This window comes from Cololabis saira, chromosome 15, assembly GCF_033807715.1.
Source record: "Cololabis saira isolate AMF1-May2022 chromosome 15, fColSai1.1, whole genome shotgun sequence".
Taxonomy (NCBI): Eukaryota; Metazoa; Chordata; class Actinopteri; order Beloniformes; family Belonidae; genus Cololabis; species Cololabis saira.
The window spans coordinates 5,910,341-5,982,429 of NC_084601.1; the positions used below are offsets into that span (position 1 = coordinate 5,910,341).

The window sequence follows — 72,089 nt, forward strand, 5'->3', positions numbered from 1 at the left end:
CATTCTCACATGCACACATAGATAAGAAAGCCGAAAGATTTTCATCAGAATAGTGACATTGTTGAATAATGTATAAAAGGGTTTCTGCAGTCAGTATCTCACTCAGGTAAATTTACAGACATATTCGTTCGTTCGTTCGTTCGTTTTTATTTATTTTGAACATGTATAAAAAAAAACGAGAAAAAAAGATAAGAGAAACAAATACAGGTGGGCATTCCACCACATACAGAAAAAAAAAACACATCAAAAAACATGTTGGAAAAGGAGTGGGAGGAAGTATAAACTTATTTAATCCCACCCCCTTTCCACAACTAAACATAAATTATATGCCTGTATTTACGTTTTATACTATACACTAATTTGTATAAATAAATATATATAATTTTTACAAAAATAATCTGTTTAATACCAAATGTAAGCTCTATCATAAATATAATATACAGTAACTATGATATAAATATAATATGACTACGGTATGATAAAATAATATGTGTATCTATACAAACATACAAAGACAACATGACGAAATAGCAAAACACACACAGCTGCTGATCTTTAAACACAGTCTTCACTTTTATACCTCAATGTCTTTATATTTCTTCTTAAATTGTTTTATGTTTGTACATTCTTTTAACTCCAAATTCATATCATTCCAAAGTTTGATTCCACAAACGGATACACAAAAACTTATTTTTGTTAGGTTTCCCCTTAAATTCTAACCCCCTTTCCTCCCAATAAATAATTTCTGAATGTTATCCGGTAGAGAATGATTTTTTGCTTTAAACATTACTTGTGCAGATTGAAATGCCACTAAATCCATATGTTTTAATACTTAGACTGTAAGAATAGTGAGTTAGTGTGGCATATCGTCAGAACATGCAAAAGAAGAATGGATTTGGTGACATACAGTAATATAAAAATCGTACGGCAAGGCTGGTTTATTTGTATAGCACAATTCAACAAGGTGATTTAAAGTGCGTTGCACCCAGGGACCACACTGCATCGAACAAATAATTGTCTATCAAATCAGTGTCACACAGTCCATGTTTGTTCATAGTTTAAACTTTAAACCCACTTCCTGTTTTACAAGTTTCACTGAAGAACTGCAGAGAAAAAGGACATCTGCTACGAGGTAGATCTGTTAAATCCTTTGTGTGTACAAAATGAAGCCATAACTGTTGAGCAATAAAACATTTTAAACATTAGTGCATAAAATGATTGTTTTTTTCTCATCCAAAGGCTGCGTTTATATCAGATTGGTTCGGGTGAAGAGAGAATGCCCTCAATCATTGTTTTGCTTTCTCTGTTTTATTAAAACTGAATTAAATGCTTGATATTCAACCCTTTAATGCCTGACATGGAAAAAAGAAAATTCTCTGTTTTTTAATAGTTGGAATATTATAGGATATTTTAAAATTTCAAACAGCCCATATTTTTTTTAATAGTTTTTTAAATATTTTTTTTTACATCGTTGTGAATACATTGGGTTATGTATTTTATTGATTCATTTTTTGAAATGTTCTTATTCTATAAGACTTTTTTTTTTTACTCTGGGGGTAGGTCAAAGGAAATGTAACTAGGTTACATTTGGCATTATAGGGTTCAGCTTGGCAGAACTGGATGAATCTTTTTCCTGTTAGTTCATACATATGACCCCTCCCTTATCTAAGCTTTTTTGCAGATTCCACTTCTTCAGTCACTTCAATTGTAAAAACAAACAAACAGGCAAACAAGGTTGGCATAAAACAAGCTTTTATTACTTCATTGTGAAACCAAAAAAGACAATTTCCCCTTGGAGATCAATAAAAGTAAAAAGTATTTCTGATTCTGAAGTAAGTCGGATGATGATGTTTTTATTTCTTCAGCAATGGTTTGCACGTTTTTATTTCTTTATTTCTTTATTTCTTCTATACATTTCTTTTTATTTTCCATTTGCTTCACTGCTGACTCCAGGATTTCGTAGTTACTTGAGGCGATCATGGCAACCATCATTGCAAACTCCTTGAACTCCACAGATCCGTCCTTGTTCTGGTCAATATTTTTGAACATCTCGTCTCCCATTCCCTGCATGAAAGAAACGCGTATACATTTAATACCCCATTCTGAGTTATAAGCTCATATCAGTTGTAACACTTTTCTGTTAACAACTACATCATGATAAGTAACAAGCTATTGTTTTGTAAAATGAGTAAAGTAATCAAACAAATAACAGTGTGGAATTTGAGGACATCATTTCTTTGAGGACATCTAAGGAAAGCTTCATGTAAAATTGTATTTCATGGTGACAACAATATTTCTGTTTGATTACAGGCATCTCTGCAAGTACAGGACTGTCTCAGAAAATTAGAATATTGTGATTTTCTGTAATGCAATTCATTACAAATCAACTGAAATATTGCAAGCCTTTTATTATTTTGATATTGCTGATCATGGCTTACAGCTTAAGAAAAGTCAAATATCCTATCTCAAAAAATAGAATATTCTGGGAATCTTAATCTTAAACTGTAAGCCATAATCAGCAATATTAAAATAACAAAAGGCTTGCAATATTTCAGTTGATTTGTAATGAATCCAGAATGTATGACATTTTTGTTTTTTTAATTGCATTACAGAAAATAAAGAACTTTATCACAATATTCTAATTTTCTGAGACAGTCCTGTATAATACGCACAACACAAGACAAACACAGGATAGTTAACTGTCATTATTTGCAGTTATGCAGTACACTACTTCCTCTCACCTGATCGTACATTGACATTTCTTCCTTCACTAATTTTAAAAAGGCATCTTTGCTCAGTTTTCCATCTGGTCCTCTGCGTGACATGTAGACGCCGAACATGGCAGCCACGGCAACTTCCAGACCGGAAAATTCTCTCTCCATTTTCAGAGTGTCTGTTGTTCTGGAGAGAAAAAATATAAATATATGTAACAGTAGCAATGTTAATCAATTAGCACCACAAAGTGTTTAACTTCACAGAGACAAAAAAAAAAAAACAGGATTTCAGACCAACTGAGTTGATCAATTTAAGTCGTAATTGATCAAATACTCCAGGATCCACGTTGCACAGTTCAACAAACTTGACAAACTGAAACAAGCGTGCAGTTACTGTTAGCTTTATTTGATCATCAGTAACAAGGCTGACAAACAAAACGAACAAAGAAAAAAAAGCTGCAGAAGAAAAGTCCAATCTGTGTCTTACCCAATGCAAAACTGAGTCCACACGGTGCAGAAGAGACTGTATGTGGCGGCTTAAATAGGAGAGGAAAGTCAACAGCCTGCAGCGCTGCACCACACCCTGTTCATGCACGGCAGCCCTTTGTCTGCAAACTAAATACTTTACAGTCATTCAAATAGATGAGCACAGTAGAATATCATTCTGTGTCATTTATAACCACATATAACCATATAAGTCAGATTCTGGTTTTGATTCTTTTCAACAAAGTCTGCTGGAAATACAAAAAAAGCCTTAGTGTCTTTTTGCAGGGACGGTTATTTTAAAGTTCATTAAACGGGTGTTGTCCTGCGTGTGATACTGGTTGAACTGGTCTCCCCTACACACAACCTGCAGACAAAAAGGTCTTTATTCTAAAATATTTTTGGGAGTGGCAAATTGAAAAGAGAGCTTGTACCGTTGGGTTGGGTTGGATTCTCTCACACATGAAGTCCAAACACAGGCTTGAGGATTAGAGGGAGAAACACGGAGACTTTGCTTTAGTAAAATAAGCAGCACAGTGATTGAGAACAATATTTAAGTCTCTCGACACTGACACATGATTGACAAGTATTCAAGATGTTGTGAAAAGCGTTGTGAATTGTGTGACTCCAGCTCCTGGCAGGAGATTTTCTCTTCATACTTGTCTCAGTTTTCTCAAATTACTTTCCTCCCACAGTCCAAAAACTGTGTAAAACAGATACGTTGGGGGTTTCTAAATTGCAGGTGTGGTTGTTTGTCTGTATGTGGTCCTGCAGTGTTGGCGGATTCTCCAGTGAGTGAGTTCCCCTCCCTCCTTTTTGTCCAGAGAGCTGGGATAGGCTTCAACAGGTCCCGTGACCCTGGAAAGAACTAAGGGGGTACAGATGGATGAACGAATATCACTTTACAAAGTGTCAGACAGTAAAAATCGCATCAAAGATAAAGAAAGGTGTGGTTGAAATCTCCAGAAAGTATTGTGAATGCATCGGAGTGTTGTGTTTGTTGCCTGGCAACACCTATGCTGCAGAGGTGTCAAAAGTATTCACATTCATTACTCAGGTAGAAGTATAAATACTAGAGTTTAAAAATACTCCTGTAGAAGTTGAAGTATCAACTCAAGTTTTTTACTCAAGTAAAAGTATAAAAGTACTGGTTTCAAAACTACTTAAAGTATAAAAGTAAAAGTAATGTAAGGGGGAAAAAAGCCATTAAGGACAAAAGCCATTGAAAATGAATGCATCTTAGTATAATGCAAATATATTAAAGAACCATATATGTGTACTATTGAGCATTAACATGTGTTTCAGAGAGCAGGAGATATGATGACTAGTTGCCTATAAGTATTGTAATGGTGCAAAAAGTCAAACTTCAGAGGCATGTTATCATTTATCCTAACCTTTATTGGAATGTACATCCAAGTTTAGTTGCAGGAATCTGAGGGAACAGATGTAAGAACAAAACTGGACAAGAACATCTGAAACAACCACAACCAAATTCACTTGATCTGGATGGAACAATTTAACTGGATAGTTTTTATTAAAGGCCGAAATGAAATAGAGTAACGAGGCTGTTTTTAAAATGTAAGGAGTAAAAAGTACAGATAATTGTGTAAAAATGTAAGGAGTAAAAGTAAAAAGTCGTCTGAAAAATTATTACTCCAGTGAAGTATAGATAACCAAAATTTCTACTTAAGTAAAGTAACAAAGTATTTGTACTTCGTTACTTGACACCTCTGCTATGCTGATAATGTCAGATGTATATTATGTAAGTGAATTCCATCAGTAGAGAGGATGGAAGGAAAAAACACTATTAAATTATACTAGATGCAACCTGGACTAAGGCAGACTTCATAAATGCAGTAAAAAGATGAACCAATAATAGGCGAGACCTGCTGATGTAGTAGTGTTATTATGCAGTGTGAAGAGATTCAAACTTGTATTACGCCTCAATAACTACATTCATTCTATGGTGGACAGTGGAGTTTTAGAACTTTTGGAAACAATAAGAGATGCCACAACTGAACACATTTTATGGACAAATTGTGGTGACTACTCAAAAAACAAAACTTGTCACCTGATGGTGGTTTGGGATGATTTGTTCTTGACTCGACTCCAGAGTGAATAAAAAGGAAAGGTTGCAAAAGTAATATCTTTGATGATGATGTCGTTTTTGCTTTTTATTCTCGGTAACGTGTAACTATAAGTCATTATGGTTTGTGCTTTGGATAGGTATGATACTGAAATACTTATCTTCTGCTGAGCCTCTGGATTATTGTTGGCTTGCATGGATGTCACCTTTTCAACGTTTTCAAGATTTCCTTTAAGATAACGCTTAAAATGTTCCTTTTTGATAAAGCTTATAGTTTGGGATGGCTCGGGAAAGCATGAAACATTCCTTAGTTTGGTTGCTACAAGCCTAGACTGCTGATGCATGTTTCCCACACTCTGTTATTTTTCTACTTCAACTCTTTTAATTACATTATTATGAACATGCCAGTAGTGGCAAGCCCATATTACGATCCAGCACAAGCCTTTCTTTAGCCAAAAAAACTGCCAAGAACCTCCTCGAAAAAGAAATTGCGAAAGAAAACGCCAGAAAAAACTAGAAAACCCCCCCATTTTGCTGGCAAGCTAAAGTCACAAATACAACATATTTCAGTCTCATTATGCTGACTATTACGGTTTTTGAGATATTTAACTATGCTAATTTTGATGCTAATGGAAATTTGGACGCTTGTTGCTCGGCAACACGTTACCATAGAGACATCACTCCAACCTTTAAGACTCTGGACGCTGTGGACCACAACAAGCTAAGGCCTCATTAGGTTGCATTTTACAGTTTTTGAAAAATGTAAAGCCAAATGGCCCCATTCAATCCTATGGGGCTTGTTACCATGACCATAAACTACAGTTAATTCAAAATGCAGCAGCCAGACTCATTACCCGGTCCAACAGGAGAGAACATATCACACCAATTTTAAAGTCCCTTTACTGGCTCCCAGTCCGTTTAAGAGTGGATTTTAAAATTTTAATCATCACTTTTAAGGCTCGTATGGGGCTAGCTCCTGATTACATAGCTGACCTCCTGACCTCATACGAGCCTGAACGCACCCTAAGGTCCTCTGGTGGCTCATTCCTGGACATTCCTTGGTCTAACTTAGGCCACGTTTACACATAGCAGTAGTATTTACAAAAACGGATATTTTCCCCTCTACGTTTTGAAAAATATCCTCGTTTACACGAACCCGCATAAATACGCTGTTAAGGTGCTATCAGCATCCAAACCTGCAGGGGGCAGTGTAACGAGAAGCGTAAAGTCATGCTAGCCATTTGGAATCCTGGAAAAAAACGTCAACAAATGACACGTGTGAAGCCTGAATAATATGGTTCCGCGTTAAATCGACGGCGTAGCCTACGTACGGTGCGCGTCGCCGCGTACCCTACGCCGTAGACTCTGCGTTGGTGTAACGCGGAACCATAAATCAGCCTTGACTGCCAATTACTTCCAAGACGGAACGAGAGTCTTTCGTTTGGAGTGACAGAGAAGTGGAGTTACTTTTAAGTGTGACTTTAGAATATAAAACCGGTAAAATACAAGAAAATATTGACGGTGGCCAAACAAATTGTAAAGAGTTTTTGAAAATCTCCACTTTGGCCGGAGTTTTCAGAAATTATCGTTTTTGGTGACTTTAAGCTTCGTTTTCGTGTAAACGAACGGCCAAAACGCATGAAAACACCACTGTTTTTGCTACGTGTAAACGGGGCCTTAGAGTTGATTTAAAAATTTTAATTATTACTTTTAAGGCTCGTATGGGGCTAGCTCCTGATTACATAGCTGACCTCCTGACCTCACTCTGAGATCCTCTGGTGAGTCATTCCTGGCCATTCCTTGGTCTAACTTAAAGACCAAGGGTGACCGGGCCTTTTCTGTTTTAGCCCCTCGCTTATGGAACGATCAGGGAGATAACACATTGTCTTCTTTTAAGTCACTTTTAAAAACTCACTATTTTAGACTTGCGTTTAACTGACTGTATTAATTGTCTGTTTTTATTATCTCTCAATTGTGTCTTATCTTAATATTGTACTAATTGTTTGTTTCCTGTTTTTAATTGCATGTAAAGCACTTTGTGACTTGTTTTTGAAAAGTGCTTTATAAATAAAGGTATTATTATTATTATTATTATTATGACAACAAAAAAACGTTGCATTCGTATGGGGGAGCATAGGAATGAATTCAGAACAACCAGAACCACCTAGGAGAGAATCAGAAACACCCCAAAAACCTGCCTTCACAGGGGGTGAGGTTTATTGACCATTATTAACCACCCCAAACACAACCAGCATCACACCCAGTGAAAAGGGTTCATTAACACCCTTACTGGGCAATATTGACCACCCTGAACACAACCAGAACTGCAGAGCAGGGAGTGTGGTTCTTTGACCACCATTAACCATTCATGAATGAACCATTAACTTCAACCACGCCAAACCGCCCTGAACACATCCAGTACCACCAGATGGGCAATAGGGCCAGGGCAACCTCCAAACAGTTTTCATAGGGGTCGCAAAATGGGGCCATTTAAATTCTTGGGGTGGACACCAAAACTAAAAGGCATCATTACAGGATTTTGTTATACTGTAGTATACAGGCTCAGAAATACAACGATACAATACAATAAACGCCTACTGACATGCATTTGGCCCACATGATTTGGGAAGAAACGCATAACTGGCGATAGAATCTATGTGACCGGCAAGTGTTTTTTTTTTTTTTATTGAGGCAAGTGGGGTGGCCAGTGGGGTGGACAGCAAATTTGTAGGGCGGGCCGTGGCCACCCCTGGCCACCCCCTGGTGGCACCACTGAGTAGGGCATCCCCATATCAAAATTTCCTGAAATGTTCTAGTTGTGTTACAGCCATGGCTGTACCTCCCTCTTTCCCTGTGTTTCCCTGTGTTCTCCCCTCCCTTGTGTTTCCTTGTGTCTCTCCCTGTGTTTTGTTATGTGTGCTGGTGTGGGTGTGGTCATCTGCCACTCACTCTCAACTCCTGGATTCCTCCACACCTGCCTGCCATCAGCTCATCAGCTCCCTCAGTCTCCACACCTGCCATCCATCAACTCATCTCCACTGCAGTATATCTACACTGGCTTTTCCACCACTCCTCGCCAGATTGTTGTCAAACCTCTGTGGTGCGCACTTCAGGCTGATTCAAGTGAAATCCTAGTGAGATCTTCTTGTTTTTTGAGCTCGGTTACTGACTGTTTTTCTGCTGTTTCCCCAGGACCATTCTCATCTTCCGGCTACCAACCAGTCTGTTCTCCTAGCCACCCTCCAGCTCCAAGCTCCAAGCCCCTGCCTTCCACTCAGCCCTCCATTTTCCTCCCCTCCCCACGCCAGCCATTCCCCGTGCCAGCAACCACCTCTGCCCTAACCGGACCCCCTTTTTCCCCTTCCCTGCAATAAATTCATTCTTTACTCCACCACGGTCTCGCTCCTGGGTTCCCCCTTGTGACTCTGTCACAAGTTGTTGTTGCTACTAATCTGTGATCCTTCCGCCCAGCAGGTGCTCAACACCCAAAAAGGTAGAGGCGTCCTTTCCTGAATCTTCCTGTTACGGGGGGGGGGGGGTTCCTTTCCACAGTCACCTGGTGCTTGCTAACGATTGGGACATTGTATCAGGAAAAATATTTAAATGCAATCTATTGGTTTCCTTAGGTAGGCAATTATCTTAATTGTTATTTTTGCCTATAATATTTTGGGAATGTTCATATTGTTGTCTAGCTATATTTTAGTCAAAATATTATTTGCTAATCTTAAAGGGGACCTATTATGAAAAACATGTTTTTTCTTGCTTTAACATATATAAAGTGGTCTCCCCTCACCCTGCCAACTCAGAGAAGGAGGAAAGCAACCAAATTCTGCAGTGTCTGTACAGCCGCCCGGATGAGCCGTCCAGTGTCATGTGACTTCTACGAGCCGTTCAGATTCGGCACATTTCGTTACGTAACCAAAATGCGAACCACGCCCACAACTATAAAACTGCGTAACTGCCATATCGTAGCACTGCGTGACATCGGACGCTCTCTGTCCATCTCCCTCCAGCCAGCTGCCACTTTATTGAGGTTTTTGTAGTGAAATGAGGAGGAATCATAGAGATAACTTCTCATTTCAACTAACTGGATCAGCCGTTCCTCATCCTTGACTGTTTCCTACAGCGCTTTCAACCGGCTTTCAACGCGAGCGGCAGGAAGAAAATAGAAGCAGGGCGTCCGACAAATGTTCAGCTCAAAACGGCGCGGCTGCTGCCAGTTAGGACAGTCCAATAGAAAATTAAGCAATGGAATTGATTTTGTCGGTGACGTTCGCTCGCATCGCATGCAGTTAGGACACGGTGTAACTCCGCCGGCCGGAGCTTCCGCCCTTTTTTTCATAGCGGTGTATCACGTCATTCAGGCAGCCAATCAGAACAGAGCCTCATTATCATAGCCCCGCCCACTCAGAATCCTGCATAGATAATGAGTTTAGAGAATGGGAAGATAAAGACATAGCTCAGAGGCTGAATTACTAATTTATTTAGCAAAAAAAAATCAAAAGCTTGTTTTTAAGACATTCAAGGCCTGTTTAAAATAGACATTAGATGCCATAATAGGTCCCCTTTAATTTTGTTATGATGATACAACTAGTATGATTCTTGGAATCAAAGTGAGTGAGGAGAAGCTGAACAGCACGTGTTACTCCAAGAGACTTGATTTAACCAGAGTCACCAAGATGAATAATGAATGACATTGCTGGGGCACCTATGGTTCCAGAAATAGGAAATGGTAACTGTACTCTGGGGACCTGATTGCACCCCCTCGCTTTCAGGAGGATCATGACAGTTTCATGCAAGATGTACTATATCTGATCCCCCCACCCCCCTACACACACACACCCACCTAACACGGGGGAGGGTGAGAGGGTGAGGGGCGGGATGTCTGGCTGAGGAATAAAGCCACAGGCATCTGGCAACATCCAAGAATCGAGGATACATGTTTGACATGAGCAACAAATCTAGAAATTAGCTTCTTTTATTTCATTTATAGGTGCCGTATGGCGATGCCTGTGTCTTATTAGTCTATTTTCGTGCGAGGTGTCTGGACGAGAGTCTTCAGGGAAATAATAATATTCTCAAGACTGTAAACCGACTTTAATTTCCTTTTTTTTCATTTCTTTTCAAACAATCTATGGATAACATTAACATATGTGTGTTTAATTAACATGTACCGCACAATCCGTGGCCTAGGTACGTGTGAAATCATATCCAGATGATGAAAACAGGGAGCAGCTATTATCATCATGTGCCGGAGATGGATTTAAAAACAGCCACATCAGCGATGGATGCTCTGGTTCGTGTCAGCGTGAGTAGCTTATACTATATATCTCTTTATTGTCATCGCATCTATAAAATGTATGAAGCATTTTTTATTTTTGTGGTGAATAAATGACGAAATTCATCGTGTAAAATCCATTACGTGGGTTTCCAATAGCCTACATAGATTATTAGACCGCTGAAATATCCGTGGCTTGTTGCAACAAATGTTGTCCCTTGGTCGTGAGGTTTACATAGTGGAGGAGCTAAACATCTTCTGCACAGATTCCTGCTTAATTCTGCCCCAGAATGGGCCAGAAACAGGCCGATGCAGTTTCCATTGGGTGCATTTATATATAAAGAGGGTATAAGGATGCAGACTGGAATGACACCTTCCCTTTTCCTTTGCTCACCGGGATGGTGTTTCCATGGAGACGAGATGGAGATGCAATGCAAAAAAAAAAAAAAAAAAGGAGAAAAGTGTGTGTGGCTGCTGCTGGTTGCAGGAATATCCACGTTACAGTGAGAGTTAGGACACTTGAAACGCGAATTGCATCCTAAGGCTGATTTATGGTTCCGCGTTACACCAACGCAGAGGTTGCGCGTCGCCGCAGAGCCTCCGGCGTACGCTCTGCGTCGCTTTAACGCGGAACCATAAATCACGCGTTACACGGTCGCATCAGCCACCGCGCTCCTTTTTGCTCAGGAGCTCATCTCACACCTCGATGTGTGATCCGTGTGATGCATCGAACCCCTCCCTTTCTTTCCAAGAGAAATCGGTCTCCTCATGCAGGAAATGTATAGTGTATATTCCGCCGCCATGGCGCCATGCAGGTTCCAGGTGAAGGTAAGGATGCGCGTCTCACGTCCTGGCCGCGCATTGCGCCGCATCAGCAGTGCGCAACATCCATTTGACATGAATGCAGAGGCCACTGATGTCCGTGGGGGGTAAAGCCTGCAGAAAAACGGCACTATTGCTCAAAACTGCGTTTTTTTAAGAATAAACTGCAGGAGCTATAGACGGGTCGGAGTTGGATGATGGCACAGAGAGACGGATTCAGGGAGAATGTAGGTTATTCTCATTTATGCAGGCAATCCAATGTTATGCTTGAATGTAGGTCTAGGCGCTTGCTGTTATATTTGCCTCATTCTGTCTCAGTCGACAAAGGTGTCTGTAGATCTATTCTTGCACTAGAAGACATATGTAAAATCCTTTCATTAGTTATGAGTGCGTTTTGTGTGCTTAGGCATCCTTAAATTGAGGATTCCCTGTCATATTTACAGTTCTGATGCATGTGCATCCCCATGCATGGTTTAATGGTGTACATGATAATGTATGATGATGCATCACATCACAGGCATCATTCCCACATCCCCTGTGCAGCACAGTCAAGTAGCTTTTCCTGTCCAAGTTGTGAAGTTAATTCGTTGCGTCTGTGACGGCTGCAGCTAGGTCAGCAACAGTTTTGGTTGTAGGTTGTGTTTTGCGTGTCAAGGGCATTTGATGAAGCAGAGGAGAGCTGGCCTGCTTCAGAGTGTTGCAATATGCCCCATCTGAGCTGCGTTGAGAACTAATGGGAGAAAACAAATAACAGAGGATGTTGGAATTAAAATGGAGCAGATGGGATCTCTGTCATTACTCATGGAATCTGCAGGTGTGAAGCCACACTTTTCCTCAGCATCCAGGCCCTGTCCTGTCAAATCCATGTCCTTGAGCCTGGCTGTGACAAGCTTGCTGCTCCACAAGTCCACATTTATGCTCTTTACGGCTGTGATCACTGTAGCTTTATGGTGAGAAAAGGTAAAAAAAATAATGTAATTGTCACTTTGGTGATCTAAATGGATGAACTTAACAATTCTTGCTCTGTGTTTTTCCTCAGTTATAAATGAATAAAGCTGTATCTGATGTGTTTTCTGGATGCACATCTGATCCAGCTATCATCTGTGGCATGGTGACTTTAATGCACTGGTTTTAATACATACAGTATTCACCACATTCACACTGAATTGTTGAGTCAGAAAACTATTATTAATATACTTAGATTTCACAGTATCATTAAAACATAATGTGGCTCCTGGTCAGACAGCTCATGTCCATATGTAGGTGTGTTATTTAAGGGATAGAGTTGCATTATTAATGCTTGGTCTTTATCCATAATTAACAAGAGTGATGTCCTGTGTCACAGCCTGGGCCATCATGGCCACTCTGTCTCTTAGACTGATTATCTCTAACTGGAAAACTCATCTCATATGGACCAAAATATGCCAATAAAACTGAAAATGTATCTTTTTTTCCACATTATCTGATCAAATTTATATTCAGCCCAAATTGTTTCATTTCATCTTTCTTTTTTTGTTTCAAATGAATGCCAACTTCAACCTCTCTTTAAACAATCCCCCATTTCTCTGCTCCCAACAGTCTAACATGAAGAGCCTGGAGCACGAGCTGCATTGCCCTGTGTGTAAGGAAATAGTCAAACAGCCTGTGGTCCTGCCGTGCCAGCACAGCGTCTGTCTCATGTGTGCCTCCGAGGTCTTAGTTGCAAATGGCTACCCGCTTCCAGAGCTCCCCCCAGAACCCAACTCCCCGGCCTCCACACCCAACATGCGCTCACCTCGTCAAGTGCGCCGGCCCACTCCCAAAGCTGAGCAGCGGCCCATTGACCGTCTGCTGAGGTCAGGTAAGGGGATGCCTCTTCATTTTCCATTCAAGATTGATCTTCCAGAAGAGGAATGCTTCATGCCGGGCAGACACTGTGCGATTGTCGGCTCGTTTTGAACCAATTTTCCACTCGTGCGACTATTTTTTAGTTAGAATTTCGACCCAATCGTTGGTTGTGCCTTGTGCAGTATACGTGGGGTAACGACGAGAGATTAACACCTCACGACAAGCTCCCGATCACGAATCGTGTGCTCGCAAGAAAAATCAAACGTGTTTGAAATCCTGGTCGCTCCTCGTGAAGGAATCGCACAGTTGAAGCAGCTACGACCAGATTGGCCTCATCCTTTCACAGAGAGCATGCACAATCTCAGATGTCACGTCAAAAACAATTATTTGTAGTTTAAAGTGTTGCAGATTCACATTACAAATCATGTTTTAATAGCTGAAAAAAAAGACTGCATTTCCCACGTCTGCCCAGCCAATTCCTTGTCCAATCACGACGTTGTCTAATCTTTTTTCATTTATCGCCACACAGAATGGCACAAATTGCCAAGGCAGCGCGTTTGTTTTTGCTGAGCATCTTCGGTGTCTCCCACTTCGGAGTTCCTCCTCTTCCACTTGTTTTTGACGTTGCAGTTCCAGTAACAGAAGTCCGACGTGAGGATTATAATCGTATAGTGTGAGCAGACGGGTCGCATCAGAGCATCGGGTCGTACAGTGTGAGAACATAAATCGTGGGCTGTGAACTTTTGAACTCAGCGATCTAGTCGTGCAGTTTGAAATGGGGCAATCTCAAACGATTTAAAATATCGCACAGTGTATGCCCAGCTTTAGGTTTCATATTTGTTTTATTTCTGTGATCATAACTGGGGCTCTGTCTTGATTTGAGGTCCCCACCCGCCTTCACCGTCCATGCCTCGCTCTCCCGGATACGGGACGTACCCGGGGCGGCGCCGTAAGGAGGCTCCACCCCTGGTGATGATGTTCCCCTGTGTCCCGTGTGGACGGGATGTTGAACTGGGAGAGAAGGGCCTTTCTGACTGTCTCCGCAACCTTACTTTGGAGCGCATCGTGGAGAGGTAGGGTGGCAATATATCCATGTTCACATCCATATATATCTTTCTTCCTTTCTTTCTTTCTTTCTTTCTTTCTTTCTTTCTTTCTTTCTTTCTTTCTTTCTTTCTTTCTTTCTTTCTTTCTTTCTTTCTTTCTTTCTTTCTTTCTTTCTTTCCTTCCTTCTTTCTGGCTCATTTCTTTCTTTCCTTCTTTCTTTCTTTCTGGCTCATTTCTTCCTTCCTTCCTTCCTTCCTTCCTTCCTTCCTTCCTTCCTTCCTTCCTTCCTTCCTTCCTTCCTTCCTTCCTTCCTTCCTTCCTTCCTTCCTTCCTTCCTTCCTCCCTCCCTTCCTCCCTTCCTTCCTCCCTCCCTCCCTTCCTCCCTTCCTTCCTCCCTTCCTTCCTTCCTTCCTTCCTTCCTTCCTTCCTTCCTTCCTTCCTTCCTTCCTTCCTTCCTTCCTTCCTTCCTTCCTTCCTTCCTTCCTTCCTTCCTTCCTTCCTTCACGTAAGTTGTGCGTGGATTTAACTCAGAACCATAAATCCAGCTTTAAACAAAAACGTCATCAACAGGAATTTATCATTTTTACCGTGAGATGACAAATTCTTACCGTGGGGAATCTTTTTGACGGTATATCGTGAACGGTAAAATATCGCCTATTCCTAGGTGATATTAACATTTGGTGCATATGATTTTGAAACCAAACAAAGAACATTTTTCATATCATATCATAAGTATGCCTTGATTCTGGATTATACTTCCCAGGGGCTGCATGTACAAACTGAACAAAATTGGCCCTAGCACTGAACCCTGGGGGACACCATAACAGACCCTCCACTGTTCTGAAGAAACCTCTTTTACTTTGTACATGAACGAACTGGAATCTGTCAGATAGATATGATTTAAACCAAGCTAGAGCTGTTCCTTTAATCCCAACAACAAGCTCTAACCTGTGCATATGCACCTGTACATATGAGCAGTAAATTATATTCCTGCTCCGCCCTCTGGGGTAATCACGGCTCAGAAGGAGAGGAAGAGCACATTTTCACATCATAAAACAACATAAAGTTTAAAAAAACAATAGAGAACAGGTTCCAGCAGTTGCTGCACTGCTACATTTCCTCACCTCTAACAGTACAAGTTGCAGGACACAAACTGTTTATAATCCTTCCCTGATTTTCTTTATATACAGGACTGTCTCAGAAAATTAGAATATTGTGATAAAGTTCTTTATTTTCTGTAATGCAATTAAAAAAAACAAAAATGTCATACATTCTGGATTCATTACAAAACTGAAATATTGCAAGCCTTTTATTATTTTAATATTGCTGATTATGGTTTACAGTTTAAGATTAAGATTCCCAGAATATTCAAATTTTTTGAGATAGGATATTTGAGTTTTCTTAAGCTGTAAACCATGATCAGCAATATTAAAATAATAAAAGGCTTGCAATATTTTAGTTGATTTGTAATGAATCCAGAATGTATGACATTTTTGCATTACAGAAAATAAAGGACTTTATCACAATATTAAAATTTTCTGAGACAGTCCTGTATATATCTATCCATGAATAACTCATGCAGTCCCACTTAAACTCTTTAAGGTTGAAATCTTAAGCTATCTCTCGAAGGCCAGATGACTCTGACCTGAAAAGCAGGAAATGTGGGAAGATGTCCAAATGTGATTGTAATTGTTCTGCAGCAGCTGAACTGTGAAGAATCCTGCACAGTTTGCACTATTACTGCCTGAGCTGTAGCCGCCCGTAATGAGAGTGTGTGTTTCCACCGTCTAGCAACCTTGTGTTCACTTTCTCACCTATTCGATACTTTGTCTCAATCTCACTCCCTGACCTTTTGTCAATTTCAAAACTTTTTACACAGCTCTGAGTGCAAAATGGTCTTGTTTTCAAAAAGTAATTTGAACTTTACTGGTCAGGTTCATAGTTTTATAGTTTATAGTTAGGGCCCGAGCACCTTCAGTGCGAAGGCCCTATTGTATCTGTAGGAATTTTTCTTTCTTTTTTCTTTTTTCTTTCTTTCTTCTGACGAAAGGAGGGCCTTTTTGCCCCCCTAAACGTGCCCAAAAAGTCACCAAATTTTGCATGCAAGTCAGGCCTGGCGAAAAATTTTATATTTAATGGTTTACATTAATGGGCGTGGCAAAATGGCTCAACAGCGCCCCCTTGAAAACTTTGTGCCTCAAGCCACACGATACGGTTTGACGTACATGCACGGAAATCGCTACACACCTGTATCAGTACACAACTTAAAGAAAAGTCTCTTGGCGACATGGCCGAAACCAAACAGGAAGTCAGCCATTTTGAATTAATCGTGTCACTTTGGCGCAATTTATGCCATTCCTTCGGCAGTTAATACGGCCCGAACCGTAACGTGCACCCAGGTGTGTTATACATCAAAACGTGCGTCTCCATCCTGCGACAACACGCATTACTTTTCTCTTTCAAAAGTGTTACCATGGCGACGCTAGACGCCAAAAAGCGCGCCCACCCTTCATCTGGTTGGTTCAGACAGAAAAAACTTTGCGCCTCAAGCCCCATAATACGGTTTGACGTACATGAACGAAAATCGGTACACTTCTTTATCATGTCGTTACTTAAAGAAAAGTCTCTTGGCGCCATGGCCGAAACCGAACAGGAAGTCGGCCATTTTGAACATTCTGAATTAATCGCGTAATTTTGGAGCAATATGAGCCATTCCTTCGAGAATTAATACGGCCCGAACCGTAACGTGCACCCAGGTGTGTTATACATCAAAATGTGCGTCTCCATCCTGCGACTACACGCATTACTTTTCTCTTTCAAAAGTGTTACCGTGGCGACATTAGACGCCAAAAAGCGCACCCCCCCTTCATCTGATTGGTCCATATTTGATAGTTCCCCAAAAGTCACCAAATTTTGCATGCAAGCCAGGCCTGGCGATAAATTTGATATTTCATGGTTTGTATTAATGGGCGTGGCCTAACGGCTCAACAGCGCCCCCCGGAAAACTTTGTGCCTCAAGCCCCACAATACGGTTTGACGTACATGCACGAAAATCGGTGCACACCTGTATCATGTCGCAACTTAAAGAAAAGTCTCTTGGCGCCATGGCCGAAACCGAACAGGAAGTCGGCCATTTTGAATTAATTGTGTAATTTTGATGCAATTTATGCCATTCTTTCGGCAATTAATACGGCCCGAACCGTAACGTGCACCCAGGTGTGTTATACATCAAAATGTGCGTCTTCATCTTGCGACTACGCGCATTACTTTTTTCTTTCAAAAGTGTTACCGTGGCGACGCTAGACGCCAAAAAGCGTGCCCCCCTTCATCTGATTGGTCCATATTTGATAGTTCTCCAAAAGTCAACAAATTTTGCATGCAAGCCAGGCTTGGGGATAAATTTGATATTTCATGGTTTGCATTAATGGGCGTGGCCTAACGGCTCAACAGCGCCCCCTATAATACTTTTCTCTGCCATAACTTTTGAATGGTTTGACATAAAGAGTCGTGGGTGGTGTCATGGGACTCGGTATTGAGTCCTTAACCATAATTGGTGCAAATTAGCCCCGCCCCTTCTTCGGATTGGTTGTCCCGATTTTCTGCTATAACTTTTGAATGGTTTGACATAGAGAGTCGTGGGTGGTATCATCAGATTCTGTATTGAGTCCTTGAGCTTCTTTAGCCTGAATTAGCCACGCCCCTTCTTCTGATTGGTTGTCCCTTTTTTCTGCTATATCTTTTGAATGGTTTGACATAGAGAGTCGTGGGTGGTGTCATTTCTGATATGCTTATGGGGGGCGGTGGCCGTGAGTGCGAGGGCCCGTTCATCGCTGCTTGCAGCTTTAATTTTATTTGGATCCCCATTAGCTGCAGCAAAACTGCAGCTATTCTTCCTGGGGTCCGACACATAATATACAATACAAGACAAAAATTAAAAGCAAACCTAAAGAGGTAGTAGAAGAAAAAGAAAAGAAACATAGAAAAGAAAAAAGTAAAAAAAGGAAATTCTACTACAAAATATATTCTAGATTTCTGTCTAATAAGACCAGTGCTCTTTTTGACACTCACATTAAGGTTACAGTCATTCAGAAACATTTAGATATAATGCATTACAATGCAAAATCATACATTCTTTAAAAAGCATCAACCAATTCAAACAATGTATATTCATCGACAATGTGTTTAAGTTATAATCACTTATTGTAACTTGAACCCATGACCATTTTTTTTTAGTAAACCAATAGCCATTTAATAATAATTAAATAAGTTGTATATGTATTTATTTAAAGATGTTTCTTTACTAATAATTTGAATTCTTTTATGCTAGTAGTTCGCTCAAAGTGTTTGGGTAGTAAGTTCCATTCATACATAGCTCTGTAGGTGTCCTGTGGTGTTGAATCCCAGTGAAACAGAATGGTTAAAAACCCCTCCAACACTTCTTCCTCCCCAGGTACAGACACACGGTGAGCCTCGGCAGCGTCGCCGTCATGTGCCAGTTCTGCAAGCCTCCTCAAGCGCTGGAAGCCACCAAGGGCTGTGCCGACTGCAGGTCCAACTTCTGCAACGAGTGTTTCAAGCTCTATCACCCCTGGGGAACCCCGAGGGCCCAACATGAACACATCCAGCCCACACTCAATTTTAGACCCAAGGTAAAGCAAGATAATCACCCAATTATCTCTAAAAACCATACGCGCAAATGTATACAGGACTGTCTCAGGAAATTAGAATATTGTGATAAAGTCCTTTATTTTCTGTAATGCAAAAATTTCATACATTCTGGATTCATTACAAATCAACTGAAATATTGCAAGCCTTTTATTATTTTAATAGTGCTGATCATGGCTTACAGCTTAAGAAAACTCAAATATCCTATCTAAAAAAAATAGAATATTCTGGGAATCTTAATCTTAAGCTTTAAGCCATAATCAGCAATATTAAAATAATAAAAGGCTTGTAATATTTCAGTTGATTTGTAACTCATCCAGAATTTCTGACATTTTAGTTTTTTTATTTGCATTACAGAAAATAAAGAACTTTATCACAATATTCTAATTTTCTGAGACAGTCCTAAAGTCCTAAAACAAAACCATGAAACCAAAAGAAGGAATATTGTTTTCATACAGGCTGTTGCTGCTGCTTTCTTACACGTTTCATAGAGCGTTTGATAGTTTGTTAAACTGATAAAATGCACTATAGTAAGTCAGGTCTTAATATTTAGTTGAATGCAACCTCAGGTGAGTGATAATATAAGATATATTGCTTCCTGTCATTATTTATTAACAAAAAACAAGTCACACTAATTCTCCATATCCTTCTGAAGGCTCTGTAGACCGAGGCAATCAGTCTAACATGGACAGGGATCCTGACGGACCTGATTTTGTCTCACATATCAACATTGCAAATACACCCACATGCTAAGGATTTGGTATTCTAGATAAAAAAGAATAATCGTTTATTGTAAATATCAGCCATTATCCACTATTTTTGGTTAAAAGTAAAAAGGCTGGAGATGGACAGCAGCTGTAGAGAACACGTGTGTTTTCTTGTAATGGATGTTGTTCACATCAGTGCGACCACCAAGGCATAGCATTTCCAGGTCAGAATTTTAATTATTATTTGAGCCACACCAATCAAGACAGTATAAATTAAAAAAAAAAACAAAAAACAATAATAATCTGAAGAATAAAAATACCATTATTGTAGGAACAAAAAAAAAGGCCGTTGAGGCCGCTTGCTGACAGCGTCACTCAAAAAGGGGAAAATAAAAGTCAGTTGAATTGGTTCTTAAAGTGATCCAGGTTTATTGTAACAAAAAGATCAAAAGGCAGCAATTATAATAATGCATTATTATAATGCAAAAATAAAATAACAAACAATGAATATTTGTGTGGCTGAAGCAAAACGGTGACGGTCCAACAAAAAATATATCAGTCTACTACATGAACACTTTCCTTTTGTCTTCCACCCGCCACCACACATCAAACCAACCAACCATCAAATTAAAGCCACACCCATAAACCCCACGTGATGATGTAACATAAGTATAATTTCTATAATTTAAACTTATCCATAATTTAAACTTAAAGGAGCATGAGGCAGGATTGAGGCAGGATTTATGAAAAAAATTCGTATACGTTTTAAGTTTTCTAGTAATAATGTCAGATGAGCGTTCCAAACCAAAAAGAATGAGTCCTCTAGTGTATCTCTCCGTTGCCTTGAACAGGCTGTGTGCTGACAAAATGTGCTGCAATTGTGACCGGAATTTCCCGCGCTGTCCTGTGGATGTGACGTCACATGACGCTGCATGCACCTTCTCCCCTTTCTCCCGTGCCGGCTTCACTGTTGGCTGCAGTACCCCCAACGTCCATCGTGGTGAAGGGTGGCGCTAGAGAGTCTCATTTCTTAAAGGAGCCTCATGCTCCTTTAAAGTACCATTATAAATAAGCAAAGAAAAAAGATGTTATTAATAGCTGCTACAATTATCATTATCTTTATTTCTGTCTTTTGTTTGTAATTCAACTGTTGGATAAAAACTAAATGTTCTGTAATGTTTTCTTTATGCTTTGGCTGCTGTTGGCTGGTTTTATCAAAGCGAGAACAGAGACGGGTCTGCATGGATTTCTTCAAGTGCATTTCAGATCAGTTGGTTGAAATAGCGTGCTCCTCTCCTCCTCAGGTCCTGACGTGCCCGGAGCACGACCAGGAGAAGCTGCAGTTCTACTGCAGGTCCTGCCAGCGCCTGCTCTGCCCTCTCTGCAAACTGCGTCGCATTCACACCGGACACAAAATCCTCCCGGTGGCGCAGGCTTACCAAGCTCTGAAGGTCTGACTCCAAATCACTACGTGCTCCTCAAAATGAAAACATTCATCCATTTAACCTCAGTTACAGATTGCAATCCACATTTTATAACTGTATTGTGTCATTACAAAGTAATAACACTTGAAATCAGTGTTTACTGTATTAGAATATGAGCAAACGTACAGTAAATGAGCTAAAGCAGAGTTAACATGAGAGTGTGTGTGACTGCTAATCTGTGTGGTGTTTTTTTGCTGTTTATTCAACAGGATAAAATTAGTAAGGAGATGAACTATATTCTGTCCAACCAGGACACAGTTCTGGCTCAGATTACCCAGCTGGAGACGTCAATCACTCAGACGGAGGTGATTAAATCTTACCATAACATGTGGCTTTGAGAAGCTAAATCCCATAAAGCTGTTTAAGCAACTTGTGTCTTTATGTGACCTGGTGTTTACTGGGGAAGGGAAGAAAAACACATGTTATTTATTTCATTTTATTTGTTACAATATCAGTTTTGCATTTGAAGGAATATTTTTATCTTTTATTTTGAGCTATACTGTACAAAATGAAAGCAAATTTGGACCAGAACTAACTGTATCTACTGTATTGTTCCCTCGTACTTCAACATGGGGGTGTATGGGGGGAACAACTATCAAACAAATATAAATCCAATATTTCTACTCCAAAAAAAAGCAATCAGAATTGTCAACCATGCTGAATACTACGCACCAAGCAAATCCACTTTTCATCCGGTATATATATATATATATATACCTGTGTGTATACATATACAGTGTGTATATGCAAACATCTTTAATGTAAATGACCAAACTAAACTAAACTTTATGAAGCGCATCAATAACTACTAGAGTGGGACTTTTTTTATTTAGTGGAACACAGATTTGCACATGCAGATGAAATACATTTGTAAAAGCCATTCAGTGCAAATATATATCCTCTAATGTTCTTGTGTTGTTGCATGCAGGCTTTTAGGAGTAACTGAAGCTATTTTGTGGTTTTAGGCCCAACTTTAAACCCTTGTAGTGTCTTTGGGTCAAATGACCTAATTCTCCTTCCTTCTTACCTCCTGCTCTCCCCTTCCTTCCTTCCTTCCTTCCTTCCTTCCTTCCTTCCTTCCTTCCTTCCTTCCTTCCTTCCTTCCTTCCTTCCTTCCTTCCTTCCTTCCTTCTTCCTTCCTTCCTTCCTTCCTTCCTTCCTTCCTTCCTTCTTTTTCTCCTTTCCTTCCTTCCTTCCTCCCTCCCCCCTCCCTCCCTCTCTTCCTTCCTTCCTTCCTTCTTTTCTCCTTTCCTTCCTTCCTTCCTTCCTTCCTTCCTTCCTTCCTTCCTTCCTTCCTTCCTTCCTTCCTTCCTTCCTTCCTTCCTTCCTTCCTTCCTTCCTTCCTTCCTTCCTTCCTTCCTTCCTTCTTTTCTCCTTTCCTTCCTTCCTTCCTTCCTTCCTTCCTTCCTTCCTTCCTTCCTTCTTCTTTCTTCCTTCCTTCTTTTCTCCTTGCTTCCTTCCTTCCTTCCTTCCTTCCTTCCTTCTATCTTTCCTTCTTTTCATTCTTCCTTCCTTCCTTCCTTCTTTTCTCCCTTCCTTCCTTCCTTCCTTCCTTCCTTCCTTCCTTCCTTCCTTCCTTCCTTCCTTCCTTCCTTCCTTCCTTCCTTCCTTTCTTCCTTCCTTCCTTCCTTCCTTCCTTCCTCCCTCCCTCCCTCCCTCCCTCCCTCCCTTCCTTCCTTCCTTCCTTCCTTCCTTCCTTCCTTCCTTCCTTCCTTCCTTCCTTCCTTCCTTCCTTCCTTCCTTCCTTCCTTCCTTCCTTCCTTCTTTCTTTCCTTCTTTTCATTCTTCCTTCCTCCTTCTTTCCTCCCTTCTTCTCTTCCTCCTTCCTTGACCCAAAGAAGCACAAGGGTAATAGAAAAGGTCTTGTGAAGCCGTTTCCATGGTCTGACCTCATCTTTGGTCTGTGTTATTCATCACCAGGTGAACAGCGTGTCGGCCAGAGAGCAGCTGGCTCAGAGCATCCGGATCTGACGGCCGCTCTGGCGGAGCGTCATGCCTCACTCACCCAGGCCCTGGAGCGGCGCGGCAGAAACGAGGTGAGGCATTGGCCGCTCAGGTGGGAGAGAGACGGAGCTTGATGGAACATGCAGGGTTCTTGGCGTTCACCAGGAGCTTCTGAAAGAAACAGACCAGCCCTGCTTTGTGCAGGCTGCTCGCCAAACCCATAACAGTTTGTCATCTGCTAACCTTTGGCATCACCCTCTGCATTGACAAAGCTTGTTTTGTTTTTCCATTCACTTAAGTGGGGTCAAAGGTTTGTAATCCAAGTAGTTTGGTGTGGTAACTGGATACTTTAACTCTAGAACAGTAAGCTGTGCTGGATTTCTGCATTGTTTTTGCTGCTAAACCCGTAAATATTAAGTTTGACATTTGTGATATTTATGTTCCATATGCCATAGGAGGAAATGAGCTTTAACACCCTGGTACTGTCTTTGGGTCAAATGACCTCATTCTCCTGTTCCTTTTTTCCTCCTGCTCTCTTCCTTCCTTCTCCCTTCCTCTTTTCTCCCTTCCTTCTTTATTCCTCCTTCTTCCTTCCTTATTCTCTTTCTTCCTTCCTTCTTCCTTCCTTCCTTCCTTCCTATCCTTCTTCCTTCCATCCTTCCTTCCTTCTTTCCTTCTTCCTCTTTCTTCTTTGCTTCTTCCTCCCTTCTCCCTTCCTCCTTCTTTTCTCTTCCCTTCCTTCCTCCTTCCTTACCTTCCTTCCTTCCTTCCTTCCTTCCTTCCTTCCTTCTTTCCTTCCTCCTTCTTTTCTTCTTTGCTTCTTTCCTCCCTTCTTCCCTTCCTCCTTCTTTTCCCTTCTTCCTTCCTTTCCTTCCTTCCTTCTTCCTTCTTCCTTCCTTCCTTCTTTTCTCCTTCCTTCCTTCTTTCCCTTCCTTCCTTCTTTTCTCCCTTCTTTTATTCCTTCTTCCTCCCTTCTTTCCTTCCTTCCTTCTTTTCTCCCTTCTTTTATTCCTTCCTTCTTTCCTCCCTTCTTTCCTTCCTTCCTTCTTCCTTCCTTCCTTCCTTCCTTCCTTCCTTCTTCCTTCCTTCCTTCCTTCCTTCTTCCTTTTTTCTCCCTTCCTTCCTTCTTTTCTCCCCTCTTTTATTCCTTCCTTCTTTCCTCCCTTCCTTCTTTTCTTCCTTCCTTCTTTCCTCCCTTATTTCCTTCCTTCCTTCCTTCCTTCCTTCCTTCCTTCCTTCCTTCCTTCCTTCCTTCCTTCCTTCCTTCCTTCCTTCCTTCCTTCCTTCCTTCCTTCCTCCCTTCCTTCCTTCTTCCTTCCTTCCTTCCTTCCTTCCTTCCTTCCTTCCTTCCTTCCATCTTTCTCCCTTCCTTCCTTCTTTTTCTCCCTTCTTTTATTCCTTCCTTCTTTCCTCCCTTCCTTCTTTTCTACTCTGTCCTTTCTTTCTTCCTTCCTTCCTTCCTTCCTTCCTTCCTTCCTTCCTTCCTTCCTTCCCTTCCTTCCTTCCTTCCTTCCTTCCTTCCTTCCTTCCTTCCTTCCTTCCTTCTTTCCTTCCTTCCTTCCATCCTTCCTTCCTTCCTTCCTTCCTTCCTCCTTCCTTCTTTTCTCCCTTCCTTCTTCTTTCTTCCTTCCTTCCTTCCTTCCTTCCTTCCTTCCTTCCTTCCTTCCTTCCTTCCTTCCTTCCTTCCTTCCTTCCTTCCTTCCTTCCTTCTTCCTTCTTTTCCTTCCTTCTTTCCTCCTTCTTTCCCTTCCTCCTTCCTTGACCTGAAGACAACACAAGGGTAAAAGACACAAATTTGATGTAAATTTATTAATTGTATATATATTTTTTTTCAAAGTGTGCAACATTTGCTGAAAAACAAACACTAAATAAAACCCAAAAAAACTATAATTTTCAGCCCATCCTTGCTAGGTTGATGGGGTTTGTGGCAAACACGAGTGTGACAGTGATGTATTGAGAGATGACTAATGTGCTGTTATTTTTGGTCGGACCGTGGGATTTGTGAGAATAATAACGTGAATGGCGCCAGTCTCATGTTTTATTTATGTTTTCAAACATCCCTTCCACACCATCAATCTTTATCTTGATTAAAACATTGTGTGAACGCTGCTCCTCCTCTGACGCTGCTCTCCCTGTTTTGAAACACTCCAGGATGAGCAAAGCAATTGAGAATCTCCAGCATTTCACTTTAGCAGCCGATCCATCCTTCAGACACTTCCAGCTGGACGTCTCCAAAGAGCTCAAACTCCTGACAGAGCTGAACTTCATCCAAGGTGAGGGGGCGGGAGCCAAAGATAAGGGATGAAATTAAGAAAACACACATTTACTTATGTTAATACAGAGGTGGGTAGTAACGAGTTACATTTACTCCGTTACATTTACTTGAGTACGTTTTCGGAAATGTTGTACTTTTAGGAGTAGTTTTGAATCACCTTCCTTCCTTCCTCTTCCTTCCTTCCTTCCTTCCTTCCTTCCTTCCTTCCTTCCTTCCTTCCTTCCTTCCTTCTCCTCCTTCCTTCTCCTTCCTTCCTTCCTACTCATTCCTTCCTTCCTTCCTTCCTTCTTCTTTTTTCCCTCCTTCCTTCCTTCTTTCCTCCTTCCTTCCTTCCTTCCTTCCATCCTTCCTTCCTTCCTTCCTTCCTTCTCTTCCTTCCTTCTCCTCCTTCCTTCCTTCCTTCCTTCTCCTTCATTCCTTCCTTCCTTCCTTCTTTTTCCCTTCTCCCTTCTTTCCTCCTTCCTCTTTCTCCTTCCTTCTTCTTCCTTCCTTCCTTCTTTTCTCCCTTCTTTACTCTTCTTCCTTCCGTCTTTTCTTCCCTTCCTCCTTTTCTTTCTTTCTTCCTTCCTTTCTCCTTCTTTTCTTCTTCTTTCCTCCTCCATCTCTTCTTTCCTCCCTTCCTTCTTCTTTTCTTCCTTCCTTCCTTCCTTCTTCCTTCCTCCTTCCTTCCTTCCTTCCTTCCTTCCTTCTTTCTTCCTTTCTCCTTCCTTCCTTCTTTCCTTCCTTCCTTATTTTCCCTTCTTTCGTCTTCCTTACCCTCCTTCTTTCCTTCTTTCCTCCTTCCTTTCTTTCTTTCTTCATCCTTCTTTTTCCCTTCCTCCCTCCTCCTTCCTTCCTTCCTTCCATCCTTCTTCCTTTTTTCTCCCTTCCTTCTTTCTTTCTTCCTTCCTTCTTTTCTTCCTTCTTTCTCCTTCCTTCCGTCTTTCCTCCCTTCCTTCTTTCCTTCCTTCTTACTTCCTTCCTTCCTTTCCTTTCCTTCCTTCCTTCCTTCCTTCTTCCTTCCTTCCTTCTTCCTTCCTTCCTTCCTTCTTCCTTCTTTCCTTCCTTCCTTCCTTCCTTCCTTCCTTCCTTCCTTCCTTCTTTACCTTCCTCCCTTCTTCCTCCCATCCTCCCTTCCTTCCTTCTTTCTCTCTTCTTTTCTTCTTCTTTCCTCCCTTCCTTCCGTCTTTCCTCCTTCCTTCTTCCTTCCTTCTTCTCTTCCTTCCTTCCTTCCTTCTTCCTTCCTTCTTCCTTCCTTCCTTCTTCCTTCCTTCCTTCCTTCCTTCCTACCTCCATCTTCCTTCCTTCCTTATCCTTCCTTATTTCCTCTTTTCTCCTTCCTTCCTTCTTTCCTTCCTTCCTTATTTTCTCCCTTCTTTTCTTCCTTCCTTATTTCCTTCTTTCTCCCTTCCTTCTTTTCTTTCTTCCTACCTTCCTTCCTTCCTTCCTTCTTTTTCCCTTCCTCCTTCTTTCCTCCCTTCTTTCCTCCTTCCTCCCTTCCATCCTTCCTTCCTTCCTTCTTTCCTTCTTCCTTCTTTCTCCCTTCTTTCTTCCTTCTTTCCTCCCTTCCTTCCGTCATTCCTCCCTTCCTTCCTTCCTTCCTTCCTTCCTTCCTTCCTTCCTTCCTTCTTCCTTCCTTCCTTCCTTCCTTCTTTCCTTCTTTTCTCCCTTCCTTCCTTCTTTCCTTCCTTACCTTATTTTCTCCTTCTTTTCTTCCTTCCTTCCTTCCTTCTTTCCTTCTTTTCTCCCTATCCTTCTTTCTTTTCTCCTTCCTTCCTTCCTTCCTTCTTTTCTCCCTTCCTTCTTTCCTTCCTTCCTTCCTTCCTTCCTTCTTTTCTCCTTCCTTCCTTCTTTCCTTCCTTCCTTATTTTCTCCCTTCTTTTCTTCCTTCCTTCGTTCCTTCTTTCCTTCTTTTCTCCCTTCCTTCTTTCTTTTCCTCCTTCCTTCTTTCCTTCCTTCTTCCTTCCTTCTTTTCTCCCTTCCTTCCTTCCTTCTTTCCTTCCTTCTTCTTTCCTTATTTTCTCCCTTCTTTTCTTCCTTCCTTCCTTCCTTCTTTCCTTCTTTTCTCCCTCCCTTCTTTCCTTCCTTCCTTCCTTCCTTCTTTTCTCCCTTCCTTCCTTCCTTCTTTCCTTCCTTCCTTCTTTCCTTCTTTTCTCCCTTCCTTCTTTCTTTTCTCCCTTCCTTCTTCCTTCCTTCCTTCCTTCCTTCCTTCTTTTCTCCCTTCCTTCTTTCCTTCTTCCTTCCTTCCTTCTTCCTTCCTTCCTTCCTTCCTTCTTTTCTCCCTTCCTTCTTCCTTCCTTCCTTCCTTCCTTCCTTCTTTCCTTCTTTTCTCCCTTCCTTCCTTCTTTCTTCCTTCCTTCTTTTCTCCCTTCTTTTTTTCCTTCTTTCCTCCCTTCCTTCCTTCTTTCCTTCCTTCCTTCTTTTCTCCCTTCTTTTCTTCCTTCTTTCCTTCCTTCCTTCTTTTCTCCCTTCTTTTCTTCCTTCTTTCCTTCCTTCCTTCTTTTCTCCCTTCTTTCTTCCTTCTTTCCTCCCTTCCTTCCTTCTTTCCTTCCTTCCTTCTTTTCTCCTTCTTTTCTTCCTTCTTTCCTTCCTTCCTTCTTTTCTCCCTCTTTTCTTCCTTCTTTCCTCCCTTCCTTCTTCTTTCCTTCCTTCCTTCTTTTCTCCCTTCTTTTCTTCCTTCTTTCCTTCCTTCCTTCCTTCCTTCCTTCCTTCCTTCCTTCCTTCCTTCCTTCCTTCCTTCCTTCCTTCCTTCCTTCCTTCCTTCCTTCCTTCTTTCCTTCTTTTCTCCCTTCCTTCCTTCTTTCCTTCCTTCCTTCTTTTCTCCCTTCTTTTCTTCCTTCTTTCCTTCCTTCCTTCTTTTCTCCCTTCTTTTCTTCCTTCTTTCCTCCCTTCCTTCCTTCCTTCCTTCTTTTCTCCCTTCTTTTCTTCCTTCTTTCCTTCCTTCCTTCTTTTCTCCCTTCTTTTCTTCCTTCTTTCCTCCCTTCCTTCTTTTCTCCCTTCTTTTCTTCCTTCTTTCCTTCCTTCCTTCTTTTCTCCCTTCTTTTCTTCCTTCTTTCCTCCCTTCCTTCCTTCTTTCCTTCTTCCTTCTTTCTCCCTTCTTTTCTTCCTTCTTTCCTCCCTTCTTTGCCTGAAAATGATTATTTTGTACTTTTGTCTGTTTGAATGGTTGTGTTAAAAAAATAAATCAGACGTTACTCAACAGTTACTCAGTACTTGAGTAGTTTTTTCACAAGTACTTTTTTACTTTTACTCAAGTAATTATTTGGATGACTACTTTTTACTTCTACTTGAGTCATATTATTCTGAAGTAACAGTACTTTTACTTAAGTACAATTTTTGGCTCCTGTACCAGCTCTGGTTAATACTAGGAGTGTGAGTCACGGTGAAACCCTACATGAACCGTATTCCTGTCACAGCTCCTCTGGCTCCGGTGATTGATACCAGCGCACTCTGGCCTACGACCAGCTCTTCTTGTGCTGGCGACTGCCCCTGGAGTCCGCCCCCGCCTGGCACTACTCCGTGGAGTACCGGCGGCGGGGCGTGGTGCCGGGAGGAGCGTCCAGGGGCGGGATGAGAGGAGGCCTGGCCGCTGCCCGCTGGGGCTGGCAGCGGCTGGATGAAGTGAGCGGAGCCAGCGCTGTGATTGACAGGCTGGAGATGGACAGCGTGTACGTGCTCCGGGTGAGAGGCTGCAACAAGGCCGGGTACGGGGACTACAGTGAGGAGGTTTACCTGCACACCCCGCCAGCACCAGGTGAGGGGAACACAACTTTCTATTCAATTTATTTATTTGTTGGCATGGACTTTACATGTTAATGAACACAGGTGTAAACATGTATGGTTATTAGGAATGGACGATATTTTACCGTTCACGATAAACCGTCAAAAAAATTCCCCACGGTAAGAATTTGTCATCTTGCGGTAAAAACGATTTTTGTGTAAAGCGGTTTACGGTTCTGCGTTAAAACGACACAGGAAGGAAGGAAGGAAGGAAGGAAGGAAGGAAGGAAGGAAGGAAGGAAGGAAGGAAGGAAGGAAGGAAGGAAGGAAGGAAGGAAGGAAGGAAGGAAGGAAGGAAGGAAGGAAGGAAGGAAGGAAGGAAATGAGCCTGAAAGAAAGAAAGAAAGAAAGAAAGAAAGAAAGATAGAAAGAAAGAAAGAAAGAAAGAAAGAAAGAAAGAAATGAGCCTGAAAGAAAGAAAGAAAGAAAGAAAGAAAGAAAGAAAGAAAGAAAGAAAGAAAGAAAGAAAGAAAGAAAGAAAGAAAGAAAGAAAGAAAGAAAGAAAGAAAGAAAGAAATGAGCTTGAAAGAAAGAAAGAAAGAAAGAAAGAAAGAAAGAAAGAAAGAAAGAAAGAAAGAAAGAAAGAAAGAAAGAAAGAAAGAAAGAAAAAAAGAAAGATAGATAGATAGATAGATAGATAGATAGATAGATAGATAGATAGAAAGAAAGAAAGAAAGAAAGAAAGAAAGAACGAAATGAGCCTGAAAGAAAGAAAGAAAGAAAGAAAGAAAGAAAGAAAGAAAGAAAGAAAGAAAGGAAGGAAGAAAGAAAGAAAGAAAGAAAGAAAGAAAGAAAGAAAGAAAGAAAGAAAGAAAGAAAGAAAGAAAGAAAGAAAGAAAGAAAGAAAGGAAGGAAGAAAGAAAGAAAGAAAGAAAGAAAGAAAGAAAGAAGGATAAATTGATCTGATTCATTCCAGTTTTGCAGTACAGGTGTAACTCATTTAATTGGTTTTTATTAATTCAATGTAATGGGTGTAGTTTAGTAGCATTTAGTATCTTTTAGAGCAGTGATTTGGCTCCAAAGACTGAATGTGGTGATAGATTTATAGTTAAAAAGGTGGAGTTGAATTGGTATTTTTTTTATCGTCATTTTTATCGTTATCGGGATAAATGCCAGAAATTATCGTGAGACATTTTTTAGTCCATACCGCCCATCCCTAATGGTTATAACCATAGGCTAATTTCCACCATTCGTCCCTGCGGCAAATCAATGCCAAACATAAAACATAAAATCGGACACCAGCAAATGAGGAAGACAAGATATAGCAACGAAAGACAACATTTAAAGACACGACTAAGCTAGATAAAATCAATAAGAAATAAAAACATATTACAATTGATACCAGTAATGAAGTGACCGTCATGTTTAAAGTGCTAAGTGCTTAAGTGCAAGAGATTTAAAGTGTTATTGCAACTTTGAGTGATGCTTTTTCTGTAAACGTGGCAAAACAAATGCACCTTTATTCTGATAATAAATGCATGTCTTGTGCTAATTTATGATCTTTACGGTAGACCAGTCATGAAAAAAGTGGATTTTACTGTTTCTTATTCCAAAGTATAGAACAGGGTTCATACGTTTTGAAAAAACCTGGAAAAGTCATGGAATTTGAAAATGTCATTTTCAAGGCCTGGAAAAGTTTTGGAAACATAAGTTCACCCCAAAAGTTTTGGAAAAGTCATGGAACATTTAGTAATAAGTAATAAGTAGTAAGGTAGATTTAAAATTGATCAATAAATATTTCGTATAGAAAAGTCTCACGCGTGACGTGTCTAGCTTCTTGCGCATCATGCAAATCGGTTATTATTACAGTTATTACAGTTATATTAGATTACTAACAACATATACTACAACATAGTGCTGGTATATCAGTGTTAGTTTAAACAAATGTATATTTTGTATAAAACCATAATTGTCATTAGATCTCCACTTTTTACATGGTTTTATTCCTATATTTCATTCATACATTGATGTTTTAGAGGTCATGTATAGTCATGGAAATTTGCTGCCAAGTCATGGAAAAGTCATGTAAATTTGTTGGTTAAAATGTATGAACCCTGATAGAAAAACCTTGTAAATGAAAATTACTTAAACTTAACCAAAAAGTAAAAAAACATACCTATTTTTTCAACAAAGCCATAATTTCAAGACAAACGACTAGCATGATTCAGTATCTCTGACTCTGCTGATCAACACTTAGCAGCAAAAATGAAAGGTTCTGTGACAGGTATTCATTTTCTCCTTCATCATTCTTTCACATCATTATGGAGGACTTTTTTGGCCCATTCTTGTTGACGATTCAGCTTCACCTCATCAAAGTTTTCAGACATTCTCTCATGCAAAGCTCACATTAAGTGGACATGACATGTTTTTCCACAATCCTTTAGTTATCGAAAGTGTTGATGAATTTTCTATTTAGATGTAATCAAACATTGAAGAAAAGACGTATACGAGGTGTTGCATTTTCATGCAAAATATCTACGGTGTATCCACAACTCGTGAACTGAATTGTGCTAAACTTGAACAAGTCTGTCATGAGGTGGGGATTGCCTTGGTTGCTGAGATTCCACCATCATACTTTCTGGCTGTGGATCTTCACGTCATCGGCACAAGAAATATATATCAAATTTCCCCTCTGTGGGACTATTAAAGGTTTATCTTATCTTATATGCACTGCAAAAACTCAAAATCTTAACAAGAATATTTGTCTTATTTCTAGTTAAAATATCTAATTTTTAGTAAAAAAAAAAATCTCATTACACTTAAAACAAGACTCATCACTGGAAAAAAAAAAAAAAACAATTTTCACTTGTTTCAAGTAGATTTTCACTTGAAATAAGTAGAAAAATCTGCCAGTGGAGCAAGATTGATTTGCTTGTAATGACAAAATAAATCTTGTTCCACTGGCAAATTTTTCTATATTTTCTTATTTCAAGTGAAAATTTACTTGAAACAGGTGAAAATTGTCAAATAACAAGTTATTTTTCTGGTAATGACTCTTGTTTTAAGTGTAATTAGATTTTTTGACTAAAAATGAGACATTTTAACTAGAAATAAGACAAATATTCCTGGTAAGATTTTGAGTTTTTGCAGTGTGGAAGCTGTGTCCATTTTAAAAGTGTTAATAGTTATTGACAGTGCACCAGAGCAGGAACGATCAGCTTCTGTTTTGTACAAACTGTTTGGTTTTTGTTTCCTTGACGTCTTGGAAGAAATGTGCATTTTGTGACTAGAACGCAGCAAACATTTTCCAGCTTTAGCTGCATTGCCCTTTGCAGTCTTCCCAGACAGACGTTGGCGTGTAATCTTCGTTGATTGAGTTCTTTCAGTTGACAACGAGTGAACAAGTACTCAGTTGTACTTGTTCACTCGTTCAAACATGTATGAGCTGATTTCTGGACTTGTCGTTTCTGAAAATGTGAGTAATCTTTCAACGCTTTATTCATTGTAGCTTGGCCTGGAGCTCTGTATTCCTGACTGGTAACAGGAGTGGTGCATGTTTAGGGAACATGCCTGGACCTTATGTAAAGATTGTACAAATTCTACCATGAAGACACTTGACAGCAGTACTCGAGTTGTAAAAAAAAATCAGGGGGGATGGTGGATTTGATCATATGGGGACAGATAATTTGTGCTGATTACAAATAATATAATATATTACAAATAATAGCAGTGACCAAAACACCTGCAGAAATACTGCAGGAATGACATAGCAGCAGTTAAATGCAGCCTTCTGTAAGCTTTAAATATCCACTGGGCTTACATCAAATACATCAAAACACAACAATAAAAAACACTTTTCTGAACTTATCAATATGACTCTGTCCTTCACAGGATAAGTAACATGGATGACTGCAAAAACTCACAATCTTAACAAGAATATTTGTCTTATTTCTAGTTAAAATGTCTCATTTTAGTAAAAAAAATCTTATTACACTTAAAACAAGACTTATCACTGGAAAAAACAACAATTTTCACCTGTTTCAAGTAGATTTTCACTTGAAATAAGTAGAAAAATCTGCCAGTGGAACAAGATTTTTTTGCTTGTAATAAGAAGATAAATCTTGTCCCACTGGCAGATTTTCCTACTTATTTCATGTGAAAATTTACTTGAAACAGGTGAAAATTGTCAGCAGTAATACCAAATTCATTGATGAAATGACATAAGGGATGGAAAGGGGGATGGCAGTTTTACAGGGTGATGATTTTGACCGTTTTTATTCCCTCAACTCCAGTAATGCTTGACAGTCTCCAGACATTTGATCAGTCAGAAAAACACTTAAGACTATATCACCTTGTTTACACAACGTGTGTCTGTTGTCTCCTCTAAGGTCCTGCCACATGTTTTCTGTTATTTCGAGGTCGGAACTTTGCCTTGACCCTTTCATAACTTTGATTCCTTTTATTTTTCATTTATATTGAAGTAGATTTGCTGTTGTGTTTTGGATCATTGTTTTATGACCCAGTTTTGACCACGCTTTAGCGGTCAGACACACAGCTTCATGTCAGACTCTATTAAACGTACCTGTACACAGAGGCTGCACCGGTGTACTTGACAGTGGGGTTTCTCTTCAAATGCTGTTTGGTTTCCACCGTTCAGACCAGAGGACTGCGGTGTGGTCTCACCTGTCCGTATAGCGGTTCCAGAGGTCTTGTGGTTTATTCAGATGCAGTTAAAGGAGCTTGAGGCAGGATTGAGGCAGGATTTATGAAAAAAATGCGTATACGTTTTAAGTTTTCTAGTTATAATGTCAGATGAAGCGTTCCAAACCAAAAAGAATGATTCCTCTAGTGTATCTCTCCGTTGCCTTGAACAGGCTGTGTGCTGCAAAATGTGCTGCAATTCGGTCCCGAATTTCCCGCGCTGGGCTGCGGATGTGACGTCACATGACGCTGCATGCGCGTTCTCCCCGTTCTCCCGTGTCGGCTTCACTGTTGGCTGCAGTACCCCCAACGGCCGTCGTGGTGAAGGGTGGCCAGGAGAGTCTCATTTCCTAAAAGGAGCCTCATGCTCCTTTAAAAGAACCTCAGACCTGCTTCCATGTGCAACCGTCTTAACAAACCGTACTTGTTCTTCAACTGTGCTCTCTTACATGCAGTCAATAACCCTTTTAAAACCAGAATATTAGCAATAACCCGGTTTTGCACGGCCATGTAAACACCAATAACCCCTTTGAATAACCCGTTTTTAAAAACCCCAATATGACCCCTGGGTTACTCGTTTTAAAACCTGAATATTGGGTCATGTAAACACCAAACGGAATATCCCCATCAAACGGAACATGAATTTGTTTTCTGCGCATGCTCTGTTCACAAGGAATCCTGGTCTTTTGAGTCCAGGAAGTTCTTATAAACACGGAGAAACACAAGACCAGGAGGAGACTAATCACTTCATAAATGTAATGAAGGATATGAACATTTCTGCATTTGTAGACGGTAGAAAGTACCGGGATAGAAGATTTACAAGAAGGTGAGAGAAAAGTTGCGCGAAGCAGCATTTGTTTTGAATTTGGATACAGGAAGAAGAAGCGGAAATGACGGTAAATGCGTCATCACGTCCTCCGTGCGTCGCTGGTTTGATCCAGATATCCCGAATGATTAATTACCATGTAAACGGAATATTCCCAATGTTTCAGTAACCGGAATATTAGCAATAACCCAAATTTTGACTGCATGTAAACGTAGTCATGGACTTCAACATTAAATATTCTGACTGGAGCCCTGCCTGCTTTAATCTGCAGCAGCAACTGCTTCTCTAAGATCATTGCTCAAGTCTTTTCCTCTTGTTTTCTCACGCACCTGCAAACTAACCCCCAGAGCCTTATGGGAACTTCATTTTGGCCTTATTTTTTTCTTTCTTGTTTTTGGCTTAAGTTTTAGCTTTGTGGTTTTCTTTTGTTCAGACTTCTTACCTTTGAACTTTACTGACAGTTTCGGCAGAACCTCTGCCGAAACTGTCAGTAACCACAAAGCTATAAATCTGAAGACATAATAAACACAATACAACTATTGGCTTACCGTAATTTTTGCTGAAAACTGATGACAGAAAAAAGATGTAGCTGTTCATCCGAGGTTGCATTTTCCCAATACTAACACCCACTACAATTAAACAATTATTTAATTTGTTTTATACTAGAGAAATAAGAAAAAATGGCGGTAGCCATTTTTTTTTTACATGACTGTCGGGTCAGAGTGTCACAGGGAAGGTGAACTTTTGAATGAATTCTTTCTGCAAGTATCATTTTATGGGTTTTGCTACTGCTTCTTTCATAAAAGATGGGATCCTTCATGTCTCAAATTAATCTTTGAAGAAAGCTGTTAGTATAGGTTTTTACATCTTATATACCTTTCCGAGAAAATGTATTTCATAAAGTTGACAAGTTGAATTTGATGCTTTAACCTGGTCAAACTGACAGAGAAACAGAAAGTAAATCATGAAACAGAAAATAGACAAAGAGCAAGTGAAAAGCATCACCGTCCCTAGAGTACATGCACTGAACTTTTTTTTTTTTTTTTTTACAATATTCAAATTTTCTGAGAGAGTCCTGTAAGTGTCAAACTGGAGATAAAAATCAAATGACATCCAGTGATGTCTATGGAAGCCCATTTCCGCCAGTAAAAGAAAAAAATAAGATGAAATCTTAGCGTTAAAAACAAAAACATCCCCACGGTTAGTCATGATTATGCCATAAAAAGTCATAATTACAACTTTTTATCTCATAATTTCGACTTTCTATCTCATAATTATGACTTTCTATCTCATAATTATGACTTTCTATCTCATAATTATGACTTTCTATCTCCTAATTTCGACTTTCTATCTCGTACTTTCGACTTTTTATCTCATAATTTTGACTTTCTATCTCATAATTATGACTTTCTATCTCATAATTTTGACTTTCTATTTCATAATTTCGACTTTCTGTCTCATACTTTCGATTTTTTATCTCATAATTTCGACTTTCTATCTCCTAATTTCGACTTTCTATCTCATAATTGTAACTTTCTATCTCATAATTTCGATTTTTTATCTCATAATTTGCACTGAACTGACGTTTGAGGAGTCTGTTCATGTCAAAGTCCTGTGTCCTCCTGTGACCAATGTCCTCCATAGGTTTAGTGTATTTAGTCATATGTAAACATTCAGACTGGAGGCTGGAGGGAAAAAGGATGAATAATTTTTCCTTCTAAATGATGCTTCCGTTCCTCTAACAACCATTTCTATTTGTTATAATTGGTGCTTTAGAGCCTTGAAATCTCTTGTCAACGTGTGCGTGACATGTTCAAGTGTGAGAGACGAGTCTATAAAGTCCACCGTCCTTTCTCGTCCCTTTTAAAATGAAGACTCAGCAGTCTGACGGTGACAGGCTGACAAAAGAAATCCTGAGAATCCTTTCTGCCACACAAACAAGCTTAATCATCACCCCCTGACACCCACTTTAAATCATTCTGTTTGCTGCACTGACACAGAATGGAAGTCGTGTTGGATAAGCACATTTGTCACAGACGGAGACATTAATTTCATACAGCACATAGTGGTATAAATACACACAAAAATAAGTCATCGTATCCCAGTGCAGAGTGCAGTGATGTAAAAACCAGTCTGGTTAGAGCTCTGCGGATTAGTCTTATGTGGTTTTAGTCTGTGTGAATACCACATTTATGATATTCATGAAGTGTACAGTTAGGGCAAGTGTCAACTGTAACAAACATCTACTTAAATGCTGATTTATGCCTTGTTGTTTCTTTTTTTCTTCCCCTCTTTCTGTCAGCAATGTTTTATCTAAACGTAACTTGGCTACATATTATATACAGGACTGTCTCAGAAAATTAGAATATTGTGATAAAGTTCTTTATTTTCTGTAATGCAATAAAAAAAACAAAAATGTTATACATTCTGGATTCATTACAAATCAACTGAAATATTGCAAGCCTTTTATTATTTTAATATTGCTGATTATGGTTTACAGTTTAAGATTAAGATTCCTTTTCTCCCCTCGTACATTCTTTCCTTGTTTTCTCCTTTCCTTCCTTCCTTCTTTTCTCCCTTCCTTCCTTCTTTCCTCCCTTCTTTCCTTCTTTCCTCCCTTCTTTCCTTCTTTTCTCCCTTCTTTCCTTCTTTTCTCCTTCCCTTCCTTCTTTTCTCCCTTCCTTCCTTCTTTCCTTGAGATAGGATATTTGAGTTTTCTTAAACTGTAAGCCATGATCAGCAATATTAAAATAATAAAAGGCTTGCAATATTTCAGTTGATTTGTAATGAATCCAGAATGTATGACTTTTTTTTTTTTTTTTTAATTGCATTACAGAAAATAAAGAACTTTATCACAATATTCTAATTTTCTGAGAAAGTCCTGTACATTAAGGGCAAATGTGCAGAAGACAGAAACAGAGATTATTTAGGGATAATCAGCATTTGCGGTTGCCAGGCTGTAACTCACCCCATCATGGTATTTCCTCAGGCCATGAAGGCGTTTTGCAACAACTGTCATGATAACAGATAACAGTATTATTGTTCTGCCTGAGGCTGTTTTTATCTTTCAGATACACTTTGTTAATTATCTCAATAATATACCACTAATCTGTATTTAATGATGACACATATATTTCCAGGTCATAAATATTTCCACCTGTTTGTCGTGGCACCTGCATGAGCTTAGTTTGTGCATACGTGGAGATTCCTTCACTTTTCATAAATGTTTGTTTTTTCAATAAACTGTGAAGGAGATTTCCTACCACCGCATGAGTGTGTGATATCTGCAAGAAAATCTCATCATATCCAAGAAGCACTCTTCTAATCTAGGAGCCACTCACTTTGTCTCTGTTGCTATTATTCATCACACTGAAATGGTTACCACAGTGAAATGCTGAAAAAGTCATTCTCTTTGTTTTTTTACCCCGTTATTTCCACCTTTCTGTCTCCTCACTTTCAACCCATCCTCACTTTCTCGCTCTTTATTTCCTCATCTTTCTCTCATGTTTTATTTCCATTTCACAGCTTTGTACTTGTCATCTTCTGCCGTGCTACAGTACTTCCACGCTGCCAACCTACATGCCTCCTACGGAACGTAAGAACTGCATCCATCCCTTTACCACCTTTCTGTACCCCATACCTCCTCCCCTCTTTCTTCTGGTGGTCATCCCACACATCCGCTGTTATGGAACACCCACTCATCCCTCTGCCTCACATTTTACCTCCTTTATCAAGATCTGTCCGAGCACTGACGAGGGTTTGCAGGTTGTTAAGTCCTGAGGCTTAACAACATGGATCGGATTCAGATCTAGGGCTTTTTAGTGGTCAGTTTTGAGTGATTGGTGAATTTCTTGTGGCCCCATTTGCTGTTTTTACCTTCTTGCTTTCCTCCCTTTCTTCTGAAAAAAGCAAAAAACCGTACTTCCCACTGCCAGGGCTTTGTGGCAATACCTACTGTTTTTATTTCCTGAGTCATCAATATAGATCAATGTCCTTTTTTCTGTTCCGGTGCTGGTGGGAGGAGGTGCATGCCTGTCTCTCTTCCTCTTCTCTCAGTCTCTCCGCTCAGTTGACTCTTCCTTTTTTTTACTTCTTGCTGCTTTCTGACTGTAAATCTGTGCAACGCTCCTTCTGCAGGCACCCCGGCCCCCCCCCCTCTTAATTCTTAAACCTCTATAAAGAACTGTCTCAGAAAATTTGAATATTGTGATAAAGTTCTTTATTTTCTGTAATGCAAAAATGTCATACATTCTGGATCCATTAAAAATCAACTGAAATATTGCAAGCCTTTTATTATTTTAATATTGCTGATCATGGTTTACAGCTTAAGAAAACTCAAATATACTATCTCAAGGAAAGAAGGAAGGAAGGGAGAAAAGAAGGAAGGAACGAAAGAAGGGAGGAAAGAAGGAAGGGAGGAAAGAAGGAAGGAAGGGAAAAAAGAAGGAAAGAAGGGAGGAAAGAAGGGAGGAAAGAAGGAAGGAAGGGAAAAAAGAAGGAAAGAAGGAAGGAACAAATGAAGGAAGGGAGAAAAGAAGGAAGGAAGGGAGAAAAGAAGGGAGGAAAGAAGGAAGGAAAGAAGGAAGGGAGGAAAGAAGGAAGGAAGGGAAAAAAGAAGGAAGGGAGGAAAGAAGGAAGGAAGGGAGAAAAGAAGGAAGGAAGGGAAAAAGAATGAAGGAAGGAAAGGAGAAAACAAGGAAAGAATGTACGAGGGGAGAAAAGAAGGAAGGAAGGGAGGAAGGGAGAAAAGAAAGAAGGAAAGGAGTAAGGAAGGAAGGAAGCAGGAGGAAAGAAGGACAGGAGAATTAGGTCATTTTGACCCAAAGACGGTACAAGGGTTAAGAAAACTCAAATATCCTATCTCAAAAATTAGAATATTCTGGGAATCTTAATCTTAAACTTTAAGCCATAATCAGCAATATTAAAATAATAAAAGGCTTGCAATATTTCAGTTGATTTGTAATGAATCCAGAATGTATGACATTTTTGTTTTTTTTAATTGCATTACAGAAAATAAAGAACTTTATCACAATATTCTAATTTTCTGAGACACTCCTGTATACCATATTTCTGAAAGCGCTGATTGTCTGTTCATTCCCCTGAATATTTCTTGTCTCCACTCTTCTCTTGCTTTCCTCCGTTCTCTGTCCTTTTTTCTCCATCTAAGTGCTTAACTTCTACCTGGACTCTCGCTGGGGTCTCCATGCCGACCGGCTGGTGGTCAACAAGGAGCAGCGCGGCGCTCGCAGCGTCCCCGGCCTCTCTCTGCTGCAGGCCGCCGACCAGGCCCTCACTTCCTGTCACCTGACCTCTGACCTCCTGGTGGGGGACGTAGCCATCACACAGGGGAGACACTACTGGGCATGCTCAGTCGAGCCTGGATCTTACCTGGTGAAGGCAAGTACATTCAGTAGGAATGGGTGATATTTTACCGTTCACGATAAACCGTCAAAAAAATTCCCCACGGTAAGAATTTGTCATCTCACGGTAAAAACGACAAATTCCCTTTGATGACGTTTTTGTGTAAAGAAATAGAGAAAGATATGAGCCAGAAAGAAAGAAAGAAATGAGCCAGAAAGAAAGAAAGAAAGAAATGAGCCAGAAAGAAAGAAAGAAATGAGCCAGCAAGAAAGAAAGAAAGAAATGAGCCAGAAAGAAAGAAAGAAATGAGCCAGCAAGAAAGAAAGAAAGAAATTAGCCAGAAAGAAAGAAATGAGCCAGAAAGAAAGAAAGAAATTAGCCAGAAAGAAAGAAAGAAATGAGCCAGAAAGAAAGAAAGAAAGAAAGAAAGAAATGAGCCAGAAAGAAATAAAGAAAGAAAAAAAGAAAGAAATGAGCCAGAAAGAAAGAAAGAAAGAATGGAGCCAGAAAGAAAGAAAGAAAGAAAGAAAGAAAGAAATGAGCCAGAAAGAAAGAAAGAAAGAAATGAGCCAGAAAGAAAGAAAGAAATGAGTCAGAAGGAAAGAAAGAAAGAAAGAAAAAAGAAAGAAAGAAAGAAAGAAAGAAAGAAAGAAAGAAATTAGCCAGAAAGAAATAAAGAAATTAGCCAGAAAGAAAGAAAGAAAGAAATGAGCCAGAAAGAAAGAAAGAAAGAAAAAAAGAAAGAAAGAAAGAAAGAAATGAGCCAGAAAGAAAGAAAGAAAGAAATGAGCCAGAAAGAAAGAAAGAAAGAAAGAAAGAAAGAAAGAAATGAGCCAGAAAGAAAGAAAGAAAGAAATGAGCCAGAAAGAAAGAAAGAAAGAAAGAAAGAAATGAGTCAGAAAGAAAGAAAGAAATGATCCAGAAAGAAAGAAATGAGCCAGAAAGAAAGAAAGAAATGAGCCAGAAAGAAAGAAAGAAATGAGCCAGAAAGAAAGAAAGAAAGAAAAAAAAGAAAGAAATGAGACAGAAAGAAAGAAAGAAAGAAAGAAAGAAAGAAAGAAAGAAAGAAAGAAAGAAATTAGCCAGAAAGAAAGAAAGAAATGAGCCAGAAAGAAAGAAAGAAAGAAATGAGCCAGAAAGAAAGAAAGAAAGAAAGAAAGAAAGAAAGAAAGAAAGAAAGAAAGAAAGAAAAAAGCATAAATTCCTTTTTGCAGTTTTGTCGTTATTTTTATCGTTATCAGGATAAATGCCAGAAATTATTGTGATACATTTTTTAGTCCATACCGCCCATCCCTAACATTCAGTACATTTTACATTGAATGAATGAATGAATGAATGAATCTTTATTTCGGCTTGTACACACTTTTTTACAAAACAAGATGAAAAGGTAAAATAAACATTTCTTTTGCCGAAAAGGTGTAGCTGAAGCTGTAGCTTATACCCTTTTTATCTTATGATCAGCTTAAATATGAGACATTAGCATTACTCCGTGGAAAAAAAACAATACATAAAGAAGACAAAAATAAGTAAGACAAAATATAAAATTGACGTTTCACATTCTAGAATGTTTTTGATAGTATACTTTATATTTATAGTGTTTTATATTTATTTATAATATTTTCTTTAAACATTTCCTTAAACTTGAAGATAGAACTGCACATTTTTAGGTCGTATTTAGGTCGAACTATTCCATATTTCCATATTTCTTTGGAACAGGTCCTGAATGTAGTTTGGAAGCAGTTTTTGCTGGGCTTTAAAGGCAAATAGAACAGTTTTCCGCTCTGCTATATCATGCAATTTATTGTATTATATTATTATATATATTATATTATATTTAATAAAGAGATACATGAGACATTCTCTCATACAGTTTAGTTTAGTTTACCGTAGTTTAGTTTAGTTTAGCTACTCCTTCTGGCAGTGACTGGCAGTAAATATACAACATTTAAAAGCATATGGTTACAGTTAATTGTATTGTATCTTATAGTTTTTAGACTGTAACACTTTCTCTTTTTTGTTAACTCTTCAAATATCTTATTATAAGTTAGCCACCTACTGTTAAATCCAATTAGTGCACATATGCACTATGTTATGATCCTTCTCCTACATTAAATAACATGTAAAATAATATGGAAAACCTAAAATATGCAGCATTTGAAATGAAAAGACTTTAACTAGCTTTTTATGTAATATTCAGAATCTTGTAGGCGGCCTATTAAGAAAAAGAATAGATATTAGGAGTATGGAGTGAGCACCAAAGGACTTTCTATTTATTAATATTAATGTTATTTATCTATGCATTTTCCTCATCTATACCTGCTGGCATAGGGGGTTAAACCAGACACAACGCACTCTCTCATAATTAGAGTCAATTAATACTGACCAATTAACCTATGTGGTCCGGTTTATTGGTAAACCTGACAAGTAGAAATACTGAGGACAGAAATGGGAAATGACAAGCTGTAGTAGAAAAGAACAGTGTTTTAACAGTGTTACCCACAGAGTAACAGTAAAAGAATAAAAGGGAGGTGGTATCCTTTGTAAGTGTACTGTTTTTTAAAGATGAATTCATTCATTTGAACAGGTGGGAGTTGGTCTGGAGTCTAAACTACAAGAATGGTTTCATCTTCCACAAGACATGGCGAGTCCCCGGTGAGTCGTGCAGATGAAACATCGTCCAAAATAAAATAACAGAGGGATTCATAGTGAAGACGTTTGTAACGCCCATTCCATTTAATCTGGGAGATACAGCGTCAGGATGTGCACTGGCTTACAATCATAAGTATAAACTGATCATGTGTTTGTTTGCATGAAATTGAGATAAACTCTCAAAATGATTACTGATTGGTTGAGACAGAGTTTATCAGTTTAAAATGAGGCCTTTATTTTATGATATTTTAGACGTTACAGCAGGAAAAAAAGCTTATTACAGTTTAATTATACTTAACCCTTGTGCTGTCTTCGGGTCAAGGAAGGAGGAAGGGAAGAAGGGAGGAAAGAAGGAAGGAAGGAAGGGAGAAAAGGAAGGGAGAAAAGAAGGAAGGGAGGAAAGGAAGGGAGAAAAGAAGGAAGGGAGGAAAGAAGGAAGGGAGGAAGGGAGAAAAGGAAGGGAGAAAAGAAGGAAGGGAGGAAAGGAAGGGAGAAAAGAAGGAAGGGAGGAAAGGAAGGGAGAAAAGAAGGAAGGGAGGAAGGAAGGAAGGAAGGAAGGAAGGAAGGAAGGAAGGAAGGAAGGAAGGAAGGAAGGAAGGAAGGAAGGAAGGAAGGAAGGAAGAAAGAGAGAAAAGAAGGAAGGAAGGAAGGGAGAAAAGAAGGAAGGAAGGAAGAGAGAAAAGAAGGAAGGAAGGAAGGAAGAGAGAAAAGAAGGAAGGAAGAGAGAAAAGAAGGAAGGAAGGAAGGAAGGAAGTAAAGAAGGAAGAAGGAAGGAAGGAAAGAAAGAAGGAAGAAGGAAGAAGAGAGCATGAGGAAAGAGGGAAGGAAGGGAAAAAAAAAGGAAGGAAAGAAAAAGGAAGAAGAGAGCACGAGGAAAGAAGGGAGGAAGGCAAGAAGGGAGAAGGAAGGGAGAAAAGAAGGAAGGAAGGAAGTAAAGAAGGAAGAAGGAAGAAGAGAGCACGAGGAAAGAAGGAAGGAAGGGAAAAAAGAAGGAAGGAAAGAAGGGAGAAAAGAAGGAAGGAAGGAAGTAAAGAAGGAAGAAGGAAGAAGAGAGCACGAGGAAAGAAGGAAGGAAGGGAAAAAAAGAAGGAAGGAAAGAAGGGAGAAAAGAAGGAAGGAAGGAAGAAGGAAGAAGAGAGCACGAGGAAAGAAGGGAGGAAGGCAAGAAGGGAGAAGGAAGGGAGAAAAGAAGGAAGAAGGAAGAAGAGAGCACGAGGAAAGAAGGAAGGAAGGGAGAAAAGAGGAAGGGAAGAATGAAGGAGGAAGGAGGAAAGAAGGAACAGGAGAATGAGGTCATTTTGACCCAAAGACAGTACAAGGGTATAATGTATAGCCGTACGATACAAGCCTTCACCTGTGTGTGGTTTATAGTTTATATTCCCTCCTTCATGTTTAGTGGCAGTGAGGTTCAGAAATGTAGGAATGACTTAATGGATCATCCTAATGTTTAATCTCCTCCCTTCTCCCAGCTATGACCCAGACAGCGGCCATGACAGCGGAGCGGAGGACGCCCTGGACTCTGCTCCGCCTTTCTGCTTCCTCACGATGGGGATGGGGAAGATCTACCTGCCCCAGCACAGCTACCACCCCCACAGTAACCATGGCAACAGTAACCGGGACCCCATCACCAACGGGAACGGCCCCTCCTCGCCCACGGGCCTCACGTACCCGCTGCCGCCCCGGCTCGGCGTGTGCCTGGACTTTGAGAAGGGACGCGTCACCTTCTACGACGCCCACTCCCTGCGGCCCCTGTGGGAGGGCCACGTGGATTGCTCCGGCCCCGTGTGCCCGGCGTTCTGCTTCATCGGCGGGGGGGCCCTGCAGCTGCAGGAGCTGGTGGCCAATCGCAACGCAGATCAGACCCCGGTCCGACGCGTCACCATCCAGCCTCGCGTCTCCAACTTAAATAACAACTGATCTAGCGTTGTATGGAGCCAAATCAAGGCCAAAAGTTTCGCTAATTTGAAAATAGAATTTGAACCTGAGAATTCTTTTTTACAGTTTCAATTATTTTTTTTCGGTATCCGATCTTTTTTTTCAATTTCAGAACTTTTTATTTCAGTTTCAAATCTTTTTTTCAGTTTCAGATCTTTTTTTTTCAGTTTCACATCTTTTTTTTTCAGTTTCACTTCTTTTTTTTCAGTTTCAAATCTTTTTTTTTCAACTGCCCCCCCCCACGCCACATCGGGGCCAAAAGTCTGAAAGCGAAAAAAAAAGATTTGAAACTGAAAAAAAAAGATTTGAAACTGAAAAAAAAGGAGTGAAACTGAAAAAAAGATTTGAAACTGAAATAAAAAGTTCTGAAACTGAAAAAAAGATCTGATACCCAAAAGAAAAAAAAAATTTAAACTGTAAAAAAGAATTTTCAGGTTCAAATTTTATTTTCAACTTAGCAAAACCTTTGGCCTTGATTTGGCTCCATAGCATTGTCCATGGTCATCTGGAATGTATTTGGCAAATTGTAAAGTATTTACTCAGCTAGAGCGAAAGGTTAGATATCTCAGCGATTTTGTTTGTATTTCATTTTTCTCGGATAAGATGTTTATATAGCAACAAATATGCAATGTAATTATGTTTCTTACATTTTTGTTACACGCAGTTTTGCAGGAATTATTGCTTCAGTAGTGTCTGGTAAATCCAGCACTTAACATGTAATTTTATCTTGGATGCTTGCACTTGTAGCCGGCTATTTTGCAAATATTTATAAAGCTAATGTTGATAAAGCACCACACAATTTTGTCTTCTCCGTAGAAGCTTTTACTCTGCCATCGTTGTGTCTTTAATGTTTTCCATTTGTTTCAGAGATATGAACATTATGTAAGAGCAAAAAAATTCTATGATATTTCATTACAGTATAAGTAATTCTGTGTCTAACAACAGTTAACGCTAGTCATTCAGCCATTATGATCTCAACCAAAGTTATTGTTTTACTGGGATGTAAATGTGGTAAATTATAGGTAGAGTGGAACAATGAGGCAATACAGCAATTAGAGGCTTCAGTTATACCTCTGCTGCAGCTAATCACTAGTGTCCACAGTTCTGTTTGTGCAGTGCTGGTTCCTATTTCAAACGGGCAGGTCTGTGTGTGTGTGTGTGTGTGTGTGTGTGTGTGTGTGTGTGTGTATGTGTGCGTGTGTGTGTGTATAATTCCCCAAGTGCATGAGAATGTGTGGTTTGACTGATAATAGCAGCGACTGGCTGATGATAAAAAGTTTGCTTTTTTCTTTTCTTTTCTTTTTTTAAACCTTGCTTGATTGTCTATGAGCAGCGCTTCTAATGGAAAGACTAGCAGTTTAACGCTATGTAAACTTCAACTGCTGGCAGAATGTATGCAAAATAAAGACAGAAATAAACAAGAAATAACTTAAAACTGTTTAAATAAATACAAAAAAGCCACCTTCTGTTTCATTTTTAATGTTTCTGTTTCATTTTTAACAGAGGTGTCAAAAGTATTGACATTCATTACTCAGGTAGAAGTATAGATACTAGAGTTTAAAAATACTCTTGTAGAAGTTGAAGTATCAACTCAAGTTTTTTACTCAAGTAAAAGTATAAAAGTACTGGTTTCAAAACTACTTAAAGTATTAAAGTAAAAGTAATGTAAGGGGGAAAAAAGCCATTAAGGACCAAAGCCATTGAAAATGAATGTATCTTAGTATAATGCAAATATATTAAAGAAGCATATATGTGTACTATTGAGCATTAACATGTGTTTCAGAGAGCAGGAGATATGATGACTAGTTGCCTATAAGTATTGTAATGGTGCAAAAAGTCAAACTTCAGAGGCATGTTATCATTTATCCTAACCTTTATTGGAATGTACATCCAAGTTTAGTTGCAGGAATCTGAGGGAACGGATGTAAGAACAAAACTGGACAAGAACATCTGAAACAACCACAACCAAATTCACTCTATCCGGATGGAGCAATTTAACTGGATAGTTTTTATTTAAAGGCCGAAATGAAATAGAGTAACAAGGCTGTTTTTAAAATGTAAGGAGTAAAAAGTACAGATAATTGTATGAAAATGTAAGGAGTAAAAGTAAAAAGTCGTCTGAAAAATAATTACTCCAGTGAAGTATAGATAACCAAAATTTCTACTTAAGTGAGGTAACAAAGTATTTGTACTTTGTTACTTGACACCACTGATTTTTAATGATTTTGTTTCTAAATTAATGAGTCTTCAAACTGTTCATTATTACCCCCCTTAATGTGAGAATGAATGTAACAGTTTCACCACTAGGGGGCAGCACGACATAACAATACTGGAGACTGGACCTTCATCTACACATATTGCAGCTAAAATAATAGAAAGAATATTCTCATTGGGGAAGATGAACATTTGAAAGTTAACATTTTCTACTGGATAACGGTGTATAAGCAAAATTCTGTCATATGTTTTTACATATATCCAGGCTGGTGCCAAAACCAAAAACCTGGACAAATGAGGAGACAAATAAAACAAAGACCAAGATAATACACACTGGCGCAATGCATTTGTGATTCCTTTGAATTTTTAACATCCATTTATGCAGTGCCATTCTCAAAAAAGCTGATTCTAGTTGCAACTTGACTGGCTCTACATCAACATCTGCATCAAAATACACAGTAAAGATGTTCCTGTTCTCTAGACATGAAGAAAATCAGCACTGAACTGCAGTCTTCTTTTTTGTAAAGGCTTGTGTATCTCCTAATACACAAAATTATACCTTTGGTGAAGTAATGTTTGACAGCAAAAATCTATGAATGATTGACAAAGTCTATACAAGAAAGTTGGTGAGGTTGTTTTGGAATAAATTGGGCATTTTTCCCCCTGTGGACTTGGGTTAATTTCCCATGTGAATCCTGCAATATACAGCAGCTCCAGTTAAGTATAAGGGGAGACCATAACTTTTCAATTTTCCCCCTCACTCACTATTTGTCATGTTTAGGCAGAAAAGGTACTTGTTAAAGTTTGGAAAGTAATCATGTACCCTTTTACTCATTTAAAAGTGCACATTGAAAAATGATGTGAGTGTGGGGGCTGTCACAAGCCTAGATGTAATGACAAAGCAGCGGTAAGTGACGCGCTGGGAGTGAGATATGAGCCCGCATTTGAAGGCTATTATATTTGTGCATTAGTGTGACATGTTACGAAAAACAGGAGAGACAGTCATCCTCTGGTGACGGAGAGTGCCCATGCAGGACGTGACCAGAAACGCTCCACCGACATTTGCATAGGGAGGATTTTTACAGTGTGCCTGCAGCCGTTTCAGCACATAAACTCCTCATTACAAAGATGAGTGCACATTGGAAGGGTCCTCGGTGAAAAGGAAACTAAAGGCACCAGTCTACAGAGATGTGAAATAAAAAGAATAGATGAATCATCCTTTTATTGTTTTCCCTCCATGTGTTAAAAATAGCAAGAGAACAATACAGGCCTGTAACACTGACCCCTATGGCGAGAGAAGCTGCTGACTGTTACAGCAAACCAACACAGTGTTGTTCTGAGTGGCCATTTTTATGTTAAGATGAAACATTTCTGCCCTGATGGGACTGGTCTCTTCATGGGTGGAAGTGAAGGTGTCCCTGGATGGTTTTATAAACATGATAAAGCTCGCTATGGCCTTTCATTACCAGTTACCAGTTACCAGATCTCAACACATTTGGAAATATTGAAGCAGCATGTTGGGCAGAGCTTTACATCACCATTGAAAAAGTATAATAACTAGAAAATTTCTGGAAATTTTGATATGGGCATGCCCTACTGCCCATTCGTCCCCTCTCGCTGCTTTGGTTTGGGGCTGTAGTGGTTGTGTTCGGGGCGGTTCTATGTCAGTTTGAGGTGTTTACGGTTGTATCGCATTAATTCCTGTGCTCCCCATAGTTATTAATGGGGCGCGCTTTTTGCCGTCTAGCGAATGAATGAATGAATGGGGCCATTTGGCCTGGATTTTGACATGAAATTTCCTTAAATCACAGCTTCATGAAATTTTAATATGTTGAAGTTCACAGCGTGCCGAGTCTGGGAACATTTGTACGATGTCTCTACAATAACATGTTGCCTAGCAACAAGCGTCAAATTTTTTTTTTAATTGAAAGTTAAATATCGCAAAAACCGTAATACGTAGCATGATGAGGTTGTACGGTGTGTTAGTGCCAATCGGACCGAGTGTTTGTAAATTTGAACAATGTCTCTACGATAAAGTTCGGTCGAGCAATAAGCGTTCGTCTTTTTTTTTGCTTTTTGGCATCTAGCGTTGCCACGGTAACACTTTTGACTGAGAAAAGTAATGCCCATCGAGGCACGATGGAGACGCATCCAACGATGTATGCCATGCATGGGTGCACGTTGCGGTTCGGGCCGTATTAACGGACGAAAAAAGCATGCAGAATAAGAAAAGGGAAACCTTCCTGTATACCATTATATTGCCTTCATTTTCATGTTTTTTCTCGTTTTTTCGGGCGTGTTTTATTTTTTGGGGATTTTTTTTTTCCACATCAGAGCGGGGTCATGCTGTACACCCGCTGGTGAGCAGTGGGACTTTTGCGACTTTAGCTTGTTAGCAAAATGCTAGCAACATTGCCCTTTGGGCCATTCTGGGCGATTGCAATATGGTCATGCCATTACTTGGCATGCCCATAAGAATAAGAATGAAAAATAAAAAGAGTGTATGTCCCACTGACTTGTAGAAAAAACTCCCAACCCCGCCGAGGCTGCTCTGGCAGCTCTTGCCATCCCAACACAATAATAGACATGTTGGAGTTTCCTTTATTTGTCATCTGTCTGCTGCTTTTACTGTTATTACTCTCTCATTCAACAGCACAGTTTGAGGCTTGTTTTAAAACATTTATAGCCTATGATCACATTAATATAAGAACAGAGAATCTGAAATATTAAATCCTGACCGACCAGTGTTAGCCATGAATATAAACCACAAAAGCTAAAAAACTTTTACATCGTAAAGTTTGACTACACAGTTCTTGAACTCTACAAAACAACATCTCCTGCCAAAGGGCCTGTTGTATATATGGGGCTATGTGTATGTGGGGATGGGCAGGAATCACCAGTAAATTAGGTTTTACTGTTAACATGCAATAAAAGTTTCACATAATGGCAGACACAGGCTGCTTCTGCTCCCATGAGTCTCTGGTTCATGCACTGAACACAACTGGAGTTGAGGCAAGTGCAAATGATGCCACCTATTGCTTTACCACGATTCCAAACAGACACATGAAACATGCCTTAAATACCTTCAAATGTCGAAATGTTTTGCCTCTGATAGTAGGGATGGGCGGTATGGACTAAAAAATGTTTCACGATAATTTCTGGCATTTATCCCGATAACGATAAAAATGACGTAAAAAGAAAATACCAATTCAACTCCACCTTTTTAACTATAAATCTATCACCACATTCAGTCTTTGGAGCCCCCAAAACACTGCTCTAAAAGATACTAAATACTACTAAACTACACCAATTATATTGAATTAATAAAAACCAATTAAATGAGTTACACCTGTACTGCAAAACTGGAATGACTCAGATCAATTTATCCTTCTTTCTTTCTTTCTTTCTTTCTTTCTTTCTTTCTTTCTTTCTTTCTTTCTTTCTTTCTTTCTTTCTTTCTTTCTTTCTTTCTTTCTTTCTTTCTTTCTTTCTTTCTTTCTTCTGTACTTCTTTCTTTCTTTCTTTCTTTCTTTCAGGCTCATTTCTTTCTTTCTTTCTTTCTTTCTTTCTTTCTTTCTTTCTTTCTTTCTTTCTTTCTTTCTTTCTTTCTTTCTTTCTTTCTTTCTTTCTTTCTTTCTTTCTTTCTTTCTTTCTTTCTTTCTTTCTTTCTTTCTTTCTTTCTTTCATGCTTATATTCTTTCTTTCTTTCTTCTTTCTTATGTACTTCTTTCCTTCTTTCTTTCTTTCTTTCTTTTTAGGCTCATTTCTTTCTTTCTTTCTTTCTTTCTGGCTCATATCTTTCTTTCTTTCTTTCTTTCTTTCTTTCTTTCTTTCTTTCTTCTTCTTCTTCTGTACTTCTTTCTTTCTTTCTTTTCTTTCTTTCTTTCTTTCAGGCTCATTTCTTTCTTTCTTTCTTTCTTTCTTTCTTTCTTTCTTTCTTTCTTTCTTTCTTTCTTTCTTTCTTTCTTTCTTTCTTTCTTTCTTTCTTTCTTTCTTTCTTTCTTTCTTTCTTTCTTTCTTTCTTTCTTTCATGCTTATATTCTTTCTTTCTTTCTTCTTTCTTATGTACTTCTTTCCTTCTTTCTTTCTTTCTTTCTTTTTAGGCTCATTTCTTTCTTTCTTTCTTTCTTTCTTTCTTTCTTTCTTTCTTTCTTTCTTTCTTTCTTTCTTTCTTTCTTTCTTTCTTTCTTTCTTTCTTTCTTTCTTTCTTTCTTTCTTTCTTTCTTTCTTTCTTTCTTCTCATGCTTATATTCTTTCTTTCTTTCAGGCTCATTTCTTTCTTTCTTTCTTTCTTTCTTTCTTTCTTTCTTTCTTTCTTTCTTTCTTTCTTTCTTTCTTTCTTTCTTTCTTTCTTTCATGCTTATATTCTTTCTTTCTTTCAGGCTCATTTCTTCCTTCCTTCCTTCCTTCCTTCCTTCCTTCCTTCCTTCCTTCCTTCCTTCCTTCCTTCCTTCCTTCCTTCCTTCCTCCCTTCCTTCCTTCTTTTCTTTTTTCCTTCCTTCCCTCTTTCCTTCCTCCACAAAAACATCATCAACAGGAATTTATTGTTTTTACCGCGAGATGACAAATTCTTACCGTGGGGGATTATTTTGACGGTTTATCGTGAACGGTAAAATATCGCCCATCCCTACTTGATACAGGTTCTAAAAAAACCTGAGTGCCTGTAAGACTCTTGCTCAATGCATCACTCAGGGCTCCAACAATGAATACTGATGGCCATCTGCTTTTGATCGAGATATTAGCACACCTCACATATGCAGGCACTTAGAATTCCTTATGTAAATGTAATGTAAATCGCTGGAGTTTACCTTTTATGAGCTTCGATATGAAAATCCACATATGTGCTTAATTGGACCCATATTCAAGAGGAAACCGTGTGGGGATTTGGGGTTGCCTCAACCGCATAGGGAGAATAAAAAACGTTGGAATAAAAAGAAATAATAGAGCGCACAGCCTCAACACAAGCCAAGTTTTTTTTTTTTTTTTTAATGTGCTATAGTTCACTCAGATAAAAATACTGCCTGCAAAGAGAGGTTTAGCTCTGATCCTCTATGATATAGAAGGAGGGGAATGTACTGTAAAGCATGAATGCTGTACGGCACAAACCCCCACCCAGCCACCCCCGTGTGCCTGCTGCACCTCTCTTCTTTAGTCCAAATCTGTAACAGATTGGGTTTAGTCTGACTGGAGGTATGTAGCCACAACACCACATGTATTGGGCTCCATAATCCCTCCACTAGAGTATTAGGCTCACAGCATGGGCATTCTTATACAGGCCTTGCAGGAATTACCAATACATAATCTCTATGATCATCATTTAGTTCATTTCATAGCAGAGCATGGAAATACAGATTCCTCTGAACTTGTGAAGGATCTCAGAGCTACGCGTACACGATCTGGGAAAAAAAAAGAAAAAGAAAAAAAGAAAGAAAGCGGTGTGTGGTGCCATCTGGAGAACACACAGGGCAGCCTGTTGGAATCTGCAAACCCAACTGTCTTAAACAACATAAAGCTAAACCACATGTTCAAAAAAAAAAACCTGATCTGGGTGCTGAATGCACAATGTGGCTCGTACAGCCTGAAGTGGAATACATTGTTTACGGGGAGCTGTGCTTAGTCAGAACCATTATCATGCATCTCTGTGATGGACGCCTGCAGTGCAGGCAGTGGGTGAAATAAAGAGAAGACGTTATTATGGAGTGTTTGTGATGCAACCTTGGTCTGACAGCTGCTTCTTACTCCCCATAGCTGTAAACAAATTATTTTATTGGGTGAATAAGTAATAAAATATTCATTATCAGCGAGGAAAACGCTCAATATTACAGTCACAATAAGTCGTGACTTTAATTTCACTAATAACCTACTGCTTGACTGTATTCATCAGATTTATTGCTGACAGAATTGAATGAGTTTTGTGTGGAAGGGTGAATGTGTCTAGAGATATATACGGTATATATATTAGGGCTGTGCGATTAATCGATTTTAAATCTAAATAAGATTTATTAATCAAGACGATGTTAAAAAAAGAAAATTGGAAAATGGATTTTCCTTTTTTGCAGCTGGCTGCATTACAGACAGAGCTTGTCTAGTCATCTTTGTTTGGTCAAGAAAATTGTAAATGTTGTCACTTTACTAAACTCAAGGAGGATTTGCAGTATCTTTCAATTGTTCATTCCCAATAGGGAAATGTGTTTGCTATTTTTCTTTAAAAATAAAGATAAAATATTTGAAACAATTTATTCCATTGTCTTTTGTAGTTTTACCAAAAAATTGAAATCGAAATCGAAAATCGGGTTTTCGGAGAAAAAAATCGGGATTTATTTTTGTCCAAAATCGCCCAGCCCTAATATATATATTTATTTGTTTATATTACATTTTATTGGATTATTTTTCAGTTATTTTATTCTTATTTTTTTTATATGATGCGCTGACTGGAGAGCACTTTTAATTTCGTTGTACATAGTTATGATGACAATAAAGATCTATCTATCTATCTATCTATCTATCTATCTATTCACATCCTTCATTTCTTCTACTGGCTTCTCTTTTTCTTTAAATTCAGTAATTCTGCCTTTATAGTTTTCTTCCAGATGAAGTCACCACACCAGTGCAACATTTATCATCCATCCATCCATCCATCCATCCATCCATCCATCCATCCATCCATCCATCCATCCATTCATCCATCCATCCATCCATCCATCCATCCATCCATCCATCCATCCATCCATCCATCCATCCATCCATCCATCAAGTAAATTGTATTAATAATTCTATGACTATGTGCTTTTATCTCATTGATAATCTCAATCTCAATCAAAGTTGGAAGGAAAATAAATCAGCTGAATGTTAGTTAAGAGGATTTGTGGGGGCACGGCGGGGCTGTCTTCCCTCCCTGTAATAAATGAGGGGTGACAGTAATGCTCCACAGATCCCATATGGCCACACACGGTAACCCAGCGCTCTGCCGTTGTGAGAAGACTCACAGCTAATTCAGTCCAACGTCTGAACTGCAATGGCGTGTCTTACTTTATTGGATTTGTGTCCTTGAGCTTTGTTTTCTCCATTTAATGATGCAGCATTTATAGATGCAATTGTACGGCATCAGAAGCAAAGCATAATGGGATGATTAACAGTATTTTTCTCTTCTGCTTGTGCTTTTGTTGGAAAAAAGAAGATGAGAAGACTGATAACATTGACGTCTGTTACTCCTGCAGCAGGGTGGCTTGTCTGAACAAAGTGACGGTTATCTTAAAGAGTTCTTGGCAGAAACCAGGAACCAATTCCAGTCTTGTTGGCACCGTGATAGGAGACCTCTGGAAAACACTGGGAACCCCCCGGTCGCCTGTCTTCTTGATTTGACTAATAATCTTTTAATCTAACCTCAAAAAAGCAAAGGTGCTTATTTATAAGATGTTGAGCTATTTTTCTTTAATAACAGACTAAAGAGGCCAATGTTGTGTCGCCTAAAAGTGAACATTTAACAATGGAAAAGGAAAAAAAAGATTTTCCCAAATTCACTGCCAACTGAAAAGCATTTTTGGTGTTTAAGAAACATAACTCTCTGATCTAACCAGACCTGCCTGCAGGAACAGCCATGGGATGATTAGCTGCTGCTGAAGCAGCAACTATAGTCCCTAATGGAGTCTAAATAGGTGTATTGTTTTCCCCCACTAGATCTTGTGTTTGAGAAGGGCTCGACAGCTTTAATAGGATTTCAGTGCGTCGAGCAGGCGGGCCAGGTGAATACTTGGTCTGTACTTACAAACCAGGCTCAGATATATGTGATTGAGTATCATCCTACGTAAATATTATGGTCTAACCAAACACAGACTTCCTCCCACATTACTGCTTGAACAAAGTATCCATTCGAAATCGAAAGCAGGCTTAATTTTCAGCCCCAAAACCTTCAGCTCACCGGTCTTTAGTGACTGCAGCCGTATCGGTGCCCCAACAGCAGCCCTTCCCCACCATGCTGGCACCTGGTGGAGTGCTGTCCTGTGGTCACTCAACCCAGTCTCACATAAAGGCGTACCCTGCCTACGTTGGTCCAAAGTGCAAAAACGTGGGTTACAATAATAGCCCTTGAATTGTATAACTGTTACATTTTTCTGCCTATTCGTTTTGCGTCCAAGTCACGTGACTTTCAAGATTCTGGCCGTGACACCAAAAAACATGGTGGACATTTATTATTTTTTAGTGAAAAAAAAAAAAATCCATATTTTGACTTAGTTTCTCCATAAAAATGCGTTTTGATTACATCTCTAGTGAGAAATATATATTTTACTTTCATAATATTCACTCAGTGAATGTACATAATAGGGCTGGGCGATATATCGAGATTTTAATATATATCGATATATTTTCAAACGCGATATGGTACGAGACAATATTGTTTATATCAATTAAAAAAAAATGTATTAAGCTTATTTTGTGACAAACTGACTTGAATGTTTTATTTGAGATTTGCACAAATGTTTTGTTATTTGCACAACTGTCAACCTCAGGGAAAAAGTCTGCCTGTTACTGTTTACATTGTATTAATTGCACAGTGTATTTTAATTTAATTGTTATGCAGGAAAGGGATATTTGTTTTATTTTATTTAAGAAGCATTTTATTCTATATATGCAGGCAGGTTATTTTTATTTCATTTGTTTTATACATTTTGATATTGTGCAGACCTCTGTTAATAAAGGAACCTGTGTGACATTTGGCACGAGGCTTTGTATTAAAACTGAAAAACTGAAGAAAAAAAAATGAAGCTAACAGAGATGCTATGCTATAATGCTTTGGGGGAAACCGCAATTATGACACAGAAAAAATATCGATATATATCGAGTATCGCCATTCAGCTAGAAAATATCGAGATATGACTTTTGGTCCATATCGCCCAGCCCTAGTACATAATCACTCGCTTGCTCGTTGTTGTGAAGTTTTTTTCAGATCTCGCCAGAATAAAGGCTGATTTATGGTTCTGCGTTACACCAACGCAGAGTCTACGGCGTAGGGTACGCGGCGATGTGCACCGTACGGCGCGCGTCGTCGCGTACCCTACGCCGTACCCTACGCCGTAGGCTCTGCGTTGATTTAACGCAGAACCATAATTCAGGTTTAATGCGAAACTGCAACGTTTCCAACCTGATCTCACAAAAATCCGTGAAATGCCCACGACCTCTCACCACTATTTTCCGTGGCACCGGCACGGAAAGTGGTTAATTCCGTGTGAGCACCACGGATATTGTACCTATGCGAAGTCAACTAGGATCCATTGTCAAGCGTTTCCTACTTCTAACCAATCATAAGTGGTGCTTTAACCTAACCAGACCTTAACCAGAGCGTCGTCCAGCCACAAAATATCATTTCTAATGGCTTTTGAACCAGGGAATGAAAACAGGCGATATTTAAATTCATTGCTTTAACCATTCTCCCATTTCGTCAACAACAGGGAATTCCCTGGGTGTCCCCTCTACGTCATAGAGTGATGAGCGTGGATCCTGATCATGTGACGAGTGCCCAGACGTGCTAAGTCAAAATATAGATTTTTTCCACAAAAAAATGAGAAATGTCCGCCATGTTTTTTGGTGTCACGGCCAGAATCTTGAAAGTCACGTGACTTGGACGCAAAACAAATAGGCAGAAAAATGTAACAGTTATACAATTCAAGTGCTATTATTGTAACCCTTCTACGTTTTTGCACTTTGGACCAACGTAGGCAGGGTACGTTTTTATGTGAGACTGGGTTGGGTCACTTCAGCCATCTCTTGACATGAAATGCAGGCTTAAGCCTATGATTATTTAGAGAAAGGTATTAAACATATTTGGTAGACACTGTCAAACTGTGTATTTCTGACCTGTTATCGGATGTTGATATTATGAGTCATGTAATTTATGTAATTTAAACGCCATCATGATCTCTTCCAAAATGCCAAAAGCTGACCAAATGGTGAAGTAGAGTGAGTGAAAGAAATGAGATGAGAAAAAAAGCTGATCTAATATGGTTTCCACTGTGTATCTCATTTCTTATTAACTCCCGTGACTTTTCCACCACCTTGTTGCTTGGTTTCTTAAATGACATTTGCTGTGTTTGCTCTTTGTTTGTTCTTGGGATTTACTTTTGCTGCAGCAGCAACATTTGTGCCATGATGTCAGGAGTTGTTATTCTCACAAATGCTTCAATATTAAATTCTTTGTGACACGAAATCCCTCTGTGGGAAGAAAAAACACATCATTTTGTTTTACCCAAAGTCCAAAGGGAGAACATACATACATACATACATACATACATACATACATACATACATACATACATACATACATACATACATACATACATACATACATACATACATACATACATACATACATACATACATACATACATACATACATACATACATACATACATACATACATACATACATACATACATATATATATATATATATATATATATATATATATATGTACACACATTGTATTGCACAGTGCAATTACATTAAGTAGTTAGTATTTGCAGTATTTCTTCCTGGAAGATTCTAATCTCTGGTCTTTATTGTCATTTATGCTTGTGCTAATAGATTTTCAGATATTGGTAAAGAGGGAGGTCCATTTCAGAATCAGTGTACTTTATTCTTCTCAGTAAATTAATTTCCACGATTTAAATTGTGTCGTTGTGTGCAGTGTTCCTAGTTGGGGCAGTATGGTGGCCTAGTAGTTAGCCCTTGCCCTTCAGCAACAAAGCTCCTGGTTTCATTCCCAGTGTCCGGCAGGAGTGTTCCTGTGTGGAGTTTGCATGTTCTCCCCATGCTTGCACGGGTTTCCTCCCAGAGTCCGGACAACACGTGTGCTCGTGTGTAAATCGGGGTTGCAGGGCATCCGGTGTAAAACGGGGCCAAATCGATATGCGGACTATGATCTGCTGTGGCGACCTCTATAAGCAGTACTCGAGTTGTAAAATAAAATCAGGGGTGGTGGTGGATTTTATCATATGGGGACAGATAATTTGTGCTGATTACAAATAATATAATATATTACAAATAATAGCAGTGACCAAAACACCTGCAGAAATACTGCAGGAATGACATAGCAGCAGTTAAATGCAGCCTTCTGTAAGCTTTAAATATCCACTGGGCTTACATCAAATACATCAAAACACAACAATAAAAAACACTTTTCTGAACTTATCAATATGACTCTGTCCTTCACAGGATAAGTAAAATGGATCACTGCAAAAACTCAAAATCTTAACAAGAATATTTGTCTTATTTCTAGTTAAAATGTCTCATTTTAGTAAAAAAATCTCATTACACTTAAAACAAGACTCATCACTGGAAAAAACAACAATTTTCACCTGTTTCAAATAGATTTTCACTTGAAATAAGTAGAAAAATCTGCCAGTGGAAGAAGATTTTATTGGTTGTAATAAGAAGATAAATCTTGTCCCACTGGCAGATTTTCCTACTTATTTCAAGTGAAAATTTACTTGAAACAGGTGAAAATTGTCAAATAAGTTATTTTTCTGGTGTTATTTTTCTGGTGATGACTCTAAATGTTGAAAGAGCAGTAAAACCACATTCATTGATGAAATGACATAAGGGATGGAAAGGGGGGATGGCAGTTTTACAGGGGGGATGATTTGGACCGTTTTTATTTCAGGGGGGATGCCATCCCCCCTCATCCCCACTCATCCCCCCTCAACTTCAGTACTGCCTACAAGAGGGATTTAGCTGAAATGGTTGAAGATGATGTGTAGTAGGAGTTGTTTTAAATATCGCCTGCATTTAAGAATCCATCCCACTAATATTTCCATCTTTTATTTACAATTTTTGGGTCTTTTTATCTTAGGTAATGGCATGCAGTTGAATATGAACAAAAATACATTGCAACTTTAAAGGACTAAAACATTCTGGTTTAAATATGTTTATAGAAATGAAAACGAGATCAAAATACGGACTTGCCCCATAGCAGTCCACGTAGAAAAGAGGTTTTACTGTGAATTCAAGAGAATTGTTCACTGGTTTGAGAAATTAGGATCCTGTCTTGTGAATCAAGAGTGAGCATGCAGCTTTAGGCCCAAGGTTGTAACTCCAGATATGTGTCTGTACATTCATTTAACAACTGGGATGTTATTGTTTCCATAAAACCAAGGTGTGGATAAAGCATTTCAGCGAGACTAACGGCACAAAACCCTCTGTAGCAAATGGTGTGAGCAGGTGTGGGGCCATTACATGCATGGTTAGAATCCATTATTTGGGATATGGCTTTATGTACTATGTGACACTTTCATTCAGTAAGACATTCAGTCAATCAAGATGCAGCACATTTTGAGTGGTTTTCCACTGTGGTCAGATATGCTGAGTTGGATCTCGGTACCCCTTTGCCGACTTAAAATTCCCGGCCTCTGAAAAGTAAAAGGCAGGTCGAATCGGTGCGTCTGCAGGGGATCTGTAAACCACATATTTCCTGGACGGCTCTGTCAAGAGCAGCTGTGCATACATCCCAACCTGCATGATATGCATGCACTGTTAAAGACAGGACCAAAAATGTGGATGAAGAATCAAAACAAAAAGAAAAAGAGAAAGAAGTGTGTCCACTGACTAATAGAACCTGAAATGGAGTAATTGGGGCTGTTATTTGATCTATCAAAGGATGAATTCTCCTATAACTTGCCAGTCCAGTTGGATACCGTGCCAATACCTCCCAACAGCCACCACAACCACCATATATCCCTCTCCACCTTCCAGATGGTTGGGTGAGAGGTTAGCAGGTGCCTTGAGGTGCAGCAAGGGGCCTCGCGGTCAGATTTCCTTGAGGTCAAACAGTCACGATGTCTGGGTGGAGCAAGCACAGCGGTGGAGAAGTGTCCAGATAGACAGGACATGAATGCACCAGTCCAACCCAGTCAGGATTATTTATAAATTAAGACATGCGGCTAGTCATGTGAGGGCTGGCTACAATCAGCTTTCACGTTATTACCCACATACCCTTTAATCCTTGACTTTTAGCATATTACCATAAATGAAATGGCAATCGTGTCAATTCTAATCCAAAGCTGATCTGTATTTTGAATTAAATAAGAGACTCCATAAAAGCAACTCATCTGTGAATTAGATTAATAAAATGTACACCAATCAACCGCAATGTCATGACCAGTGGTCTCCTAATGAGTAGGAGCTCTCTTAAAGCTGCACAATGTAACTTTCAGCTTTTGTTGAGTTTGGCACCTCCTTTGGACAAAAGCGGTAGTGCTTTACCAGAAAGAACTACATTTCCCATGAGCACCAGCGCGTACTGCCGGAAAACTCCTGTCCCCGTCGCTGCATTTGTTTTGATAGTGAATGAAATAAGACGGGACGGACTTTCAAAACTACTTTTCAGCGGTCGTTTGCAGGATGGATAGTGAAGAGGTAATGTATCTATTTTTGGCTAAACAATATAATATGACGATGTTGAAAATCACTAAGTGCGCCCCAAACTACAAACGGTCTTTTGTTCTACTGCACCTTTTTCCTGTCATGTTTTTTAGAGGGACTTCGTCATAAATTAGTAGTCCAACATACTTACTGACAAAATAAAAAAATACTTTATAACCTGTGAATAACTGAATGCCCATTCCTTATAAGTTGCAGATCAGCCCTGCACAATTTTACAGTTCGCAGGAAAAATACTAGAACCCAAGACGAATCCCCTGTAAGTGAAAACATTCTAATTTAGATTCTTATTGAACATAGAACTCTACATTTACATTTGTATCATAACAATTCTGTCTCTCTTGTCGGACATCCCTCCTCGTCTTTCAGCTCACGTCAGCGAGTGAACGCCGGGACAATGTTTATTCTTGTCCGGGCATTTAGCTTGTTACTCTCTCGCTTTCTTTTCTTCGCCTCCTCCGATAAAACTTTTATTTTCTGGGGTTTTTTCGCTGCTTCGGCCATGACACCAGCTTCTGCTGAGCTCTGATCTCCACGCCCCGCCCAGCTTTGGTCTGGACTACGAATGGGGAAAGAGGGGGAAGTGACGTATGCCGTAAAGCAGTCAAAGCCGTAAAAATGTGTAGTTTTTAGTGTGGAAGGGTTCCTACCATGCTCCTCAAAGTTACATAGTGCCAGTGAAGGAGATACAGACCCCTCAGACCATGACAGAGGTTCATTAAACCTGTTGGAAGTTGATGTACCATCACAATGATGATGATGAAATATTAGATTAAGGTGGAAAAGTTGCATAGCGCTGCTTTAAAACCAAAGGATCTTTGACCAGTCCGGACGTGGACGAAGAACATCTGTCCTGGAGTGTCTGGTAGTGTGTGATAAAACCTTTCTTTTTATTCCTGCAGGTTGTCAGGTGGGGTCTCTGTGGATTGGGTAGATGGAAAGAGTGCTGAACCCTTAATAAGCAGTTTTTCCAGCTTCCTGCTGGGACAAAATGTGTAAAAAGTGTCAAAGTAACATCAATGGAAATGCCGAGATGCCAGTTTTCCCATCAGAATATTGCTGTGTAACAAAATGAGCACAGTGTTCTTCATGTCGGCTGTCAGCAGTTTTCCTGTTGGGGCTGATCAGCGTACGCTGCCGTGTGTTGGGACGGATCCACAGGCGACTGGACTTCTTCTTTCCTTAGCTGTTGAAGATGTTTCTCCTGTCTACACTTAAATAAAAACCCAGCAAACCTTTTTCTTTTATGTGAGGTGAAACATTTTTCAGGAACCGAGAAAAGAAGTTGCCTTCTGTTCAAGCTTTTAGGATGCAAGTAACCATGGCAACAATTCATACCCTTCTCTCTTCACAACTAAAAACACGCTGCAGGCACACAGGAAGCCTCAAAATATGCATCAGTTTGTTATGTCAAACACAGAAAAAACATTTTTTTTTATAAATAGCTATTTTAATACTTACTTACAGTCAGTTTATTCTTGTCTAGACATGTCGCCCTTCCACATCCGCCCCTTGCTGCGTGCACTGCAGCGACCCACATTTAATACATTTATAATCAATATCTCTTCTGGTGTATGCGGACTCTGCAGACATTGAAGGAAACTGTGCAGTCCAATTTAAAATGGCCCACGGGGGAACTTTCATAACCATGTGCCAATTAGTTCAGTGACAATAATGGTAACGCTGAAGGACATTGTATTTCTGGGTGAGAGGAGGGAACAGACATGGCAAAGAGGGAGACATCATCAGGCTTATGCCTCATTGTTAATTGCTGTTATACTGACATGAAACATTTGATCAGACACACACAGTGTGTCCGGGCCATGGATATGGTTGAGGGGGTTGCATTATGGGGTAGAATTACACGACCCTTGAAAATAATAAGTAGCGACATCTTCTAAAGGTCAACAAAGCAAGCACTAGTGGGATAAACAAGGGCTGTGTGATGAGATTCATTAGGACAGCAGTGAGAGCATGGTGGGAGACAGAGGGTGTGTGTCTGGGGGGGAGTAGCGATGCATTCCTCAACTCTTTCACTGCTGAAGCTAAAACAGGTGTGTCTCTCAACTGAGGGCACCAAGGGCAAGGCGAGAGCCCCTAACGTATGGGTACGACTGGTCACACTTGACCACGTTCTGACCTTCCACCCACTTGAGCAGCCCGAGCCTTCATTAAGTAGGTCCGAAGCAGCAGTTGGGTCCCGCAGCTATTATCTCAGCAATTTAATACTGACTCTTGTCCCTAAATGATGATCGCTCGAGGATATTTATCAGCTGTGTGATTATGAGTTTCAAAGCTTTCCGGACTTCTGATGAGTGGCATATTAAGATTGTCCATCCTGATTCATGCAGTCAAAATTCGGGTTATTGCTAATATTCCGGTTACTGAAACATTCGGATTATTCCGTTTACATGCGTGAGCAAACAGGGTTATCCCTGTATACATGTATACAATCATTCGGGATATCTGGATCAAACCAGCGACGAGTGGAGAACGTGATGACGCAATTCCCGTCATTTCCACTTCTTCTTCCAAATTCAAAACAAATGCTGCTTCGCGCAACTTTTCGCTCACCTTCTTTTAAATCTGTCTATCACGGTACTTTCTACCGTCTACAAATGCAGAAATGTTCATATCCTTCATTACATTTATGAAGTGATTAGTCTCCTCCTGGTCTTGTGTTTCTCCGTGTTTATAAGAACTTCCTGGACTCAAAAGACCAGGATTCCTTGTGAACAGAACATGTGCAGAAAACACATTCTTGTTCCGTTTGATGGGGATATTCTGTTTGGTGTTTACATGACGAATATTCAGGTTTTAAAAGGAGTAACCCAGGGGTCATATTGGGGTTTTTAAAAACCGGAATATGAGCAAATTCGGGTTATTCAAAGGGGTTATTGGTGTTTACATGGCCGTACAAATTCGTGTTATTGCCAATATTCAGGTTTTAAAAGGGTTATTGATGCATGGAAACGCAGTCACTTACTCATGTTCAGCTCAGCTGGCTGAGCAGCGTTCTTCTTTCATTTGCAGCCATCCAACAAACTCCACTTCAGGAGTAAGATCTTTCAAGGTGAAAATGGACATGCAAGAGGCAGGATCCCCTTCAAGTTGGACAAAGAACAGATAGCTGGGAAGCAGCAAAGTTATACCTTTTTGTCTTAATCATCCACTTACCTTTTTAACCTTTTCTTCTGTCATTGGAGTTGATGACAGTGTGATGAGATTCAGCACACTGATTGAGCTATAATGACTCTAGGGCCACTAATGACTCAGAATGGGAGATGTGTTTATGCCCATAATTTCTGTACACCAATGCAACACAGGTGGATTCCTCAAATCAACCTGACTTGAAACCGTCTTAGAGCATCAGTTTCAGCCGCATTGCTCTACTTTAGTTGACAATATCGAATAATTCTAGCAAATTTCATACCCAACATTGTTTTTTTTTTTCAATCTTCCTCTGAATTGGCACAAATGATCTTCAGATGAACCACAACCAATGTTAACATTACCAAAAATAAACTCAGCATGGGAGTAGGTGTACTCTGCCAGCATCTTTCTGTGGGTAGTTTAGTCTTCCCTTCCAGGTATCTCAGCTTCCTCTCCGAGTATAAAAGCATGAATATTAGATTGGTTGGTGATTCTAGATTTTCTGTCTGTGAGTGTCAGTTTTTCTCATTTCTCTCTGGAGAGGACTGGAGACGCATGCAGGGAATTCATTGATAACTGAGAAGGTCTTGGTGGCAGCTAAACACTGAACAATTTTCAAAGTTCAATTCAATTCAATTTTATTTATATAGCGTCTAATACAGTAAAAGTTATGGTGGCCAAGACCCGCCATTGCTGAAAATAAAAGTAACGCTGCAAACAGAAACAAACACCGCTGCAAATAAAATAAACGCTGCAAACAAAAAGAAACGCCGCTGCAAATAAAAGAAACACTGCAAATATAAAGAAACCCCGCTGCAAATAAAATAAAAAAACGACGCAAATAAAAAAGCCACAATGGAAGTGAATTACCGGGGACTATTTTTGCCGATGCACCGGTGTTGCACATTAAAAATTACACATAGCGACGTTGAACACTAACCTTTTCACTTATTTTCTCATTCGTTGTTCTTCTTATTCCTCGCTCTTCTTATTTCTTCCTTTTCACTTACGTCCTCTTCATCTTCTTCTTCTCCTCTCACATAAAAAACACTGGTGCATCAGCAAAAATAGTCCCCGGTAATTCACTTCCGTTGTGGCTTTTTTATTTGCGTCGTTTTTTTTATTCGCAGCAGCGTTTATTTATATTTGCAGCGGCGTTTGTTTTTATTTGCAGCGTTTATTTTAGTTGCAAAGCGTTTATTTTATTTGCAGCAGCGTTTATTTTTATTTGAAGCGTTTCTTTAATTTTCAGCAATGGCGGGTCTCGGCCACCGTAAAAAGTTGTCTCTAAACGCTGTTAATGTTAATTTTCAATGTGATAGTAATGCTTTTTGATTGGGTATAAGAATGACTTTTACTTTTGTTGTTAGTGTGTAAGATAACAACACACTAACAACTAAATGACATTGTGCGGTTGGGACCTTTGGGCCCTGCGGGTCCTGCTGGCTGCTCCGGCTAATCCGGGCCCGTAAAGACTTGGGCTGGTGGCAGCTGTCTGGCACTTGCTGGCAATACTTTTTCCTGGCCCATCTGCATTACTCAGCTGCAGCGATCCTGTTGTCCTCAAAGGATCTTGCATCATTGCGGACAGCTGAACACCACTTTGCTGTGTCTGGAGCTGTCTCCTCCCATGAGTTATGGTTAGCGTTGAAGGCCTTCACTGATTCTCACTGCCAAATGCACTGAATCCACTCAGTCTCATTGCACTATTCAAAATTCACCCAAAACAACAAAATGTCTCCACACTTCAACATACAATTCTTAATTGACATGTAACAATAACACCTGGAACATCAGCTACAGTCATCCCATATTAGGCGCATCACTTTATTTAGGTGGTGCATTAAAGGAGTGTTTTCCGGTGGCTGTGTGGACACACCTGCAGCTCCTTCTCTGTTGGAGCATTTTTTGTATTCAGTATCACATGTATTATGACTTAAATGTGAGCGCTTCCCTCTATCCTACAATGACATAAATACCATGTTATGTCCAGCCTTTGATTTATCAATGTTTTTGTAGCCTCATTTGAAAATTGAACTGCCCTCAAAAGAGTCTCCAGTTAATTCTCCAGATCTGGAAATCTTGAAGGTATCCCCTTTCTCCAGATCCGCTGAATAAATTATAATGAATATTAAAATAAGATTAGAACAATACATTATGCTCTATATTTCATGATCAAATCTTCATTTAAAGGGGACCTATTATGGCATTTAATGTCTATTTTAAACAGGCCTTGAATGTCTTAAAAATAAGCTTTTGATTGTTTTTTCTATATAAATTAGAAATTCAGCCTCTAAACCATGTCTTTATCTTCCCATTCTCTAACCTCATTATCTATGCAGGATTCTGAGTGGACGGGGAGCTATGATAATGAGGTTCTGTGCTGATTGGCTGCCTGAATGACGCGATACACCGCTACGAAAAAATGGCGGAAGCTCCGACCGAGGTGGGGTTAAGCCTGAATTATGGTTCTACGTTAAATCCACGCAGACCCTACGCCGTAGGCTCTGCGTTGGTGTAACGCGGAACCATAAATCAGCCTTTACACAGTGTCATGCATGCGATGCGACAGTCAGCGACAAAATCAATTCCATTGCTTTATTCTCTATTGGACTGTCCTAACTGGCCGCAGCGGCGCAGCGGCGCAGCGGCGCGGCGCAGCGGCGCTGCGTTTTGAGCTGAACATTTGTCGGACGCCCTGCTTCTATTTTCTTCCTGTCACTCGCGTTGAAAGCCGGTTGAAAGCGCTGTAGGAAACGGTCATGGATGAGGAACGGCTGAAGTTATCTCTATGATTCCTCCTCATTTCACTACAAAAACCTCAATAAAGTGGCAGCTGCTGGAGGGAGATGGACAGAGAGCGTCCGATGTCACGCAGTGCTACGATAGTCGGACTATCATGCAGTTACACGGTTTTATAGTTGTGGGCGTGGTTTGCATTTTAATTACGTAACGAAAATGTGCCGAATCTGAACGGCTCGTAGATCCACATCACACTGGATTCTCATCCGGGCGGCTGTACAGACACTGCAGAATTTGGTTGCTTTCCTCCTTCTCTGAGTTGGCAGGCTGAGGGGAGACCACTTTATATATGTTAAAGCAAGAAAAAAACTGTTTTTCATAATAGGTCCCCTTTAAACTGAGGTTAACCACGTGGTGAAGCATTTAGTAGCTGGCTTTCCGAATCACAGCCAAAGCCTAAAACCTTATCTTGAATTATTTTGCTAGGCGCTTCTTCTTAACGCCTCCCGACTGCATTAAACTACTTCTTCTCTACTGCACGAACCCTGGATACAGTGAAATGCCTTCGGTCAATCTTTCCTTCTTCTACACATATCTAAACTTGAGTCTAATGACAACATAACTCACAGCTTTGGTCTCCAGCTCAGGAAACAGAGGGTTCCTGTTTTTGAGTCTGAGCTCTATTGTTATCTTAAACACCATTCTAACAGTGCTTACTCTCTTTCTCCCCATGCCTCTTGCTTCACAGTCTCACGATATTGCTCCACTATTATCTGCATGGATCTTGTAGACTTATATAGCTCTTTAGAAGCCCACATTCTTATCAGGATCTTCCACTTCACTAATATTGACAAAGCCAGAGACAAAGAGTCAATACAATTCTCTATTACAACTTTTCCTGTTTTATCTTGCCTCTTATCGTCGCTCTCTCCCCGGAATCACACAGTATTTCTGGTTCTGCTCTTGAAGATCAAGTATCTCTTCTGCCATCGTTTTGTCTTAACCGTTACACTCTCCCATCATTTCATCTGCCCACACCACTGCTCTGCTTCCATCTCCACGTTATCTCTGGGAACCGAGGTGCAGCATGGAGCCTGCTGTGCAGCTCAAGGTGTTAGGGGGATTGGAAAAAAGTCTGGATAAGCAACAGCTGGATTTAATGTACCATTAAGGTCATCCGTTGTTCAGTCTGCACCTGCAAATCTCCCGATTTCACCCCCCCCACCGTCTAGCTCCCACCCTCACCCCATTCCTCTGCTGCCCTCTCCTTTTTCATCCCAAATCTAGACGGCAGTTTCACTGGCTTCAGTTCCTTCTTAAATGTGTTTATTTTCACTGTCCTCCATATTTAAAAGAACTCATGATTCTATATAACTCTCCATACTCACTCAGACATATGAATTTTCCTTTTTCCTTTGTTCCTAGAACTTTAAAAGAGGTTGCAAAAAAATGTATACTTTTATTTTGGAAGAACGATTCCCCTCCATCTTATAAGACTTTCGTAGACCAAATCACAGCATTTCTACCATTAGAAAAGCTAACATTGGAAAAATATAACCGTGGCCATCTTTTTCAAGAATTTTGGTTCCCATTATTTTCTGGTTTAGAGAACTTCATCGTACGCTGAATGCTATTTTATTGCTGTCATTTACGTTATGTATCTGTAGCTATTCGTGTTTTGATGCCCCTACTGTTACTTACTGATGTTACTGATTTTTTTCTCCCAGCTTATTTATTTTTATTCATTTATTTATTTCGTGTGTATGTTTTTGTGTTTTTTTTGGGGTGGGGGTTGTAGGTGAGATTTGGAAAGTGTGCACAAAAGAAAATTGTAAGACCGCCTGTCATTAAAGATGTTTCTGATTGCCTTTATTTTGTGAAATAAAAAGATATTGAAAAAAAAAGAGGTTGGTAAAAGATCATTTTATTTTAAAGCTCCATCAGATTGGAATAATCTTCCCCACTTTTTGCATTCTATAACATCTTTTCATTGTTTTAAATTGGGATTATATTCTCATTTTAAAACAAATTGCCTATGTTTTTAATTTATTTATGTATTTTTTTGGCCTTTTTTTATTTATTTTTATTTATTTTTTTCTTTTCTTACTCTACTTTGTAACTAGACTTATGTAGGGGTTGTGTGTGTGGGAGGGGGCAAGATGTCTGTGTTTGTTTTATGTCATGTATGTCTGTACTGTAATGTGATATATTGTAATGTTGTATGTTTTATGAGACCCCCTTGAAAATGAGATGTTACATCTCAAGGGGCGATCCTTTAATACATTCTAAAAATTCTAAAATCCACATACTTGATCACCCCCTTCTTTTCAGTCCTGCTCCTCTCAGCTCACCCATCTCTTGTCTTGTCAGCGTTGAACACTCTCTCCTCCCCACACACACACACCACTCTACTTCCTGTATCTTGTCTTTATTGTAAAATAAATAAATGTAAAAATAATCACTGTTCTGTTTCCATTGATTCACCTCCTCCCACATTGGTCCTCAGCATCCTTGCCTCCTCTTTTGTTGCACCCTGCATGCCCCTCCCTGTCTCTCTTTCCCAGTCTCCGTCTCTCATGTTATCCTCACTTTCACGCCCCTCCTGTTCTCAGGCTGTTGTGTTGTGGCTGCCAGGCCTTTCTCGGCTGGAAGCGCAGGTTTCCTGAGCACTAGAACGGAACAGGAGCTGGCAGGGAGAGAGACTGAGAAAAGCCAGCTCGACTGTTCCCACTGAGCGTCGCACACGCTCACACTGCTGCTCATTCCGACGCAGTCCAAGCAGGACACGGTGCACGCCGTGATGCTGGAAACGATGCCATGTGCCGCGGATAATCTCACCTGGAAGCGGTTCACTGTGTCAGGGCGTCGGAGTGGCCTGACCTTGACGGCCCGACGTGTATCATATCATGACTAATGAAGTGTAGCAAGCCTGTCCCATGCTGAACATTTAATCCCCACCTTTTCCTCTGTTACACAATTAGGCATCCCTTAAAGGATTATCAGCTGAGAAACTCAACGGAAAGGAACGAAATATAATGATGACCAAACGAGAAATATGCCAGACATGTTCAACTGTTTTTATACTTTTTTTTTCTTTTTACAGGTTAGTGCATGTCCTTACAGGCTGGCTTTTGTACGGAAGAGTATTAGGGCCACGCAGGAGAAAAATAAAAATAATAATTTAGAGGAGGAAGATTTTTTTTCATTATGCACTTCGGGAAAAAATTGAAATGTCGAGAAAAAAGTCGAAATGTCGAGATTAATGTTGAAGTACAATTTCGAAAATAAAGTCGAAAAGTCGAGAAAAAGTCGAAATGTCGAGAAAAAAGTCGAAATGTAGAGAAAAAAGTCAAAATGTCGAGATTAATGCTGAAGTACAATTTTGAGAATAAAGTCGAAATGTCGAGAAAAAAGTCGAAATGTAGAGAAAAAAGTCAAAATGTCGAGAAAAAAGTCGAAATGTCAAGATTAATGTTAAAGTACAATTTTGAGAATAAAGTCGAAATGTCGAGAAAAAAGTTGAAATGTCGAGAAAAAAGTTGAAATGTTGAGAAAAAAGTCGAAATGTATTTCAACTTTATTTTCGAAATGTCGACTTTATTCACGAAATTTCAACTTTATTCTTGAAATTGTACTTCAACATTAATCTCGACATTTCGACTTTTTTCTCGACATTTCGACTTTTTTCTCGAAGTGCATAATGAAAAAAAATCTTCCCCTCTCAAATATTTTTCCTCCTGCATGGCCCTAATACTCTTCCGTACTTTTGTGACTTATACTTTTCAATTTCTAATTTACCATTATGTGCACATTCAAAGAGTTATTAATTTTTGTTTGGATCTTGTTCTATTTTGTATCTCAGGGTCAATTATTAAATCCCTAACGCTTGAGCAAAGATGTCATGAAAACAATCTCTGGTTGTGTCTCAGTGCAGTAAATCTTGTTAAGAAAAAATCTAAAGTAATGAAAATTCAGACCTTGTAAAGGCTGTGACGAGATTCTTCTCAAGACAAAATATCCTTGTGAAAGTTTGCCAGGACCACCTTAGCAAAGGTATCTGTTATTCTCAGTCTTTCTTCACATCATATTCCAATCTTTAGTACTGCAGAAAACATGAAGGAACAGGCCCAGCCCCTCTGGCAGATGCGCAGACAGTCACTCGCACCATTAACACTAATGCCGACAAACATAAACATTATCGTCCTAAAAATAACTCTCCATTTTCCCCAAAAGAATGATGTTTATTTCTGAGTGGCTGCTCAATGTGTGCCTCTCTGCAGTTCAGTGAATTATGTTTATGTCTAGTCCCACCCATGATTCTACCCTGGAGAGGTGTTTGCCCTCTGCACCTGGACACTTCATGGTCCTAAATGAACCAGCATGTCCCAGAGCACTGGAGGAGAGGCCCGGATCAAAATATAAATCAAACATGCCCCTCCATCTCCCCCACCCCCCTGTGGCCACTAATTAAATTCTCACTAGACTGCACACAAAACATTAGCATTCGCGGATGCCTTTCAGCATGTACTAATTTTATCCAAATTTAAAAATGGCTGTATAAATCAAAAGGATAATATGGAGAAACAGTTGGAACTCTAATGTTTAGTAAAAGCTTGGCTGGAGAGCCTTGTTAAGCTGTTTTTAATACATCAGAGAAATGGTGCTGCTGAATGAAGAGCACAGAGAGCAACTACAAGGAGATTCATTAGTTTACTGTGTACACTTGGTAGTGGGTGTACAAAGTATATTACTGATCCGTTTATTTTCACCACTGTTGTAGTCATTAACTAGTGGTGTAAGTAAAATAAGATGATATAAAAAATTACATAGAAAGATTATTATTTTTGTGGATAAAAGGATAAGAAAATATATGTGCAAATATAATTAATATAGGGATAAATAAAGGGATAAATAAAAGAACAGAAATGGTTAATTACATGGAAAAATAAATAAAATAATAAATATTTGTGGATGTATATTAAATGCCAAGCTATAAAACACAATTACATATTAAATCCTTTTCATATTCATTTGATCTTTTATATTTTCATTGTTTTTACAAAGTGGAAGCAATGTGGTTGATGTTAATTATATGCATTTTAGATTTATGGTAATAATAATAATAATAATAATAATAATAATAATAATAATAATAATAATAATAATAGCCATTAATAAAACTTGATTTATTTATCACTTTTCTAAACAGGGTTGCAAGCTGCTTGATGTAGCAGTGGAGAATCATAACTAATAAAACAACTTGAAATTGCACCAAAAACAAATGTGATAGAAAACAGTTTTTGACACATAACTTCAATTGATGAATAACATGTTGATAAAATCCAATCCAGATTATTATCCAGATAACGTTGAAACGTTATCTCATAAAAGTAATGGTAACAATAATAATAACTACAATAATAAGTTAATAATGTCTACATAGCCTTCCTACCAACAAAGTTACAATTTGCTAAGACAGCCTCCAGAAAAAATATGTCTGGAATTGTTTTAGTCATCTAAAAAAAAAATATAAAATCGTAAAACATTTTTGGGAATTTAAAAACAATAGATTTTTGAGAATTTCAGAGCATCTAGCAAGACAGTTGAGTTTATTTTATCCTTTTTATTCTTTTATCTTCTATTCTATCCTTTTTATTCACTTAACTTATCATGATTGTTTTATTTATGTGCCTTGTGTTTTATGGTGTTTTGTCTTCCATTTGCTTGTCCAGCACTTTGGACCATGTTGGTGTTTTTAAAGTGCTTTATAAATAAAGTTGACTGGACTTGACTTGACTTCACTACATTTCCCACAAGGCATTGCTGTTTGTGACGTAATTAATCTGCGCAGCGCTGAGGTGGCAGTAGAAAGGAGGTAAACATATTGGATTATTTCTCTTTAAAATATAAACTGAACTATTCTTTTTTCAGACTATTAAGTGCACCATTAACTGCTTTCTATTTTAAGTCTTTTATACTCATTTTTCATTCATTCCGACACTCTTTTCCCGAGTGTTTTAGCCAGACAGCTAACACGTTGCTAACA

At 39.4% G+C, this 72,089-nt stretch overlaps 2 protein-coding genes and 1 long non-coding RNA gene across 3 annotated transcripts in view; 2 read left to right on the top strand and 1 right to left on the bottom strand.

The window, feature by feature from the left end:
* Nucleotides 1–1,735: 1,735 nt before the first annotated feature.
* On the bottom strand, nucleotides 1,736–3,355 carry LOC133461028 (uncharacterized). Its single transcript, XR_009784162.1, has 3 exons — nucleotides 3,202–3,355; nucleotides 2,742–2,901; nucleotides 1,736–2,064 (listed from the first exon to the last, which is right to left on the bottom strand). It is a non-coding gene; the product is annotated as an uncharacterized LOC133461028 (long non-coding RNA).
* Nucleotides 3,356–10,165: 6,810 nt separating this feature from the next.
* LOC133461360 (tripartite motif-containing protein 46-like) lies at nucleotides 10,166–44,736 on the top strand. Its single transcript, XM_061742246.1, is given in 16 exon segments — nucleotides 10,166–10,591; nucleotides 12,962–13,223; nucleotides 14,094–14,283; nucleotides 18,708–18,906; nucleotides 20,934–21,080; nucleotides 21,323–21,418; nucleotides 23,034–23,073; nucleotides 23,076–23,129; nucleotides 23,132–23,215; nucleotides 23,218–23,287; nucleotides 25,209–25,330; nucleotides 28,728–28,748; nucleotides 28,751–29,065; nucleotides 39,726–39,955; nucleotides 42,504–42,571; nucleotides 44,038–44,736. Coding segments are annotated over 16 exon segments (2,439 nt in total). The 5' UTR covers nucleotides 10,166–10,498; the 3' UTR covers nucleotides 44,486–44,736.
* Nucleotides 44,737–71,873: 27,137 nt separating this feature from the next.
* dpm3 (dolichyl-phosphate mannosyltransferase subunit 3, regulatory) overlaps nucleotides 71,874–72,089 on the top strand; it is a 1,735-nt gene continuing 1,519 nt past the window's right edge. Inside the window, exon 1 of the mRNA XM_061741781.1 lies at nucleotides 71,874–71,918. The gene's annotated coding sequence lies outside the window, so the exon portion shown is untranslated. The remainder of the gene's footprint in view (nucleotides 71,919–72,089) is intronic.